The 70,224-nt window shown below is 39.7% G+C and overlaps 6 protein-coding genes across 8 annotated transcripts; 3 read left to right on the top strand and 3 right to left on the bottom strand.

Annotated features, from left to right (window-relative positions):
• Positions 1–30,416: 30,416 nt before the first annotated feature.
• On the bottom strand, positions 30,417–32,679 carry LOC308694371 (uncharacterized protein). Its single transcript, XM_081371876.1, has 4 exons — positions 32,583–32,679; positions 31,890–32,023; positions 31,569–31,698; positions 30,417–31,241 (listed from the first exon to the last, which is right to left on the bottom strand). Exons 2-4 carry the CDS (start codon positions 31,990–31,992, stop codon positions 31,040–31,042), a joined length of 435 nt encoding a protein of 144 aa, XP_081228002.1. The 5' UTR covers positions 31,993–32,023; positions 32,583–32,679; the 3' UTR covers positions 30,417–31,039.
• Positions 32,680–33,254: 575 nt separating this feature from the next.
• Positions 33,255–43,243, top strand: ift70 (intraflagellar transport 70). The gene is made up of 19 exons (XM_081371865.1): positions 33,255–33,450; positions 33,612–33,677; positions 33,900–34,109; positions 34,634–34,690; positions 34,833–34,968; positions 35,261–35,365; positions 35,442–35,570; positions 35,859–35,908; positions 37,734–37,886; positions 38,024–38,089; positions 38,370–38,423; positions 38,521–38,586; positions 38,736–38,812; positions 38,996–39,206; positions 39,931–40,002; positions 40,144–40,247; positions 40,672–40,750; positions 41,264–41,393; positions 42,647–43,243. The coding sequence occupies exons 1-19, from the start codon at positions 33,397–33,399 to the stop codon at positions 42,781–42,783; spliced, it is 1,956 nt and encodes a 651-aa protein (XP_081227991.1). The 5' UTR covers positions 33,255–33,396; the 3' UTR covers positions 42,784–43,243.
• Positions 43,244–43,340: 97 nt separating this feature from the next.
• On the bottom strand, positions 43,341–46,689 carry cUnh16orf89 (chromosome Un C16orf89 homolog). Its single transcript, XM_081371858.1, has 8 exons — positions 46,572–46,689; positions 44,898–45,050; positions 44,665–44,815; positions 44,456–44,573; positions 43,972–44,134; positions 43,780–43,884; positions 43,608–43,685; positions 43,341–43,520 (listed from the first exon to the last, which is right to left on the bottom strand). Exons 1-8 carry the CDS (start codon positions 46,657–46,659, stop codon positions 43,417–43,419), a joined length of 960 nt encoding a protein of 319 aa, XP_081227984.1. The 5' UTR covers positions 46,660–46,689; the 3' UTR covers positions 43,341–43,416.
• A 1,001-nt stretch (positions 46,690–47,690) lies between these two features.
• On the top strand, positions 47,691–51,903 carry alg1 (ALG1 chitobiosyldiphosphodolichol beta-mannosyltransferase). 2 transcript variants are annotated; one of them, XR_014029737.1, is made up of 14 exons: positions 47,693–47,980; positions 48,175–48,252; positions 48,349–48,452; positions 48,537–48,685; positions 48,774–48,863; positions 48,982–49,092; positions 49,231–49,352; positions 49,446–49,484; positions 49,903–49,962; positions 50,042–50,152; positions 50,285–50,399; positions 50,486–50,561; positions 50,640–50,850; positions 51,604–51,903. XR_014029737.1 is itself a non-coding variant. In XM_081359929.1 (13 exons), exons 1-13 carry the CDS (start codon positions 47,707–47,709, stop codon positions 50,775–50,777), a joined length of 1,467 nt encoding a protein of 488 aa, XP_081216055.1. In that variant the 5' UTR covers positions 47,691–47,706; the 3' UTR covers positions 50,778–51,475. The 2 variants fall into 2 exon arrangements, 1 of the variants encoding a protein (XP_081216055.1); XM_081359929.1 differs by lacking the exon at positions 51,604–51,903 and having other exon boundaries at positions 47,691–47,980; positions 50,640–51,475.
• eef2kmt (eukaryotic elongation factor 2 lysine methyltransferase) lies at positions 50,857–54,002 on the bottom strand. 2 transcript variants are annotated; one of them, XM_081359940.1, is made up of 8 exons: positions 53,762–54,002; positions 53,596–53,658; positions 53,448–53,528; positions 53,247–53,348; positions 53,045–53,178; positions 51,567–51,814; positions 51,223–51,372; positions 50,857–51,114 (listed from the first exon to the last, which is right to left on the bottom strand). In XM_081359940.1, exons 1-8 carry the CDS (start codon positions 53,846–53,848, stop codon positions 51,014–51,016), a joined length of 966 nt encoding a protein of 321 aa, XP_081216066.1. In that variant the 5' UTR covers positions 53,849–54,002; the 3' UTR covers positions 50,857–51,013. The 2 variants fall into 2 exon arrangements, with proteins under 2 accessions (XP_081216066.1, XP_081216067.1); XM_081359941.1 differs by lacking the exon at positions 53,448–53,528 and having other exon boundaries at positions 50,973–51,114; positions 53,762–53,995.
• A 9-nt stretch (positions 54,003–54,011) lies between these two features.
• Positions 54,012–59,481, top strand: LOC308687381 (beta-galactoside-binding lectin-like). The gene is made up of 4 exons (XM_081359914.1): positions 54,012–55,762; positions 57,999–58,078; positions 58,159–58,330; positions 58,965–59,481. Exons 1-4 carry the CDS (start codon positions 55,757–55,759, stop codon positions 59,109–59,111), a joined length of 405 nt encoding a protein of 134 aa, XP_081216040.1. The 5' UTR covers positions 54,012–55,756; the 3' UTR covers positions 59,112–59,481.
• The last annotated feature ends 10,743 nt before the right edge of the window (positions 59,482–70,224 follow it).

Genomic DNA, 70,224 nt, shown 5'->3' with positions numbered 1-70,224 from the left:
GGACTAGTAAGTAAATCTCTTATTTGTAAACTTGCTTGCATTCTATGTTGTATGTTGTTGCGCTTGCTTGTCGTATGTCCTTTTTTACGAAGTTGTTCATTCATCCATTGTTGATAATAAGATCAGTCCACTAATTTCCACATATGTCAAGCTAGCTATCGATTAGCAGAGTTGTTAGCAGACTTGATAACAAACACTTGTTTCTCTTACGTGTTTTTGCGTTATGTTTTATTGCCCAGCTTGCCTCATGAGCAAGTTTACCAGCTGAACTCAGGTGTTGTGATGTGTATTTATCACGTAGTCCTTTGTCTGGTTCAGGTTTCGTATGGCATGTGTACTGTGCTTATGCAAACTTTAGCTGGCATATTTGTATGAAATCGTGAAACATTACCTCAGCAGTAGACATCTTCGGAGGCTATCTGTGCCTGTTCGATGTCGTATACAGGGGGGAGGGGATCAGGTCGTGAGTGCAGAGACTGCACTGCGTGAGTGGTATTTACAACATTAACGTTAAATACAAGTACTCCACAGCGACTCTATGCGGAAAACTGCATAGTATGCCTTTAATGGGAAAAATACTGAGTCATCAGAATAATGCGTCTTAAAGTCACAAGGGGGCGCTAATGTCTCACTATATGCAAAGCTGGCCTTTTCAACAGAACAGTTTAGTTGACGATAAAGTGCACAGCTAAAACAATTATTCAAGCATTTTAACTATAAACATGTAAAACTACCCTGTTTTGCACTGTTATACAGAAAGAGCCTATTCACAATTTGAGTTAAGTTCTGAAAAAAAAAATTGTAATACATTAAAGGGACCTGAAAACCGTGCAGTGATTTTTAGTTTGTGAAAGTGCCAGAAATTACCATCTGTGCTCTGGACATGTGCCTGTCTATTATACCGGATTGACAAAAAACAAGCACTTTAGTGTGTTCACCATCTACTGAAGTTCTAGGAAAGGCTCTCTTGCATGTCTTTGCTATTTTTGTCTTCACTAAAGTTCGGTTTGGAGGAAAAAAACTTGTTTTTCCAATTAATTCCTTCCGTCATCCCAAATGGATGTGCAACTCTGAGTGATGGAGACACGCATATAACACACACCTTCTGCCATACTCTTCAAGCCATCCCATTTGTAGCAAGTGTCTAATCTCAGCCTGAGCCGTAATTAAAGAGGCCATACAGAAGCATGAGGGAGTGCTTCTCTTGAGCGGTCGCAGCTCCTCCTGCGCTGCATTCTGTCCAAACGCTTGGATGAAAAGTCTGCATGCTAATGACCAAGGTGCGAAATGTCCCTGGGGTCTGCGATGCATCACGTTCTCTGGCCCACTCGCTGCTAAAGGTGCGGTGCCGCCTGCTCCAGTTCCGTGAGCAGGTTATGAATATGAGCTGGAGGTGGGCCTGGTCCTGCAGTGCCGGGCATCTGTTTGACTGTGAGGGTGTTAACAAAGCAGGCAGGTACTTTGATGGATCTGTGTCCTTCATTTGGGTCAGAGCAGGAGTCCTTCGGCATGTCAGGTGCTATTTTCAGCAGGCCTTTTCCGCTTCCCACTGGGAATTTCTTCAGACTTGTTGATACAAGTCTACTGAGGTAATAATAATAAAAAAAAGTTGACTGTATTGTACTTCTACAATTTATATATTTTTGTAATTATTTATTTATTTTGATATTTATTTATTTTTGCTCTGAGAGTCTATAAAAGTTTCATTGGCTGCACACAGTCTGCGTCATGATCAACTACAAACGTCAATCATAGCTGGATGTTCCAAAAATAGTCTGGATTGGCATACTTTATTGTGTACGAATCACTGAACCTATCACATCTTGCGTCAGAGGTCAGCTGCAATCTCTCAGCTTTATGTAGAGCTGGTTTTAGGCATAATGATTAAAGAAGATGACATCAGTTGTAGACTTCTGTTTACTTTGGATTTCAGCAAGGCGCTTTTGACATAATTAGCTCTTAAATAACAGAAAAACCTCACTAGAAAACCATCTCTCTTCAAGACGTTTCATGGCATCATCGTACATTTCTTCTGAGGTGGGAGATCAGGGTTTTAACAGCAAAAGATTCTCCCCTGATCCCTGGTCTGGAAAGAGTCCAGGACTTTGTGTTTGCTTGTGCCATTTATCTGTGTCAAGCTTAGTGATTCGACAAGTAAAATACGGCCCTGGCACAAACAAGCACGAATATGGCCACTGCCATGATGTAACTGAAAAAGACAGCGACCATGTCTTTATTGCACTTTACACAAGTAGGGGACAATATAGGTTCTGGAAATTTTAAAGCACATTTTTCTATGATTACATTATATGAAGTGTACAATTTTACCAAATTATGATGTTGCAGGCTTGCAGCCCTTTTAAACCTTGAATTGTGTTATTGTCGCCATAGGGGAGACCAGATTTGGTTGCAACACCATTTTCTTCAGCCTCTGTAACTCCCTGAGTTTTTGAGCTAGAGGGCTTAAACTTACAAATTACCCACATTTGTTTACTACAAAAGACACCAATTCAAACCTCTGAAAGAAGTCACCCCTTATAACCCTTTTATAGCCCTTATAAGCTGATGTCAAATACATGGTGTGCCTTTGCAATCTACCCTACCGGTGTAGGTTGTAACTCATGCTGGGGTAAGTTGTACACTGTTAAACATTTTAATGTGAAATTACAATATATTCCAGGTTAATAATTGCATTACTTTCACAGTAATTCCACAGTAGGATTTTTCTTTTGTCTAACTGCACTAAAAAAGAAAGACAAAAAAAACTAATTGGTTTTACTGTGAGTTTACAGTATTGGAAAACACAATTTACTGTAAACAAACAACATCATACTGTATTTCTACAGTACATATGTACTATAAAGGTACCCAGCATGCAGTGCGGCATGAATAGATATGCTGCAGAGTTTCTTGATTCTTGTTGGTTTTATCTGTGCTGCAGAAATTATTTTTGTCTGCTTTTAGCAGTTTGTGTTGTTGGATTATTTTGTAAATGTCACCATACTGTTTAGTTTTGTTCATGGACTTTCAGTCCGTTTTCATTTGTCACATTCCTTGTTCTGACTCCTGCCACTCGTCTGTCTCCATAGTTACCGTCATTATTAGTTCATATGTGCCAGGTCAGCTGTGTTCTATTAATATTTGTCTTATATAAGTTGATCCCTCACATTCATTCTCTGTTCAGTCTGCGTTACATTTAGTGTGTGTTGTCCTTGTCTGATTACTATTTTTTATTATAATCATTAAACTTCGCATTGGAACTTTATTCTTCATCTTCGTCTGCCTTCCTGCAACCACCCTTGACAGTAATGTCGGTTTATGTTGTATGAGTGTTTTTATTATTTGTTGAGAGTCACCATTGTTGTGTTTTGTATGTCAAGTATTGATGTCTGTGCATCATTAGGTGATGCTTATGATGTCATCTTTCAAAGATGAATCTCATCAGTTATTTCAATATTGTGAAAGATCCATCTACAAACAGTTATGAATTTGAAATAAGTTATTGGTAAATCTTTATGCTTAAATAACACAAAAAGAAAATCTTCATATTCATGCCAAGAATAGTTTGACTAAACTATTTCATATTGTAGCTTGTCATAATTTTAACAAATGTTTTTTATTTGTAACATTTCTGACTTGGCTAGAACAGAAATTTGAAAACGAATACAGAGGGTCCAAGATAACAAGCAAATGGAACACTGATCATCATTATGGTGACTTCAAACCAATTACAGTGGTGACGAATACATTTCTTACAGTGGCATGATTAAAGACAATATTATAATTTGAAATCATGGTAAAACAAGAGAATGTCTCGGTTACGTATGTAACCCTCGTTCCCTAAAGGAGGGAACGGAGACGTAGTCAGACGTACCGTACTGACTGGGATCATGCTTAAGGAGCCTGTCATCTTCGAGTATTGATAAAATGAGCTAATGCACACTGGCGTGCGAGATTTGCATCTCACGCTCCACCCCGCAGCATGGGTATAAATACGGAAGTGGATGCATGCACCAGTTGTTTTTCGCTGAGGAGCCGAGCAGAGCCCAGAATCAGCGGTGGTCCAGCAATAGTGGCGACGGGACTACGTCTCCATTCCCTCCTTCAGGGAAAGAGGGTTACATACGTAACCGAGATGTTCCCTTTCAGTACACTCCCACTCAGGAACCTGGGTCCAAGGATCTCCCATGTAACGCACATCAGATGGTCAGATCACCAGCTCTATCTCTCTATATGTTAATTTACTGAAATTAGCCTGTCTTCAAATCCCCTTTTGCTCTGAGACCTAATTAAATCATTGGTGTCCTAATCCACAAACACCTCTATTGTCTTAAGATCCTTCCTTCCTGGACCCCAGACCCAACGGCGCCTACGAATGACCTAAATCATTAACTACCTATCTGAAAACAGAGATCCCTTACTGCTGACTTCTAGTTTATGGCTCCGCGAACATCCGCTGATCACCAAGAGCAATCCCCCCTGACCAATAAAAGCAATCTCAAGAGGACCCTAGGGACTCTCTGTCAGACATTCATTTACATGTAGACCCTCAGGCAACACGTAAGAAAACAACCAGACTCTGTTCGACCGCTAATCTAATCAGACCGAGTAACACGCACACACCTAGACTCTCTCACCCCGTGCTCGGGGACAAAAGTTCAACGCAGCAGGATGAACCTTCAGTGACTCTTCCCGCACACACACACAAGGAAACACACACAGATCCTACCATTGTATGGATCGAAATCATCTTGTGAAATGTTTAAATTGTATTCTCGTGATGTAGGCATGATCCTTTGTCCATTGAGTGCAAACACACATACATACATACATACATACTGGTCTTCCCCCTCAGGAAAGAAAGGAGGGGGGGGGAGCAGACGCAGTTCACGCACCGGACGCACAAGCTGTGAACTTTCAGTACCCCTTTACACACACAGAGAAGCTCGGATGTGCGGACATTATGATCAAAAATCACCCTTTTCCAAATGTATTCTTGAAATGTATTTGTTTTATGTGATGGTCCTTATAAATCGGACCGCTATAACCTAGTTTTATGATATACTCAAAGAATGAAATGCTTGTTATAGTGAAAAATCTTATATCTTTACGACTTTAAATCATGACATAGTCGTCCACGGTATTGTTCTCTTCCAAAAATCTCAACGGTAGTGAATCTTTAACTCAAAATCTCCGAAGACGCATTCTTTTATTAATTCCGGTGTTATTAATATTGGGACCAAATTTAACTTCTCCATAACTGTTAGAAGGGGGGCGTGAGCCTCCGCAAAAACGTCAGGAGGTAGTCGCCATCGCCCTCCCAGGCGATTGGGTCATACACCTCAAGAGGCGTGAGCTCAGCTCCTTCAAAATGCCGCGTAACTCTGAAAACATTGCAGTCTGCCAGAGAGAGAAGAATACCACACTTCCTTCCTTCCTTCAAGGAAACCTTCGCTCGCTTTTATTTTCATTTTCTTCCAAGTTTTATTTTCCTAACTATTTTACTCCAGTAAATAGTCTGTTTCAACCAACAACGAAACCAACTTAAAGCTAAGATCAACTTGCTAAGTTTCGCTCGTTTCAAGTTGCCATAGCAACGACAACGCCGTGACCCACTGCTCCGGTGAACACGTGACCCAGGCGCTTTGGTCTGCACCCACGCGACACACACGCACCAGGAAGGCCGACAAAGAGTAACGTAGACTTTAAATTTGTAATCTGAAGTGCTGTTTCAAATGTCTAATATTACTGTGCCTATTGGGTTTTTGTTGTGAACGATTGAACTGTTTCTTCCTATCTCACAATTCTCTCACTCACACTGACTCACACTTCTTCGCATACACATAAATACATGCCCACGTGGTTCTGGACAAAACACCAGACCACGTGCTCCAACACACCCACACACACGAAGTCATTCTTAAAATCACTCTTACTCTCTTTTGCTCATCTCTCTCTCTCCCTCTCTCTCTCTTATATTCTCCTTTCTTCCCCTATATTAACCTTTGATTCCTACGTTTATTTTGTTGTTTTCCTTATTGCGATCGTATATTGTTTTGTTTATGCATATTTACTCCTGTGTGATTTTAAAGTAGTTAGTTCATTTAAATAAACTTGTTAAATCATTTGAATCAAGTTTGCTTTGTTTGTTTCAAATCTGAGTCCCTGGGTAGTGCAGATCTTACCTTAAGCTCTACGGTCAATTTTACTATTGAAAGAAATCTCAAATTGTCTAAACACGAGGATAATTATTTTCTTTGTGGCCACAGGAAAAGTGTTATCTTTTGGTGTTAAAGACGCTAGATTTCCGTTCAGAAATTGTACAATTCGTGTGCTGGACGCACATTTTGTACAATAAATGAACATTCTTCAACTTATACCTAAAATTTCCCCAAATTGAAACATAGTTCTATCTGCCTATATCATTAATTACAACGAGAAATCGTGTAATTGTTGATATACGTTGAAGTTGACCTACTCCCTAGTTGGGAATTATTTAATTCATGTAAGCAACATATGCATATTCTCATTAATGCTAATTTGAGCTAATTATTTCCCCAAAATAAGTCATTGTTGTTACATATTTATTGGTGGAGAATGCGGGCACTCTCATACTCAGTTTGATACAGATTGTGCAAGTTTGTATTCATGTGTGATTTTTTCAAAAGTTTAATGATTTTGTGCGCGTTTGAATCTTATAACGTTATTGAATAAGTATTGCATTACTGAATAAGTCGACTCGAAAACTGATCAAAGGGCGAAAAGCCATAACCCGCCAGCACGTCTGGTTGTGAAGGAAAACTGCAGTATTTACAGTGTTGTTGCGAGTCCAGAATTAGAGAAAAAAAAAAATCCTCTTTTTATTGTGACCTTACATGTAATTCTGTATTGAGACCTGTATGGGAACAGAGGAGTCCCTCAGGCATTATTACCGGTATTTCTGTAAATCCCGAGAGCAATAAGTAAGTAGCTACTCCGGTCAGAAAAGAATATATATTCTATTGTATGTCGTTAAGTAACGATAAAATACGGGTTAACGCATTGGTCTAGCTAACCAGAAGGAAAACCCCGTTCAAGCGTCTATAAAGACCAGAAACAGTTCCGCCGCGAACTTTTGATTTGCAGTGTTGTTTTATGTTTGCAAAGACCGGCCGTGGTCTTTAAAGAATTTATTTTGCAGCGTTGTTTGGTGCGTGCGAAGGCCTGCACGTTTGCAAAGTGTAATTTCTGATACGTCTCAAATTACCGCCCCGGTGACGCGTTCCGCGTTAGCGTAACACTGCCACCGTGTGGTCAACCACAGGTAAAGACCTGTTGGTCGTTATTCCTTCCGCCCTGATTGTTGGTGATTCAAAATTGATGGTCGTAAGTATCTAAGAAGTTGTTTAAATACATATTTGTATTTACAGCACGCTAAGTTCGTTAAAACAACCCTTTTATTTTGGACTGAGACATTTTATGGTGAATTTTAACTTCCCAGAAAGGGAACCGGAAGTTATAGAGTGTCTCGATCCAAAAGCACTGATAGCTCACCCGGAAGCGAACAGCGCCCCTCGTGGCCACGCCCCTCCGGGTCAACTATCCCTCCTCCTCTCTAGTCACTCTACTCTGCTGTTTCCAGTTCTAAATCTGCCTCAGTGATTCTGTTTGGTTCTATTCCCATTCAATAATCATCTAATAACAAATTCGATGTTATAGTGATTATTTTATTTGTTTTTTTTTTTTAATCTTTCTATTTCTCTAAGACAACCAAACTTTTCTCTCCAAGGAAATTTAGATTTGAGGTGAAATTTAAACTTAATTTAATTTGGTTATTTCCAGTTTCACATCCCAGTCATCTTAAGCCCTGAGAAGGACACCGCCCTCTGGTGGCCGAGCCTGTCTCAAGCAGCTATCTGCCTGCTACAAATTTATAGAGTTACTAAATTTAATAACTTCAGTTATTGTGATTATTATACGAAATCAATTCTAATTCACTTGTGACTCTTCCACAGGCTTAGTTGGATGTGATCTTGAACCAATGTTGAATTAAGATTTTAAATTGTGTCAAACAATTAGGGTGCACCACAGAGAGACGCCCCCTTGAGGCCTAAGTAACCCACTGCAGCAGTCCACTACACCCTCTTCCAGGTTACTTTGATTTTCTTTCTCTCTTCAAAGTTTTTTTTTTCTTTGTTATTTGTATTATTATTGTTTTCATTTTACCTTTCGCAGGCCCACCTGACTTTTGTCCTATTTTCCACATAACTCAATTTGGTGTGAGCCAGAAAATCTTAAATTCACTTTAAGCTACTCTGTCCACTCCATCTTGTGTGTCATATAGGCAAGACTCTCAGCACCTGCAGTGGACTGTGGGAGCCCCTGTCGGACCTCTGTGGGCGAGTTGGCCGACTGACGTCACCAACTCTGACCGTGCGGTGATTTTCGGAGTTTCTCCTGTCTCTGCCACTGGCCGCGGCACGCAGTAGTGACATCAGCAATCCGGTGCCTCGGAGTGCCAGCCTCTACGCCAACGCAAAAGTTAATTGTCGGGACCACTGCACAAACCGTCGACAGCCCCTGTCACTCTAGGCCTACGGCCTAGTGGGTTCTGGGTAGTACCCGCCTTTACATTGCGTTTGGTTGGTTGGTACCTCCGGGACTACCAGGGTTGTGTTTACGGTCACCCTGTTTGAGTGGGCGTGGTCGTGAGCAGAGTAACAGAGAATCCAAGGTCACGGCGGCCAAGTGTTGGGAGCGCCAGGAAGGTTGAACGAGCTCAGCGGGGGCCGGCTGGGTTGACCTCCGTCCATTTCAGGTAAACTGAACTTTGATAATCAAACAAACGAAAAACAAAACAAACCCTTGTCTTTCTTATAAACCACATAATCGTAAATATTTTCCTCTGGGCACATCCCTCGTGCTATTAGTGTCCAAATTACAGTCCAGATCAAGTCACTGACATTTTTGTTTTAATTTTGTTTCTTCCTTCCTTTTCAATCCTCGCCTACGCGTGCCTTGCATGTTCTGTTATAACCTGTTTTTCAGTGTATCAACGAGATCCCAACAGGCCAAGTAACACAGGGACAACTGAACAGTCTCTATTCCGGGTCCCAAACTGACCCGCCTAACTGTCTAAAGTCAGTTAGCCCAAAATTTCTATAGACGGCACACCGTCCTATAGTTTATTAGTTTCACGACCCGGTTGCATTGGCCCTTCTTGTGTGTCTTGTGTGTTGTGTTTCTCTCGTCTACAGTGAGTCAAAATGTCACGCGCATCCAGTCCTGCGGAACACTGGGACAGCCTGGAGGCGTGGTTATCAGCCATAACTACGGGTTGCCTACCCAAAGACTTCGGTGACCCAAAACTCCTTACCCAACAGGAACTGGACAACAAGGTGGACCAGATCATGTCCCATGACCCCACGCAGGCCTACAGTTCAAAAGACTGGAGCCGCATCGTCGGGAGTCTCTCTCACTATCTTGTGTCACAGGCACGACTACTGGAGGAGGACAAGGCCAAGCTGGAAAAAGACACCGCTGGACTAAAGACTCAGCTGGAGGAAACCTGCAAACAAAAGGAACAAACACAGCAGCGTCTGGAGGAGTTACTTCTGGAGGATGAGGAGGACACACGTCCGGAACTACAACAGGAAGTGGAAAGACTACAGCAGGCCCTGGAAGACCTGCGTCTGGACACAGACAGGACAGTGGAGACGGAGAAACAGAACACAGCAGCCCTCAATGACAAGCTACTACGTGGAGAGGAGCTGCTAGCAAGAGCACGCACAGAATTAAAAGACAGAGACGCTAGAGTCAAAGCTTGCGAAACATTTTTGCAGAAAGCCCGAGCTGAAATTGACGAGCTCGTCCAACAAAGACATGATCTAAAAGACGAGCTGGATATCGTCCACCGTGAACTCAAACATGCGTACGGACTACAAGGTGAGCGGGAGGGGGAGACACACATCACCCCGTCTCTCCCCACCCGTAAACCTGCAGGTCACAGCCAAACCCTTCAAGCTAAAGAAGAAGAGGAAAACCCACGTCTTGACGCTATCTCACCTGCTGGCCCCGTCCCGGAAGGACGAGCCACCAGTCACCGCACAGCATCCAAAGAACTGGACAAGCTTGCAAGAAGCATCCCTACATTCAATCCAACTCCAGCCGGGGGCAACGACGTGTACTCTTACTTAACCGACATTGAATTCCACTTACAAACCGTGGACAACGTCACGACTTGGGACAAGTTATACCTCCTTCGGACCACTTCTGGTCGTATTGTAAGAAGTTTCCTTGATAGACAGCCAGAATCTGTGAAACAGAATTATCCACAATTACGACAAGCCCTGATCCGCGAATTCTCTAACCCAGACTCGGACCAAGGCATCATTGCGGCAATGGATCTCAAACAAGCTCGTCTGGAAACACCGCAAGCCTACTACGAACGTCTGCGACTCGCTTACTTCGGACCGAGGAATGAGGCATTTATGGAAGAGGACGTTAGTTTCAAAACGCTTTTCCTGCGGAATCTCCACCCCACTCAAAGTGCACACCTGGGCGTTTTAGTTTGTCCACGGACCCTGTCAATTCAACAATTACGTGACCTGGCCCACAAAGCATACGTAAAACAAACGACTGGGTCTGACAAACCTGGGAAATACCCCACAGTTTTCCCTGTCACTGCACCCTTTCCAGAACTGAATTTAGAAGGTGCACAGCCTACCAACTACGGACCCAGCAACAGACAGCCACGACCGTTCCAAGCTGGCAGAGGACAGCGTGGGCGGGGGGGAACCCGCCCAAAACCACAAAATGACCGTTTCAGGGGATCCTGGGACCGACAGCACTTCCCCCACAACCAAAAGGGGGGGGGCAGCTGGGATGCCGACCGACACCCCAGGAGAGGCCGACCCCGATCTCCCCGAAACACAAGCCCAGAGAACCGGCAACGGGACCCCTCCCGACAAAACACCGGTAAGCTCAAGATGGAGCCCAAATCCAGCGGGAACAGTGCAGCCACGTCCGACGCAGAAGAACTTCTGAACGTCCTGAGAGACTTTCTCAAAAAGAAACCCCACAAAGAAGACAAAGACAAACCAGACACTGCATGACTAACCCACAGGCCTGAAACCAATGCTATATGCACTGACAGCCCACCTACCACTGCTGTCAAACCCCACACTGCTGAACTTGCTGTTACATTACCTAATGACAGCTCCACTCACTCCCTCCAAGTGACAGGCCAACAGAACACTGCTGTCAAACCACAAACTGTCGAACTTGCTGTTACAGCACCACATGGCCGCCCCACTCACGTCATCCAGCTGACAGCCCCACAAAACACTACTGTCCAACCACAAACTGTTGAACGTGCTGTTACATCACCAAACGACAGGGTCACTCACTACAACCAGCTGACAACGCCACTCCCTGAACAGGACTGCAGCAGCTCTCACGATAAGGTCCCAGACAGTGCGGTCTTGTTGATCTGCAACCACAACGAGCCACCCCAGACTCACCCTCACTGCTTGTCAATCAATACACAAGATCCTACACCACAACTGCTGGGTAACCTAATTGAGAGAGGAGTGGCACGAAAACTGTACTTAACAATTACCTTGGAAAAGGACATGCATATCGAAGCACTGGTGGACACCGGCTCTGACCTAACGCTTATTTCTGCTCGACTGTTTGAAAAACTGAAGTTTGAAGCTCAAAGACAAAACAGAACTCTTAAATTCCACACGTGTGAGCTGAACGTACAGTCATACAGCCAGAATGACATCCAGCTAAATAATGTAGCTCCCATTCATCTGACAATCGGTCCAATGAGCATAGTCCACCCGGTCTATATTTCTCCAATGAATACTTATCAATTTCTCGTAGGCAAGGACCTGCTGGACCGCTTTGAACCATTATTAGACCTCAAGCACCTACAAGTTTGGGCGCAGGTGCGCGAACCACACCCCCTTCAGCCACACGACTCCATCGAACCAGACTGTCAAACCACAAGGTTCACGGAAGTTCCATCAGCCAGACACGAGGACAAAGTCCTCACAGCTGATCAGGGTTCAAGTTCGCTACTCTGCACATTCAGAACAACGCAGGACTCTGATAATTACCGCCCCCAAGTAAAAACTCCCCTGCAGTTGCAGGATGTGACCACAACAGACATTACCCTGGCACTATGGGCAGATAACTCAGCCATAAGTCTCTCCCTATTCAATGCAATCATTGAAAAGACTCCAGACCTGCCCTACACCTGCAAACGCACACGTTTCCCTTTGAACCCAGATCCATCCTCAATGACATCTGCCAAAGGAATCTGTGCTTTGAACTTGACATGGAATCACCGACACTTGACCCATTACTTTCTGATTCTGGAAGACACAGCCCACGACGTTTTCATTGGAGCAGACATTTTGATTCGCCTCAAGGCTCATGTGGACATGATTAATGAAGTTGTATGGGCTCCCTTGACTTTACAGCCACCTGTTCCCATCAGCCATGACAATCTACTGTCAGGGCAGACCATTCCAGAAGTCTGCACTCTTATCAACGAACAGGGAACGGTGGTACCTGCTTACACTAAGGGGGTCGCTGTACGGCTCAACCTGCGACAAGGCCAAACCCTAAACCACACACTGGCCTTCTTCCAGCCTTCACCTGAGTGCGTGGAACTCGGACTAACCCTCGAAGCCACACCCCTCACTGAAGTGTCATCTCGGGTAGTCTACATCCTATTCAACAATTGCACGGCAACTGACATCGGCATCCCCAAAGCCTACAGACTGGGATGGCTAGTCAGTCACGCCTTTCATGACTTTGACCTGACGTTACCCGTCATAGGGCCCATTCCACCTGCACTGATACCTGAAGGGCATACTGACAACACATTGCTCACAACACCCTTCCAATTCATTGCCATCACATCTGTCATGCCGGTGGCCAAAAACCATGTGTGCAGAACGGAGCTGACCGAGGACAAACAGCTCACAGTGTACACAGTCTCCCACCAGCCTGTCACTGAGACTGATACACCTGCCATGCCTGTCACTGAGACTGATACACCTGCCACGCCTGTCACAACCAGCTCAACTGACGACAAGCCTACGGAGGAACCGTATCCAGGGTTTGAATCCCAAGTGCAACAAATTCTACAGGATGCTGACGCACTTCAGGACAATGCCGATCGCCAAAAGCTACGACAAGTCCTATATAAATTCAAAGAACACTTTGCTAAAGACTCTTTAGACTGTGGTCTCACCAACCTCCACACAGTGCGCATACCCACGCACCCCAAGGCTCCTCCCACCTTTGTCAAGCAATACAAGATTCCCATTGCCTCACACGAACCAGTGCAGGAAATCATCGAATCCATGCTTGAAAAAGGTGTAATTCGAAATTGTAATTCCACCTACTCTGCACCCATCTGGCCCGTTCTCAAGCCAAACGGCAAATGGCGGCCAACAATAGACTATCGAAAACTAAATCAGCAGGTGCCGTTGTCACGATGGCCCATGACACAACTGGAGCAAGAAATACCCAGAATCAGGGGAGCCACCATCTTCTCTACACTCGATGTGGCCTCTGGATTCTGGACTATTCCAGTGCACCCAGAAGACCAACACAAGTTGGCCTTCACCTTCGGCAACCGCCAGTACACCTTCAACCGATGCCCATTCGGGTATGCAAACTCACCAGCTGAGTTCAACATCTTCTTAAACAAAGCCTGCCCTGACGCCAGGACGAGAGGTAACCTGATTTACGTTGACGATGTGCTCATGAAAAGCACGACGGTGGCCGACCACCTAAAAGAAATTGACTATGTTCTGAACCAGTTATCTGCTGCCGGCGCCAAAATAGCTCTACACAAGGGGCAGTGGTGTCGCAAAAAGGTAAATTACGTGGGCCTGCTCGTTGGACGCCATGGCATTGAACCACAATCAAACCGCATCCATGCCATCCAAAACATCAAGCCTCCCACCAACGTCTCGGAACTTCGAAGCTTTCTGGGAGTATGCAATTACTCCCGGCAATTCATCGAACACTATTCAGACATAGCCAGGCCTCTCACAGCTCTGCTGAAAAAGGACTGCCCTTTCGTCTGGTCAGACGCTCAAGAACACGCCATGAAAGAACTTAAAAGACATTTATGCTCAGCCCCTTGCCTTGCGTACCCTGATCCACAAAAAGAATTCTACCTCGACGCTGGGTTTTCAAAACAATGTCTAAGTGCTGGCCTATACCAACGGCATGACCAAGACAAAAAGGTGATCGCATATGCCAGCAAGACACTTCTCCCTCCAGAATGCAAATTCTCTGACTGTGAAAAAGCTTTGCTCTGTACGGTATGGGCCATTCAGCGCTTCTCCAACTACATTGGAGCACAAAAGGTCATCATTGAGACTTGCCACCAGCCCGTCATGTTCCTTAACAGCCAACGGATAAGAGACGGTGTGGTCACCAACTCACGCATAGCTACATGGCTAATGGCTCTCCAAGGACGAAACGTCGAAGCCAGATATGCACAAAACCACAAATCCGCTCTAGGTAACGGTCTGGCGGCATGTCAAGACTGCTCTGACAACGCACCTGCTGCAACGCTAAATACACCTGAGCCCCAGCAGCCACAACTGACCCGCCACAGGTACTTTGACAAAAATGCGTGCGAAGGCATGCCCACAGCTTACGTCGACGGATGTTCCTACAACAGCGAGGGCACCCTAAAAGCTGGCGCAGGGGTACTGTGGGTAAACAACCACCCATGCCCACCCCAAAACTTCAAGCTGGGCCCCCAGTCATCACAATACGCAGAAATAGCAGCAATTCTCATTACCCTGCAAATCGCAGCAGCCCATAACCTCAAAGAACTGCTTATCTGCACAGACTCGAACTATGCCAGACTCAGTTTTGTGTGCCATCTTCCAACCTGGAAACAAAATGGTTTCACAACTGCTAACAACAAACCCGTCAAGCATCAACACCTGTTCCAAGAATGTGTCAACATCACAACAACACACGACATTACCGTGTACTGGAAGAAGGTGAAAGGACATTCTAAACTCCCAGGCCAAGACAAAGACCTCAACGACCACACTGACGCCCTCGCAAAAGCGGGCGCCCTACACGGAGAACCGTGGGTTTCCCCAAAAGCCCCACCCACCCCAGAAGTAGCAGTGATAACCCGCAGAAAGCAAACCGCACCTGCAACAGCACCTGCGTCAGAACTTCTGTCACTTACACCACAAATTTCCAACAACGACCTTGCAGATATGCAAGCATCAGACACTGCCATACAGGCAATTAAAACGCACCTCCTCGACCCCTCCACCTCCCCTCTCACACCTTCAAATCTCACTGATGACTCCGATCTCAGACATCTATACAACTCCAGACACATGTTACGTGTGCGGGACGACATTCTTTGGTTTGTCAACGATGACACCACTTCGCTAAAACTCGTGGTACCTCGCTGTCAAAGGGGGGAAATGATAAATCACGCCCACAACGCACCATATGCTGGGCACCACGGTACCAGAGCCACATATGAGACACTTAGACAGGTGGCATACTGGCCATGTATGCAACAGGATGTGGCAGAATATGTGAGAGAATGCCTGGTCTGCTGTCAGTTTCACCCAACAAACCTGACTCACAGAGCCCCGTTGCAACGCAGAGGAATCACGTTCCCCTGGTCAGACCTTCAAATCGACTGGGTAGGACCCCTCCCCCGGTCATCAAGAGGCAATAAATACTTTCTCACGGTAGTGTGCCAGTTTACCAAATGGGTAGAGTGTCTGCCAGCACCCAACGACACTGCCCAAACAACGGCATATCTCCTGATGAACCACATCTTCTCCCGATTCGGCCTACCACTCCGAGTCAACTCAGATCGAGGAACTCATTTTACCGCAGAGATCATGCAAAAGATCTGGAAAATTCTTGGGGTACAAGCTAAACTTCACATCAGCCACCATCCGATCTCATCCGGACAGGTAGAAAGGTCTAACCGAACGGTGGTCGCCATGTTGAGGAAATATGTGTCGACTAACCAGAAAGACTGGGATGTGAAGCTTCCCCTGGTGCTGATGGCTATCAGAGCCACCCCGCAGGAATCAACACGAGTATCCCCATTTGAACTCATGACCGGGAGGCAGATGACCCTGCCATTACACCTTTTGTACCAACCCGGAGACCACAACCTCGTCACCGCCTATACCACATCTCAGTACCTGGACGAGCTCCATAAACACTTGAGAACAACTTTTGCTTTCGCCCAGCAACACCTGAAAACCAGTGCTGACGGCCAGAAAGCATATTACGACCGAAAGGCATCACACCAAGAACTCAGCGTGGACGACAAAGTCCTGTACTACAGTTTCGCCCTGCCTCCCAAACAACTGTCAAAAAAGTTTCTGCCTCACTGGACTGGCCCTCATGAAATTGTGAACAAACTCTCCCCAGTAGCGTACCAAATCCAGCTGAAAAGGGGACCAAAAGAGCCAGTCCTCAAATGGGTCCACCGCAACCAGATTAAGAGATATGTGACAACTAGCAGGAACAGACAGGAAGGGCCTAATGCAAGCTAACCTCAACCGCCGTCGTTACAGGAAAAGAAGACTGGACCCTCCGACGGGACAACCCTCGCTGACCTGTGCCTTTTCTCTTTCCCCTTTGCTCTTCCACACCTCTCTCTCTCTTGCCTATAATAGGATGCTGCTGTGGATCGTCATCATGTGCTTCCCGACGACCGAAAGCCAGCCGCCACCTGACCTCGTCTCCTCAGCTCCGGCCTCGGGAATTGTGTTGAGAGAGCAGCCCGGACTGCTCATAACGAACTGTCGGACACACACCCAGAAGGTGTACGTGCGACTCGACCCTCGAAACGTCTACCGTGCACACTACCCAAAGACAACCGTCCTGTACAGCTGGGCAGGTGCCAAATGGACGGAGGCCGCCCTCAAACACGCTGAAGCCGACATCGAACACATGCTGAACCAACTCGAGAAGATGACCCTCACCCAGGCTGAATTGAGCGGGCACAACAGGCGCTCCAAACGTTTCCTAGGAGCCCTGCTTGGAGCCGCTGCTGCCGTAGGCACCCTGTTCAACATTGGTATGTCCAGTGTCAACGCGGTGAACATCGCCACGGTACGACGACAGGTAGCAGAAATCCAGACGGAACTTCCACAACTGAAAGATCAACTCACCACACAGAGCGCATCTTTGACCACCATAGGCAAGACACTGAGAGGCACGGTCACCGTCCTCAACACACATAGCGTCATGCTGAACAGGACTGTGAGCTCCATGAAACAGATGTTCACAGTCTTCCAGAACGATTTTGCCCAGACCCAATTGGTCACCACATTAATGGGCGATATGCTCAGAGAAGTGAGCTCTTCCATAGACAATTTAGCCATGGGCAGGATTCCACCATACCTGGTACCCCTGAGCCTGGTCCAGACCGTGCTGGCTTCCGCCATCACCACACCTGCCGATCCTATACAAACCCATCTTGCCTACTCCTTAGGAAGTGCCATCCCCCTGTACGTGGACCCGGCGCAGCGAGAAGTGGGTTTCCTCCTAAACTTACCCATTATCGAGTCAAGCCGAATCTACCGACTTAAAGACGTGGTGAACATTGGATTTTGGCAGGGAAATACCCAATTTAAGGTACGGACCCCAGAGGTGGTAGCGTACCACGACAGCGACCCACAGCTGTACCTAGCCCCTAACTTGCACATGTGCACCCTCACAAAAGACATACACTACCTCTGCCCTAGCAAACCTTTCCTCCGGGATAACACCGATGGGATCTGCGGTCTCCAACAGCTGGCTAGCGACGCCCGTTGTCCGGCTGACGCGAAATCTCGCAACCAAGTCACCGAGACGCAAGCTGAAATTGTAGGGAACCGATGGCTCGTGAACACTCCAGTACGCTCAGCGACACTGACCTACGATCAACACGACACTGCTACACGTGTCAACCTGCTGAACCAAAGCATGTGGATTCAAGTCCCACGAGGAGCCATCCTCCACCTGGATGACCTCGCCTTGTACCATCTCCCAAGTGAAGAGTACCAAGCCGAACTAGAGATTCCATCTTTCTTTAGGGACCGCAACTTCACACTAGATCCAGAACTGGAAAGTTGGATCGCGAAAGAGGGGTCACAAATCATCGATATAGCCCCACTGGACTCAGCCCTTCAGGCCTTGTCTCGACAACCCATCCTGAACACTTCACCTGTGGTCCAAACCTGGACAGCGGCTGACACCGCCCTCTGTCTTACCAGCATCCTCGGACATACCCTAGCTTTGGGCTTGGCCTATATCCTGTACAGAAGAGTCAACGCAATCCGAGCTTCCACAACCAAGCTCACAGAGGCAGTCTCCGTCGGCTTCAGGAGAAACCCTCGGAAGGACGACGCCTCACCAGAGAATGCGGAAGACCTCATCGAACTAAGCCCCAATCTTAACAACCCCTTTATAGCCACCTCATCTCCCTGACCTGCCATCTGACCACTGTTACTGTGATGAGTCGACCAGGTCCATCCATGCCCTGTTCACTCATCAAGGGGGGAATATAACGCACATCAGATGGTCAGATCACCAGCTCTATCTCTCTATATGTTAATTTACTGAAATTAGCCTGTCTTCAAATCCCCTTTTGCTCTGAGACCTAATTAAATCATTGGTGTCCTAATCCACAAACACCTCTATTGTCTTAAGATCCTTCCTTCCTGGACCCCAGACCCAACGGCGCCTACGAATGACCTAAATCATTAACTACCTATCTGAAAACAGAGATCCCTTACTGCTGACTTCTAGTTTATGGCTCCGCGAACATCCGCTGATCACCAAGAGCAATCCCCCCTGACCAATAAAAGCAATCTCAAGAGGACCCTAGGGACTCTCTGTCAGACATTCATTTACATGTAGACCCTCAGGCAACACGTAAGAAAACAACCAGACTCTGTTCGACCGCTAATCTAATCAGACCGAGTAACACGCACACACCTAGACTCTCTCACCCCGTGCTCGGGGACAAAAGTTCAACGCAGCAGGATGAACCTTCAGTGACTCTTCCCGCACACACACACAAGGAAACACACACAGATCCTACCATTGTATGGATCGAAATCATCTTGTGAAATGTTTAAATTGTATTCTCGTGATGTAGGCATGATCCTTTGTCCATTGAGTGCAAACACACATACATACATACATACATACTGGTCTTCCCCCTCAGGAAAGAAAGGAGGGGGGGGGAGCAGACGCAGTTCACGCACCGGACGCACAAGCTGTGAACTTTCAGTACCCCTTTACACACACAGAGAAGCTCGGATGTGCGGACATTATGATCAAAAATCACCCTTTTCCAAATGTATTCTTGAAATGTATTTGTTTTATGTGATGGTCCTTATAAATCGGACCGCTATAACCTAGTTTTATGATATACTCAAAGAATGAAATGCTTGTTATAGTGAAAAATCTTATATCTTTACGACTTTAAATCATGACATAGTCGTCCACGGTATTGTTCTCTTCCAAAAATCTCAACGGTAGTGAATCTTTAACTCAAAATCTCCGAAGACGCATTCTTTTATTAATTCCGGTGTTATTAATATTGGGACCAAATTTAACTTCTCCATAACTGTTAGAAGGGGGGCGTGAGCCTCCGCAAAAACGTCAGGAGGTAGTCGCCATCGCCCTCCCAGGCGATTGGGTCATACACCTCAAGAGGCGTGAGCTCAGCTCCTTCAAAATGCCGCGTAACTCTGAAAACATTGCAGTCTGCCAGAGAGAGAAGAATACCACACTTCCTTCCTTCCTTCAAGGAAACCTTCGCTCGCTTTTATTTTCATTTTCTTCCAAGTTTTATTTTCCTAACTATTTTACTCCAGTAAATAGTCTGTTTCAACCAACAACGAAACCAACTTAAAGCTAAGATCAACTTGCTAAGTTTCGCTCGTTTCAAGTTGCCATAGCAACGACAACGCCGTGACCCACTGCTCCGGTGAACACGTGACCCAGGCGCTTTGGTCTGCACCCACGCGACACACACGCACCAGGAAGGCCGACAAAGAGTAACGTAGACTTTAAATTTGTAATCTGAAGTGCTGTTTCAAATGTCTAATATTACTGTGCCTATTGGGTTTTTGTTGTGAACGATTGAACTGTTTCTTCCTATCTCACAATTCTCTCACTCACACTGACTCACACTTCTTCGCATACACATAAATACATGCCCACGTGGTTCTGGACAAAACACCAGACCACGTGCTCCAACACACCCACACACACGAAGTCATTCTTAAAATCACTCTTACTCTCTTTTGCTCATCTCTCTCTCTCCCTCTCTCTCTCTTATATTCTCCTTTCTTCCCCTATATTAACCTTTGATTCCTACGTTTATTTTGTTGTTTTCCTTATTGCGATCGTATATTGTTTTGTTTATGCATATTTACTCCTGTGTGATTTTAAAGTAGTTAGTTCATTTAAATAAACTTGTTAAATCATTTGAATCAAGTTTGCTTTGTTTGTTTCAAATCTGAGTCCCTGGGTAGTGCAGATCTTACCTTAAGCTCTACGGTCAATTTTACTATTGAAAGAAATCTCAAATTGTCTAAACACGAGGATAATTATTTTCTTTGTGGCCACAGGAAAAGTGTTATCTTTTGGTGTTAAAGACGCTAGATTTCCGTTCAGAAATTGTACAATTCGTGTGCTGGACGCACATTTTGTACAATAAATGAACATTCTTCAACTTATACCTAAAATTTCCCCAAATTGAAACATAGTTCTATCTGCCTATATCATTAATTACAACGAGAAATCGTGTAATTGTTGATATACGTTGAAGTTGACCTACTCCCTAGTTGGGAATTATTTAATTCATGTAAGCAACATATGCATATTCTCATTAATGCTAATTTGAGCTAATTATTTCCCCAAAATAAGTCATTGTTGTTACACCCATCAACTGCAGCGTGATGTGCGGCAATAGAGGCAACATACACTTTGAGGTTGGAGGGAGACAGCCCTTGCTCCAACACCTCTTGCAGGAAGGAAAGCACAGAACCGATCGAACATCTTCGGAGGTCTTCTCGGTGAGAAGAACACCACTCAACAAACAGGTTCCACTTCAGGGCGTAAGCATGCCTCGTCAAGGGTGCTCTCGCAGAAGTGGTAGATCACCTATAAACTCCGCGTCCGACCAGACATGGAGTTTCCAGAGGTCTGGACACGAGTACCATACGGTGCCCCGTCCCTGAGAGAGAAGGTCCTCCCTCAGAGGAATGGGCCAGGGAGGGGCTGTCGAGAGGAGGAGGTGGGGGGGGCGAATTACGACATGCGACGGGAGTGAAGACCACCTTGATGGTTAATGTACGCAACGGTCGCAGTGAAACGAAGGGTCAGACCACAGGCTGAGGGTTTGGCGGCAGGCCGGGGTTATTGTCACTCTGCCACGCCCACCTCGGGACTCGGCCGTGAAGCCAGTGCTGAAGCGGCCTCATATGGAGCAAGTTGAGAGGCGTTACTGCGGCTGCCATATGCCCCAGGAGCCTCTGAAAAGTTTTCAGTGGGACCACTGTTCTGCTCTTGACAGTATTCAAGCAGTTCAGCACTGACCGGACACGTTCCTCTGTGAGGTGTGCCATCTGTTGGACCGAGTCCAGCTCCATACCGAGAAAAGAGATCCTCTGCATGGGGGCGAGTTTGCTCTTTTCCCAGTTGACCCGAAGACCCAACTGCTGACATGTTGGAGCAACAAGTCCCTTCGTCACACAACTGCTCCCAAGACTGAGCTAGTATCAGCCAGTCATCTCATGGGAGCAATGGCCGCCTCCGCGACTTTCGTAAAGACGTGGGGCGACAGGGCCAGTCTGAAGGGTAGGACTTTGTACTGATACGCTCAACCCTCGAACGCAAAGCGCAGGAATGGCCTGTGTTTTGGGAGGATGGAGACATGAAAGTACGCATCCTTCAGGTCGATCGCTGCAAACCAGGGGAACGGATGCATTCGAAAATGCGTTTCTGCGTTAGCATCTTGAACGGAAGCTTGTGAAGGGTCTGATTCAAGACTTGCAGGTCCAAGATTGGTCGTAACCCACCGCCTTTCTTGGGTACAATGAAGTACGGGCTGTAGAAGCCGGTCTACATATTGGCATCTAATTTTAGATGATAGTTTATCTGATGGTTCTGACACCTATTTCTACCATATTCTTATCATAAAACCACAGTTAACAGCTATTCCTACCGAAACTATTATGTACCTTCGCATAGTCCCTTTGAGGGGAGAACAAGATATGGGAGCTTCTGTAAAATTGAACGGCTCAAGCAGAGACTTGTGTTGCTGTTCCTGTGAGTCCCAGTCCCATGAATCTATTACCGCTGCCTCAGATCTGTCTGGGAGTATGGCTGCTCTCATCGGATCAGCGGACACTCCTGTGGGCAGCCGGCATTTTAATGAAATACCTGAAAAGTTAATTTGCACATCTCTTCCCTCTCCTTTTCTGTCATTAATTACAGCACCACAGGCAGAGGGGATTTAAAGCACTGTTTTAAAATGGAAATCTTTAAACAAATGGGTTGACAGAAAATGTAGTTGAGCTGAAAAATAGGGACTTCTCATGCATAATTGAATATACAAGATCGGTCCTAATTTGCTGTTACATTTGAAAAGGTTAATGAGAGTTGGCTTGCTAATTGTCTAAACCTCACCTTAAATTTCTGATCACATCATTGTATACCAAGCTTTTTTCAGAACATAATGGATTTTAAAGGACCTGTAACCTTGGTTACTGAAAGTTTGGTAATTAGTGTAGTTTTAATGGAAAATCATTTGAAATTCTTGTGGACATTACTTTTTTTTTTTTTACCTGCTTAGCACATTGTTTTAGGGTCATAATATTCTCATTATTATGTCAACAATACTTACAGTGCATGAAAATGCAAAGTGTCATTTGAGCACCATAATTTAAAGTAAAGTAATTTGTTCCTCAGATCTCCGTCAGCAGGAATGATGTACACTGCAGTTTGTATCCAATCCTCATCCCCCTTAAATCTTCTTATGAGAAAGAGAGCATGGCGGAGCATCTTGCTCGGGTGGGGACTGTTTCCTCAAAACTCATTTCACGTGTGGCTAAAACAGCAAATGGAATTTGTCCATCCTATAAAATTTGCCACCTCATTTCATTTAATAGTTCCTTTCAGTAACCTGATGCTATCTTAGCCTCCCAATCAACCCGTCAGATTGGCCTTGTACCCTTGTCAGTCAAAGCTTAAAATTTTCCATCCATCCACTTTTATTCCCATTAAATAAGATCAACACACCACAAAAGCATTTTTAGGTATTTATCTGGAAAAGAAATAAATACAATTCCAGGGGGAAATGCATTCTTGGATGTCATTTCTTCAGGCATTGTTCATAAAGTTCACGTAAAGAGGGAATAGACAGCCAAGTCTTATAGACTTGTGGTCTTATACCCTAATAAATGGGCTTTATGTATAATTATGTGCACTGTCATATGATCAAATACTACAAAATCCTACATTTCTTTAATTCCTTAAATTTCCAGTGTGAATCATCCCATCTTTTGACCCTGTTGGCCCAAAACATGGGTTTTACAGGAACATACCCCCAGACCATTACAGCAGGTCGCTTCTCAGATTAAATGATAATTATCAAGCTTTCGGATTCATAGTGTGCTAAGGAACCATACCTTCACGGAGACAGTTTAACAACACAGCGTTGCATTTCGGCATCTCTTAGTCACCTGGCATTTCTCCAAGATGTTTTCCAAAAGGCTATGTCATTTTTGAGAAAATTCAATGACAACAGCTCAGAAAAAAGCAAAACTTCCTGAGAACTCTAGCAATCTCCAAGCATTCAGCATGTGGTTCTGTTAAACATAGATGTGCTTATCTCTGTCTGTATATGTCCATTTGAAATTAGAGAATCTACAGGGTTTTTGATCTAATTCCCTGTCTCCATCTTGTTTTTTTTTGTTTTTTTTTTATCAAAGCAGATGACAGCAGGCTGAGCCTCCATCGCCATCATGTCAAACAGTTATAATCTTTTTACAAGACTGCAAAGACGTTCTTGAAGTTGAGAGCTGTGAAAGAAGGGGACCACTTAATCTCCTTTCCATCTCCCTTTTATTCGATTAATCCCCGGCACAGCTGTTTGAGACAATTATCTCTCTCTGAGATGATCTCTCTCAGTCAAGTGCAACCAGAAACTTCTTTAACTCAGAATTAATGTCCAGTGTGGTATTGTTTTTTGATCACCTATTTAAAAACTCCAAGATGAAAGTGTTCATTTCACAATTATAAGAATTGACTTCCATGAAATCTGCTCTGACTTATTGTGATTGAGTTTTTTTGTCTAAACACACACTAAGCACAATGCTTTATCCAATGTATTAGATATAAAAATCCCATTCAACATTAATTGTCAACTATATTATGAATTGCACACATCTGTCGCTATCAATTGTTTTCATCTGACCGGTCATCAATGCTATTTAAAATTTTCTTTTACTCTCAACATGGGCTTTCTATGATAGGCTACAATAAATTTTTTAAGTCGACATGAAATCAAAATTGACCCTATTTACTTTGTTGGCGCATATTACTAGTCTTGTGGTGAACAATTAATCCGCACAAGTTAATACACAGAAAAAAATTGTTTGCTGTGGCAATTTTTAATCAAAATCTGAAAAGTTACTTCCAGTCTGGAATTGCATTCCTTTTCTGATGACGTCAGTTTAACGGCTTGGGTTGAAAACGCTTAACCACTCCCCTCAAACCATTAGTCTGCTATGAGCGAGAGATGGAGAGGAGGAGCGCTAAAACCCTGCCCTCTGTTCAATATTCCATTTCACTTGAAAATACGTCACAACACTGGAGAAAGGTCGTTTGCAACTTCCGATTCCAACGCTATCTCACGACCAATTCGTACGAATTCGTACGAATGATAAAAAGTTGGCTAATTCGTACTAATTCGTATGACCTCACTCGTACGAATTTGTACGATTTGTCTAAACCCACGTGATGGGTAGGTTTAGGGGCAGGGTCAGGGGTAGGTCATTCGTATGAATTCATACGAATTGGGCAATTCGTAAAATATGTACGATTTTGCAAAAATCCACCTCGTAGAATTTGTACGTTTTCCCGTGAGATCGGGCTCTCCGATTCACAGGGACTTTAATGCTACAATGTTGTACATTTGTTTAAACTGTATAAATGAAATACTGTGTATAGGCTATTACTTTTTGAATTGTTTGAAGTGGTGGAGATTTTACTGACTTGCTCTCGTAACACCAAATGATGGTGACAAGTGACTGTCTTTATGAGTGAGAATCATCAACCAACTTGTTAACCGACTGATTAATTCAGAAACGAAACAATTGAATGTCAGCGTCTTAATAAACGAGTCATTGAATCATTCACTCAACTGAATCTTTCAGAAAAAAATGAACTGAAAACTGATTCATTTGGAATTTTCCTTAGGATCTGTTTTTTGTTGGCGAAGCAAAAATAGACAAAGTAACTTACAGTATAATATTGTGTTTACAATATTGAAAAAAGTAGTACTTTTAAATTTTCTTGTAACTTTTACATCTGGTATTTTACTTGTATTTTAATCTGTCATGTCTGTCTACCATACGATATTTTCTTTTCATATAAAAGCTGGTACTGTTTGATGTCCCATTAAACATCTGTGCTGTGACATATTACATAAAAATCATCAAATGCAATCTTTGTTTGTCTGTTTTTTTTTTGTTTTTGCTTTACTATACAGTAGCTAAGGATTTTACGGATCCTTTCAAATTAAATAACGATGAAATCCTGAGCTATTGCATGTCAAATCCTATATGTTTGGACTCTTTTTAGTAACATACAGTTATGTGGCCCAAAGCATATGGCATGACAGAACAAGCTTATAGAATTATCTTCATTTTAGTGGTTCTGAGTTAAATATCTTACATAAGTTCAATGACAGGAAGTAAAACCATATTTATGTTTTCAATTTATCTATATTTCTACATTCAGATTCAGCTATACGCTCTGCCAGTCTTTCAGTGAACAGTAAATAGACCATTCTTAGCTTCTGTATAGGGTCACAGTAAGTCCGACTGGCACAAATACCAAGAATGATGCACTGCACAATTAAAATCAAAATGCTCACAAACCCAGATGCCAGAAATGTTGAATGTTTGTCCAGGCATTTCTTTAAATAATCCATTTTCCTCATTCAAATGGATGTTAAAATCTAATAATGCTCTTGATTTGGCCTTTTAGGTCGAGGTTATTGCAGTTTGTTGCTTTGGTGTTGAACCCGGAAATGAATAACATTATTCTTGAGATTGTGTCGTCTTGGCAGCGTCTATAGTTGTAAGAACTCCAATATCTTTGGATTAACTTCTCAGTCTCCAAGAGCTTGTTAAATCTTTGGTCAAGATGTGCACTTTGATTGGAACTCAGTCAAGACTTAAAGCGTGTCTGTCGCTGCTTTTTATGTGCCCTCTCTCATGGGGGTTGACTGTATGACCGTTACATAAAGATGTCCAAGAAAGGACAACACCACTTACAAGAAGATTTTCCAAGAACGGCATGTAGCTTCTCTTCATGAGGTAAACAGAGAAAAACTGTGCTGAATAGTTTGAAATATATAACAGGGATCTCCATCCTTTTTAGTCCTTGGTGTATAAAAAGACAGAGTAGGGACAAATCCTTGTTCTATAAAAATACTATAGAACAATATAAATGTATTTACACACTTTATTTCGTAATGCTTACTTTGCAAAGCTATTTTTACAGTCGTATACTTGTGCAATACGCATTTATTTTGCCTAATGCATTAAATGTGAGAAGCAAAGAACATTTAGTTGAACTTTACCTTCTTAAATTAATTTAACTTTGTACTTTGTCACAAAAATTAAATTGAGATCCAAAACTAATTGGTGGAATCCCTCTGTAAAACTATTTTACTTGATTGAAATTCATTATGTTAAAATATTATTTAAATTTGGTATGAATTTATGATATCAAACGCATTGATTTCTCTACTTGATAGCTTCTTGAAATCATAACTACATTGCTGCCATATATCCAATATGAATCTATTATGGATTTATGACAGTAATACCAAATACCCTCAGTCAGTCCCCAGAGATCTTTCAAGAATACATTGTAGTTCACTTAGCTTGCAGTAGGAGGTGCTTTTTTAAGTGCTATGTCTGGGCACTGGCCTTGAATTAAACTAGAGAGCTCAACAGAAACTAATAAATGTGGAACTTTATCATTCCAGTGCAGTCACTGTCCTTCCCAACTTAAAATCGCCATCTCAATTTTACAATTGCGCTCTGTAAATGAGTGAGAAATCAATAAAAGATGCCCCTTATGGACATTTTCCCAGAACTATGAGACTTGCATGAAGTAAGTGGTCCATGACTCAAGGTTAAAGGCTTTCCAAGTGTACAAGCCATATAATTTATAAATGTTCAAAATGATCAAAATGCCTTGCTTTGACCCTGGTTTGAAAGTTTTTTTTTTTTTTTTTTTTTTTTTTTCAGTCTTAAAGGGACATTATGTGGGATTTTCTCCCATCTAGCGGTGAAATTGTATTTTGCATTCAAACGAAAAGTGCTCTCCAGCGCCTCGCTTTTTCAAATGCGTGTTGCATCTACGGTAGCCGTTATGTACCAAAAAGCTATGACAGGATGTCTTATAATAGCACTTCATCGAGTTTTCCTTGGTGAACAGGTTTGTTATTTCAAACAAACTGCAACTTGACACAACGAACAAACAAATGTTACAGTTTTGAACAAACAAAACTTGTTTTTTGGGCCTTCTCTACTTTACTCAATAGCTGCTATTCGTCAAAGAGCCTGTTTAACGTTTAACTATAAATGTTCTACTGTCTATATAATAAAGTACACAACCAAGCAATGAAAAAAAGCTTGTAATTAAGACCGTTACATTGACTTACCTGTCGAGAAGAAAGCAGGCAATTCAGCGTCTCTTTTGAAAGCTTTCTCCTGCATTAGCTATCCCGACATTAACCCTTGTTTATTGTAATCTCCGGTCACGTTTCCTTTTACGGTCTATTTTGGACTTTTTCGACGACTCCTTATCCTGTGACTCAGCATTTGTATGATCCTCCATTATAAATAACCGTGCAGTGCAGCCTTTTAAACTTGCCGGGGCAGTGACGCCTCTCACTGCTCTGTGCCTCCGCTTCTGCTGGCTTCAGTCACATGACGCTGGCTCTGAACGAAAACGCGTTGTGGAAACGCGTTGGCCTAGAACTTTTTGTCCCTCTCTGCTATTATAGTTTTTCAAGATGGCGGAACTACATGGAAGCCTCCGTGGACCTACCCGTCCCATGTATATAAAGATAATAAATTCTTCGTTTACGAGGATTAGTCTGATCATTGGCAGAGGTATTTGTACACCATTGAGGACATATTTATGAATAAAAATATTGATTTTAGATAATAAAATACCTAAAAAGCTACACATTGTCACTTTAAATCAAAAGTGATCACAGGTTCGTATTTTATGAGGCTTATCATATCTAAATTTACCATGTGCATTTGACTGTTTGCAAATACAATGTAATAATAATAAAGCCTTTGATCTACAAAAAGCAATTATAAGAGTAAGACAAAAAACTCAGATTTTTAAGGTGCATTGAGGACCACTGCTCCTTAGTATGGTTATTTCCAGGGCAATTTGTCTTACATATCTTGTGTTTCATTGTTATTTGCATCTCTGAGGAAAATTCACTAAAACATCTCTAATATGAAATGCTTTCTGATAAACTGATTATCTACAGTCAGACTTATTACAAGGCCATTCTAAGAGATAGTGCCCTCAAAATACCATTATTTACTCAACGTCATGTTGTTCCAAACCCATATGACTTGCTTTACTACATGCAAAACAAATGGACTACTTTTATTGTGATTTTGTGCCACTTTTTGTCATTGTTGATGCTTGAAAGCCCTAGTCCCCATCTACTATTATTGTATGGAAAAGAGCATGAACATCCTTCTTAACATCTTAATTTATTTTCTACAGAAAGACATCATACAGAGTTGGAATGACATGAGAGTGAATAAATGACTGGATTTAAAAAAAAAAAAATTAAACTATGTCCAGATTTTTGTTAGTCTGTGTGCTACAGTATGTGTGGTACACTGCAAGATAATGCTTTAATGTTGAGAAGCAACCAACAAAGGTACTTGATACAGTCACACAAGACTTTTAATAACTTTCAGATTCCATTTCACCAGTGATGGATTACAGTCATGAAAATGAATTTACAGCTCAAGATACTTATGGGAATAAGAGATGATTATACAATGTAGGGCTGTGTAACCATTTTTCTGCCCTCCTTTGAGTGAGATGCTTCATAAATTTTCAAAGATCTAAGAGACTTCCTTCTGAGATTTATGATTTATGATATGTCTTTGTCATCAAGTGTACAGCTATTTTAATATATTTTGCTGACGTTGTCCATTGGTGTTGTTCCTTTTGGACATATATAACGGACATAAAAGATGTGGTATGGTAACTCTGGAATTACTTGGATTATTTTAGCTGTACATGACTTCATGGCCACAGTGTCCTAACCACATTTTAATACCCACAGAGAGACACAACACTGTATTTCCTCCTGGTGGTCACATTTAAGCATCACAGTCTTTGGTCTGTGAAACTCAAGCAGAATTAAATGTAACAATTTACATAAGCATGGTTTTATGAACAATTTACATAAATCGTTTCATAAATGAGGCCCTGTGTATAGTATATAGGGCCATAAAATGTATTTGGACACTTTAGACACACCTAACGAATGAAATAATGTCTTTGTGTTATATAAGAAAAAACAAAACTACTCTATTTGATTTGAGTTTTGATCATTTTTGATCTATGCAATGAAAAACATGATCTGGCTTTGATGTTCAAATGTGTACTTGTATAGGCCTCTGTATATGCAGTTCTGCTGTTGAGTATGGAGCTCTGATTAAAACTGTGACAGAGTCAATAAATGATAGCACTGACTCTTATTTGTATACGTGTTGTAATGAGGGGGTACATTTTGAATTATAGTAATTAAGTCACTGGTTATAAAGGATGTTATAAACAGTGTCAAATAGGAACATTTACCTTTTGTCTAATGCTGCCTGGTCTTAATTCATGCTTGGATGGATGGATGGATAGATAGATGGATGGATGATAGATAGATAGATGATAGATAGATAGATAGATAGATAGATAGATAGATAGATAGATAGATAGATAGATAGATAGATAGATAGATAGATAGATAGATAGATAGATAGATAGATAGATAGATAGATAGATAGATAGATATGTCAAAAGTTAGCTAACACACCGAAACTTAGGAGTGAATGCAACAGACTGAATTTATTATAGCTTACATGAGATGGCAAATATGAGTCAAGAGATATTAAGCATCTAATTACCATGCTCATCAGATTATAAGCATTAATACACAATGGGAAAAACAAAATTTATTTTGTTCCTGAAAGTTCTTAGCTTGTACATAATCAGTTTATACCTGCATGAGTCATTGATCATTTTGAGAGCTGCAAATGCACATATCACTTCACTGACAGTCATGCATATTTGAATATACTCATACAGACTAATTCCAACTACAGATTAAAGTCAATGAAATGTAATACTCTTGTGCTGAATAACAAATGCATATATTTGTTTCTTTTTGATTAGGAGTAATAGAAGTATTCTAAAAATAAGTCCCGTGGTAACAGCTGTGTTTTTTTGCAACGTTAATTATGAGCAGGCTGTCACATTTTAAATTGCTGCTTTCAGATAAACCACATAGAGGGACATTCAGTTCAGCATAGTGTTTATTACCTGTTTCCCAGCAACATACAGCAACAAGATGCCAAAAGAGTGAGAAGCTCAAAGAAAGACTGCGAAACGAATCTATATGATAGTCGTTTGCTGTTAAGAGAGATCCAGCTCTACTCAAGCACAGAGCTTTTTAGGAGACAACAGGCATCTTCTTAATGACCCGTCTGCGCACCGGGTTAGCAGGTGCTGCGCTCGCGCTGGCCCTCTCTGTCTTCAGTTCATCGATAAAGGTTTCCAGTGGTCCAAACTTCTCGGTCAGCTCACCAAGATGAGTTTTCAGGGCATTGAACTCCTTGTACAAGTCGTCTAGCGCCTCAGAGAGAGGTTGGATCCTATGTGGAGTTAAAGAGAGAAAGAAATATGAGAAGCAATAACACTATAGCACAGTCGCTGGTTGGAAAAGTACTTTGAGGAATATGAAGGTGAATAGTTTCCAAACCATAAGGAGCCAGGAAGTTCCACATTAAGCACATAAAATATTTAGCTAGTTTCCAGTATAATGAAATGTTCAGCTCTAAAAAAGAACACAGTCCACATTTTAGCATAACTGCAGATACCAAAATAACAATGTTGTGTTCCTGCTGTTTTCCGTCTGTGGAAAGAAAGAATGCCTGAATCTGAGAGTTTGATGTAACACATTGAACCTCATGAAAGTCTACCTGGAGTAGTCAGGCAGCAATGACTGATGGTCGTTCTGCAGGAGTCCTTTAACTTGGTTCAGGATGTCAAACCTCCAATCATCAAGCACTTGAGTCAGATTTGCTACTCCTCGCATGTTAACTTTCTCAGCTGAGGAACCGAACAGCAATATAGTTTACATTTTTTATCAGACGAAACAGCAGTAATATTATCTAGCGGTCTTTTTTAGGTTCATATGAACCAAAAAATTGTGAAACCACACTTTATAGCATAGAAGCAAAACATATAAATGCATAAATTAAGCAGTATGGGTTTTATTAAACAAAAAGACATCCGCTCACAGCCGTCTCGGTAGTTCCACTCCTCTTTTGCAATGCGTCTCCTCTGACCACAGACTATGACCACGGTCATGGTCAGGAACAATAGTTTCACTATGAAACTCATCCTAGTTCTTGATGTTCCCTGCACAAGTAGCCTACAACAACAGCAAAAAAAAGATTATGTGAAAGCAAATTTCTTCCCCAAGAAAATGTTGAAATGACTGCCCAGGTCTTTTCCACTAATCTACTAAGCAGATGATGTATGTTTACTGAGAGATAAATCAAGTCCTGTGCTAAACTCACTATTAATCTTAATCCTAAAAATAATATTGGTGCATAAACACTGTATTTGGTTTCAGGGCACAATCTGTGCAGACTTGCTTGATAGCTATGCATGCAATTTTCTTCATGGTCTGTAAGAAAGCTACATTTTATAAAACAATGTACATGTAAAAATAGAATAAAAAATAAATAAACAATATATATATATATATATATATATATATATATATATTAAATAAATAAATAAATAAATATATATATATATATATATATATATATATATATATATATATATATATATATATATATATATATATATATATGAATATATAAAATGCATTTAACATTTTTTAAACTGATACGAAGAGCCAAAACAGTCTAGATTCTTGGAATTATAGAATTGTCCTGGTCTAAATACCCATGTTTACTTACCAGTCAGAGAGTTTGGGAAGATGTGTGCTCTTTTCAAGTGCCCCAGCAGTTCTGTGTCTGGGTAGCTGCACCAGTCTGTCCCAAGACTGAAAAACACTCCCTCCTGTTTTAAAACATTCCCTCATCACACACATCTTTTCCAAACACTTGGCTTGTACGAGCAAGCCACTATGGTTTGAATGTCAAAACTCTCCCTTGAGGTTCAAATAGTTCTGTAAGGATTTGTTTGCTTATTTGTGACTTCTGCGCTTAGAAAGTTAGCATGCACTTTAAGAGTGTGTTCTGTCATTGCCATATATGTGAAATAATACAAAAAGAAAAATTGTAGGCTACTGCACCTTTTTTGCTCTTATTTATGTTTGTTTGCTGCCGTTTTGTAGCCTGACACGTTATTATTATTTTTTAAGTAGAGATTTATAAAGGGAGCCTCTTTCATTTTAAAAGTCTGTATGGAAATATAGTTTGAGAGCTTTTAGCAAAAAATAAATTGTTAACACATGAAAAATGCCACAGAAGCTGGCATATTCTGTTTGTATATAAGTTTTGTTTGTGTTTAATTGTTTATAGCCTATAGGCTATATAAAATGAAGAAATGTACAGCATATTCCAATGTTGTATGTTAGCACATTGTCTTTCAGCCTCTGCAGAATAATGATATGAATATGTCACATCCGTTTTTGAAACGGTTGCTAAGCGACAGCACGGTTGCGTCGTGTCTCTGAAAACACAGAAGGCTGCATCTTTAACTTTATTAATCTTGACGTTTTTGTTTATGGGATAAAGCTAACTTTACATGTAGCGATTGTGTTCGATAATGCCGCTAACAACGATTAAAGACGGCGAATACACGGCCACCGTGTACAAAATGGTCAGTGATTAACTTAGCAGTTAGCTGCTCAAGCTAACAGGCTAGCTTAGTTAAGCGACCTGCTACTGTTCTCTTAAGCTATTTGCTTGCTTTTAGCGAAGCGTGTGTCGTTTTATCGAAATTATTGGCTTTTTACTAATCCTTATTTCTTTCTTTATAAGATCAAAGAAGGGCGATATGGAGACGCAATTCATATTCTGAGCAAAGAACATCAGAAACACACTAAAGTAAGTTGCAGGAGTCAAACTGGACTCATTCTTTACATTGAATCAAACGTCCTTTGCTTCCAGTTGTGCTCTCTTTTGTTAAGGAGACCTTACCACATATATATATATATATATATATATATATATATATATATATATATATATATATATATATATATATATATTCCTTTATATATCCATAGTATATTGATATTTGATCTGACAATCTCTGTTTATGTCCAGTCCAGGGCTGCTCTGTCTCTCCTAGGCTACTGCTACTATCACATGCAGGACTTCACTAATGCAGCAGAGTGTTATGAACAGCTGACACAGCTTCACCCAGAGGTGGAAGACTACAAACTTTACTACGCCCAGTCTCTATATGGAGCGTGCGCATTCCCAGAGGCCATGAAGGCTACATTTCTCTTAGACAGCACAGCTAGTCATACTAAGGTAACACACCCATCTGCAAATAACCTTAAACCTGTTTTGCTGTTGCTTGTTGCATCAAATTTGTAGATGCGACCATTTAATTTATCTCGAAACTGCAGTTGTCACAAAAAGAGGTTTTTGTTCATTTTTTAATTGTTTATTTTTGGTGCCTTATTTTGAGGAGCTCTCCGCAGTTCTGGGATTCCTACAAGGTATCCTAGATTTTTATGGTAAATTTAGCATTTTATAATAAATGTTAGAAGATTCATCATGAGTGATTAAAGTCACAAAGAAGCTCAGCATCTGTAAAGATCAGAGGAGAAACCACAGTTTTTTAATAAATGCAGCCTTGGTGAGCATAAGGGGCTTATTTTTAAAAACATTTTAAAAATCTTACCGTCCCCACATTTTTAAACAGTGGTGGCAGTTAAAATAACAGTTCTTTTTTGTTTACTGTGAAGATCATAACATGTCACATTGTATCCCTTTTAAAAATAATAATATTAAAAAAAATAAAAAACATTATTCATCCTTTTTCTAAACAGATGATCAAACTGCAAGCTGCCATTAAATATGGAGAGGAAGATTTTTCGGGAGCAAAGGTAACATCTTTCTTTGTTCCATCATTTTTTTAACCCTCATTCCATTCCAAACCCTCTCCTTCTTCCATGTGGAAAATGAATCACCATCTGACCACATGAACGACTGTTTATTTTGTTGGAATATTTGGTATTGCTTCTCCAGACTCTGGTTGAGCAGTTGCCTCAGGATGATCCAGACTACGATGTGGATCTCGGATGTTTGCTTTATAAGGAGGGCGAGTATGAAGAGGCTTGCAAAAAGTTTATGTCCTCCATGAACGTATTGGGCTACCAGCCAGGTGAGCATGAGCTTCTTTAGCACTGGTTCCGTTGAATTATAACTGTGTGTGTTTGTGGTGTCTACATGCAGGAGCTTAATAGACAAAACACACAAACGCACAAACTGGTTTCTCCCAGCAATTTCTTTTGCCAAGAGTAGCAAAACATAACATTGACTGGTTGACCACACTGCGTAAAGGTAGTAATTTTGATTTTTATGGAAATGAATGCGGTATGGAGAACTTTTGACACACTGATGTTTTCTAAAACTAGCTGTGCTGGACTATGTCTGATTGTTTTTTTCTATTACAGATCTGGCATACAATATAGCACTCTGTTACTACAGTTTAAAGCAGTACGCTTCAGCACTCAAATATATTGCGGAAATTATTGAACGTGGAATCAGAGAGCATCCAGGTATGTGTAACAGAAAATCTTTTAAGATGTGCGATGTTATACAGTTCATTTCAGTGAATGATTCTTATGTCTATAGAACTCAGTATTGGAATGACAACAGAAGGCATTGATGTAAGGAGTGTCGGCAACACCCTTGTCCTGCATGAAACCGCTTTGATTGAAGCCTTTAATCTGAAAGCAGCTATTGAATACCAGCTGAAGAACTGTAAGTATAGATAAACCATCCGACATGATGTTTCACTTTGGCGCCTTCCTATCATATACTTTTTGATGTGCACTCTATTTATTCATAGTGTATAATAAACCGCAAATCCATTCGAATAATGAATGGATCCTCCCAGGATTCAGTGTTTTGCTCAGTGCCTTTGTGCAAAATTTAGCATGGGGTGATACAGTGCTCTGTTTTGACTGCTTACTCTAGCAGTTACTACTATTGAACTTCAGTGAATGTAATTCAGTGATACTGGCCTCTTATCTCTAAATATTTTTGCAGATGCTGCAGCACAAGAAGCACTGACTGACATGCCCCCCAGATCAGAAGAGGTACTAAAAATGTCACCTCTGTGGTAACACTTTGCCCCCTTGACACTTGGCATTCGCGTGCATTTCCTATCCGGATAGTTTCTGGATATTGTTTAGCAGAACTGCATTCAAATGTGTCTGTTCGCACTCATCCATTATTTAGGAAAACAGCACTTACATATTGCATCAGAGGTTGCATTTACCATGTTTTCTGCCATTTACAGAATTTTTAAAAGCGAAATGGTTTACAGTAAAACAGTATTTTTTTTCACAAAGTATCTGGTCTATTGTGCTGTCCCGCTAAAAAGTAAAGGATGCTAATAGGGATTAGATCAGAAGAAAAAGGAAAAGGGTACATTTTAAAGTGCTTCTGCAAAAAAACAGATCATGAGGGAAACGTGAGCGAGGATTTGGGGAGAGAAATTTTAGATTTTAAGTGTAGTCGAGTGAAATAATTTATGGAATATTGTTCATTAAATTGGGTGAGCAGATTGCAAGACCTCAGTGTCTGTTGACTTATTCATACTTTGCAAGCAGAATAAAAAGAGAAGAAGCTGCAAAAGCTCTTTAAAGACTGATAAAAATAGAGCATGATGAAAAAGTGTACAACCTAGTCCGTCAAAGTGATGGATCATTATTGTTTGTAGCGCCACCTCATTATGTGATATTTAATCAACGTGATCATTAGATATTGCTTTAATCAAAATGCATTTGCATTTATTATACCGTGTGGCATTTATACTCCGTCAATTAAAATCAGTGATTCACACACAATCTGATTTATACTTGACTTTAAATGCATTCAAGTGCTGTCCGATTGTAATCTGACCACCAAAAGCACCTATTAATGTATTCATAGCACATTACTGTTTTATTACAGTATATTTCCAGGTGATTTAGTTCTTCTCATTTCTGTAGCAATGCCGAAAACAAAGGCTGCCGGATAAGATGAGATGCCTGTCAAGAGAATATTTTCTTCATTAGTTATGCTGTTTGATCTGAGCGTGCTCACTCTTGCAGGATAGCTTCTTGTGAATCAATGTCATAGGCATGCCAGTTCACATGCACACTTGCAGAACTTTTATCCTATATTGACAGACCATGTGCCGCCCATTTCAGAAGAAAGAAAACAACCAAGTCAGTTTTACTTGAATAGCACAATATAAGTTTAATTTTTCCAAATTCTTAGAAGATTGTCTGGAGTTATGCACTGGGAATTTGCTGTTATTGTGATTCCGGTGCAGGTTTAATCCTTTTCTGCAGGGGTTTGTATTGTGAGAGCTGGTAAGCTCACACCTGCTGGCTGGAATGATGGTGGGCTGTAGGGACATGTTTTTGTGCTAGTTTGTGCTGGCACCAAAAAGTTAATGAGTCCAAACAGTGATCCATCTTACATAAGCACTCATTAAATACACTGTTTCTTCCTGTAGGACAGATATTTTTAAACACTACATCTGTAGCTAGGACTAGCGCAAGGAATGCACCAGCGCAAATGCTATACAATATTCACATGGTTATGCTATTTCATTGAAAGAGATCCTATATAGAAAGATATAGAATTTTGGATTGAACTAACAATAATACAGTGTAATTTCACTGTTAGTTTGTTGAAAAATAACTCTTCATGCATATCTTTTTTGAGAAATGCACAAGCGAACATATGCTGCCCTCTAGTGTACCAGAATGTCACTGTGATGGTTTACCATTAAAGCTAATTTATGTCAATAGCAGTTATCCTTATTTTGCTCTTTTTGTCTCTTTCTATGTGTAAGAAATGCTTTTATTTTGGAAGTCTGTCAACCATAGAAATGATGATCATTGTTTGTATCTCTTTTTTTACATTTAGGAGCTGGATCCAGTCACTCTTCACAACCAGGCCCTAATGAACATTGACACCAAGCCCACAGAGGGTTTTGAGAAACTTGCTTTTCTCCTTCAGCAAAACCCCTTCCCTCCTATCACTTTCGGCAATTTATTATTGCTTTACTGTAAATATGAGGTGAGCGTACTTCATTGATGAGTGTTCAGGAAACCAGTTGGTTAGTGGCATAGAAATTATGCAACTCAGCTTTAAAGTATTATAGAAATGTATTTTTCTTTCAAGAAGTGAGATTTCTTTGCTTTTTCCATCTATAGTACTTTGACCTTGCCGCAGATGTCTTGGCTGAAAATGCTCATCTCACTTACACGTTTCTCACACCGGTAAAGCAGAAATTATTTCGTAGCAATTTTATTTCCCATCAGCTCTGTTGTATGTGCACAGTTAGCAATTTTAGAATTAGAAAATGCAATCATGTAGAAACAAGTCTCTACTTTTTATTAGCCCAGATAGTCATTCCATTAATAACATCTACATTCATTCATGTGGCCATATGGCATTTGCAAGTAATAACACACCAGGTGATAATTACAGAGCTGCCTCATTCATCGGTCCGAACTCGCGTCAAGACTATTGGGCTCATTTTTGTATTCTCCTTTATAGTACCTCTATGAGTTCTTGGATGCCATGATCACATGCCAGACAGCACCTGAGGAAGTAAGTGATCTTTTGCAGAGTTTTCTGAGTTGGCAAGTACCTAGTGAGCATTTGTTTTTTGTTTTTTTTAATGAATTTAACTTTGTATGTGATGTAGGCTTTCCGAAAATTTGATGAAATTGCTGGAAAACTGACTGAGCAACTACGCAAGGTTACAAAACAGGTTACAGCTTGGCATTTTCCCTTATAAGAGTTCACAGTATTTATGTCTGCTTGTGTCAAATATTACTCCCTGAATACACCATTAAATCAACGTGTCTGACACTGAGAAGGCTAATTCGAATTTAGAAACTAAAATCTCTTTCCTTTAAGGTGCAGGAAGCAAGGCATAATCGGGATGACGAATCCTTAAAAAAATATGTCCAAGACTATGACGAGGTTCTTGAGAGGTAAACTTAAGATTAATTTATATTTATGCGTTTAGATGCTTTTATCCAAAGCAACTTTCATAAGAAGAGATTACTAAAGCTTCATTCTTAGATTTCTGTTCCTTACTTCATTTATGTAAATGAATGTAAAATGGTCACTGTATATAAATACGTTTCAGTGTTTTTCGTAACTTTTTTTTTAAGGTACATTCCTGTGCTAATGGCACAGGCCAAAATCTACTGGAACCGCGAGAACTACAGCATGGTGGAAAAAATCTTCCACAAGTCACTGGAGTTCTGCAATGAGCATGATACTTGGAAACTTAATGTTGCTCATGTGCTCTTCATGCAAGATAACAAATATAAAGAAGCCATTGGTTTCTATGAGCCCATCGTTAAGAAGCATTATGATAATGTAAGTATGATGTTGCTGAATGTGCTTTTCTTTTAGATGAAAATAAGAATGGTAACTTACGAAATAAAGTCAGTCCTCAGAAAGTCTGCACTCTGTAGTACGGTAATTTAGAAAATCAGAAGTATAATTTAGTAAGAATCTAGTTTGAAAACAGATTGTTCCCTTTTCTTATATACATATATTTAACATAAATCAGTAAATATTGTGTAAAATTAGTGACATTTCATCAGTTATGTGTATATCTGCAAATATCTGTATTTGGATTGGTCATTAAAAAACAACCAGCAGTATTTAGCATAAACAGTGGGATCCAGATGTGTTTTTAAACAAATTAAAATAAGATGGTAACACTGAACTCAAGAGGGATCTGAAGACATGTAGTTCATCTTTGATGACTCATGGATTTATTGTGGATAAGATTTCCTGTGATGGTGGGTCACATTTCTATGTTGAAGTACTTGGCACAGCAGACAATTATATAACAAATCTAAACCTTTAAAAAATAAAAACATGTTCTTTGCTCCTCTGCTCGCTAGCTGGAACAGTGTAACATTCAAGAGTGTCCCTGCAAAACAAAACCCTCGGTAAAACGATCTGTGACTCTTGGAGTCTTGCTGTGTGACTGCATGGAGTTTGCAGCATGATGTTTCTTCTTTTTTTTTTTTTTTTAAAGAGTGTCTGTTATTAGAATCCTTGAAATTGATTGGCACATTTTGTCCCGTAGATCCTTAACGTTAGTGCGATTGTTCTTGCTAACCTGTGTGTGTCATACATCATGACCAGCCAAAATGAAGAGGTAAAAATTTTAATCTTATTTCAATATAAATATTGATACTAATTGGAGCAGCCTTGTTTCATCATATTTTTATCTTTCTGTGTTTTTTTTTTTTAATTTAATTTAATTTTAACCTTCTGGTCCACCTCTGTGTGTGTACAGGCAGAGGAACTGATGAGGAAGATAGAGAAAGAAGAGGAGCAGATCTCTTATGAAGAGCCAGACAAAAAAGTATTTCATCTGTGTATTGTAAACCTTGTAATCGGGTACGTACAATATTTTTACATAATTGTTAAATCAACCCATAATAACATTTTATATCTAATCCAGTGTGTACAGGTACTATTTTTCACTTTACTTTTTCTTTCTGAAATTTCATTATAAACCAATGACATTATGAGAACAGTCTGTGTAAATTACGCTACTGTTTAAAAGTTTGTGGTCAGTATCTTTTTTTTTTTTTTTTATTAAAGAAAATGAATACTTTAGACAGAGAGATGCATTAAATTGATCAAAGGACACAGTTAAAAAAGATAGGATTTCTATTTCAAATTGAACTTTTTATTCATCAAATAATCCTGAAAACAAAGATCACAGTTTCCACAAAAACATTAAGCAGCTGTTATCAACATTTATAACAGCATATTAGAATGATTATCTGTAATACTTATAATACATCATTTCTTACAGGACTTTGTACTGTGCTAAAGGGAACTATGACTTTGGTATTTCTCGTGTCATAAAGAGTCTTGAGCCATACAACAAAAAGGTAATCAATATTTAATTGAATGTTTTTAATAAAACCCATTTTTAGTGTGTTCAGACAGCACATAAACTTTCATTTTCCTTACTTGCTGTATTTCTCTCAGTCTAGCTCAGTTACCATCCTCAACATGTTATTTTTGTGTATTCACAAATATCTATTGAAGAGGTCTTGACTGTATCCAGCTGCATAAACAGTGTTACTCAAAGACCTCAGCATTCTCGCTCTCATGACACTGTAGCAGATGTACAACACTGGATTGCTACTGCACTTCCTTTTGCACCCCATCTCTGCCTTTGGTCTCCTGTCACCCAGGAGTCTGTACTGACTATGTACATTTAAATCCCCCCCAAAAAATCATGTTTGGTTAGATGCTTTCTAAACATGTTGAATTTCTTAGGGTGACAAGGTCTTTAGCCTCAAGTTCAACCGATGTTTTCTGTTTTTACTGATGTGATTGCCATGTGATAATATATAATTATTTGTGCTTGGGATGACAATGACGTCCTGTGTTTTTAGCTTGGAACAGACACGTGGTTCTATGCTAAGAGATGTTTTCTCTCACTACTGGAAAACATGGCCAAACACATGATCATGCTCAGGGATCCAGTGGTGCAAGAGTGCATTCAGTTCCTTGAGCACTGTGAATGTAAGTATTTCCTCTAAAGAAGTGGTCTGATCCCACAGATAGTAGGGGAGAGCCGGGACGATTGAAACGCGGGACGGATGAAACACTTGAGATTTCCTTGAAAACCACTCGCGTCATGTACGTCAAATTTCGTTAGCACATACAGCACACAATGCCTACCATACCCGCAAAAACATTTCTTCCCTTACGTCGTGCCGCAAAGCTGTTTTTGAGTGCGGTAAGTGAATTCTTTCGCGCGGTACTTTTTTTTTTGAATGACAAGTTTGATTTATTGTTTCATGTGCCATTGTAATGATAATACGGCAGGTGTATTAGTACTGCAACACACCCTTAAGTGTGCAATATCAGAGTTTTTTAGTTTAAGGGCAAAAGAGGTTTAAATGACAGGAGGCGCTGTCGGGACCGTCCCGACCGCGCATCCTTCCCGTTAAACCTGGTCAAAGCCTATACTGTTCATAGAATCATATACTGTTTCTAGACTTGTGTTTCTTTTAATGCAAATTAATTTTCAATTACGCAACACATCCTATCTCTGTAATAATCATCAATTGTCCAATCTTCAATAAATTTCATTTATCGTCTTCTGGTTGACCTCGTTTTCTTCATAATAACAGGCTATTCAACTAGCAAACACTCAATATGACTCAAGGAAGAAATGTAGGGAAATTAATTGTGAATGGATTTGTCTATCTTCGTCAAAATAGCCCATTAGAAAGATTACAAAATGAGCATAGGCTTATCGCCTATTGTTTATTGGGCGACATAACAAAAATGGTTAATATGAACCTTTAAATTAAAATAAATGACAAAATATGTTTGTAACAATATGTACATAAGTTACTTGTCAGGTATTGTTCACAAAAATAAGCATTAGATGAAAATTTGCCGTTTAAACTGTTATGTTTCATCCGTCCCACCCCTGTGTTGCAATTGAAACAAAGCACAACTACCGTTCAAAGTCAAATTTTACTTAAATCATTGTATATTTGTACCGAATAACACATTATACTAATCTCCCCTACCTCTAAAACAGGTTCTGTATTCAAATGTAGCTGGACTGTGCCAGCGCAAAGCTATAATCCTCCTGTAATACTGAAAGCATCAAAATCTAATCCAGTGATTATGAGTTCACTGTTGTTTTGATTGTTTAAATCAGGGGATGAAATGCTGTTTTTTGAAAGCTGAGATGCTAATTAATTTTCAATCCTGAGATTCTCCATGGGACTAATTACTTTTTTAACCCTCCCCTCTAGTGTACGGTAAAGATGTGCCTGCCATCATAGAGCAGCCTCTGGAGGAGGACCGCATGCACATTGGCAAGAACACTGTCACATATGAATCTCGCCTGATAAAAGCTCTCTTCTATGAAGTCACAGGATGGAATGAGTAATCCTTACACATCAAATATCTATATTAGAACAAGATATTGGGAAAATATTCATCACAGGCCACAATTTTCTCACTGGCATAGATGATGATTTGACTAATAAGACATTTCAACATGGCTACTTTCTAAGCAGCTTTGGAGAGATCATGCTGTGTCTGGACTGAAGTCAAACATGCATTTTTAAGCATGCATTCTCTGTAATAATGAGCCCACAGGGGTTCACTCCCTGCAAACATGAAAGAGAAAATATTAACCAAAGAAGGGCATTTTTGTTTTCATTTAAACTAAGCTTTGTTCATGTTAAAATTATGCCTCTATTTAAATTTTTTTGCTCAATGCTTTAACGTGGGAGGCATTAGAATTGTTAGGATAAAAAATGTATCATAGTAGATTTTCTTTATTTATTATAAAGTACACATTTTGTTAATTTGATTTTATTAAACGGTATTTTCCTGTAAAAGTTTTCCTGGCTATTTTGCCCTTCTTTGCATCATGTGTTTTCACCTAGACAGCATTAAATCTACCACACATTCACAGAGAAGTGATCCTAGAGGAAAGAATAAATACCAAATACATCTAAAGCCTGATAAAGAAGGAAATCGGGTTCTGGGACCATTATCTCATTAAGCATGGCCCTTAAATTAAGGGTCTCTTCGTTATGTCCTGTTCTGAAAGGTAATAGTTGAGGAAACCTCCTAATGTGCTCACTGCAACTCCTGTCATATGACTTGAGCAGCCATCTATGAAAAGAAACATGTACGAGTTAGTTTCAGACAGTACAACTGTGTCATGTTAACGAAGTAATTCTTCATTTTTAAAACTAACACCTGTCAGCGTTTTTTCCCTTCTTTTCACCCGTTTGTGGGGTGCATCCAGAAATTCCTCAAAGATCTGGGAGATGTCCTCTGAGGGGAAAAAACAATATCGCAATTGACAGTTTAAAAGGTCATTTAGGGATTAGGATATTTTTAAGTGTATATTTAACATGATTTAACTCACCTTCTTTGCCAAAACAACCCACTTCTTGGTCTTGCCATGTTAAAATAGACTGTAACCAGTCCAGTTTATAGAAGTCTGAGAATCCCTCTAAACCACATAAAAGAACTGTAAAAAAAAAAAAATGCATTAAGTGGATGTTATAAGAATTTTTCTCCATTCATTTATTCACTCTAGTCTATAGCATATACTAACTGTTTTCTATGAAGATGTCCTGCATTTGGCCAGTAAGACCATTCTTGAAAATGTCCTGGTTGCTTTTTATCATGTTGGTGCAGAAGATTCTCTTATAATGTTCCACAGTTATGTTGACACGAGACAATCTCAGGTCCCCCTTGAGCATTCTGGAGCACCCTTTCTGAGGACACAAGTGTCAGACTGAAGATACACAGATTTACTTCAAAGTACACCAGAAATGTGTTATACTTTCTCTGTTCTTAAAGGGATCGTTCACCCAAAAATGAGTATTTTATATGGAAGTAAATGGGGACCATTAAATGTTTGCTTACCAACATTCTTAAAAATATCTTCTTTTGTGTTCAACAGAAGAAAGAAACTCATACGGGTTTGGAACAACTTGAGGGTGAGAGTAAATATTTGTTTTTGGGTGAACTATGCCTTTAACAAAAGGTAAACAATCATTTGCTTATACTATAGTAAAGACTAATAGAGTGGTTACCATTGTTCCTATCATGAAGTACAGTAGCTGGTGGGACAAGGAATAGTGTGGACATCCAAACTGTGTCATTGTGTCTCTACAGGACTTGGTCACAATACATGGGGTTCCATTGTCTTTCCTTTCAATAAAATAACAGTTAGGCTACCTTTTATTGACTGATATTTATACCCTTTTGATTGTATTTTTATTCTATTCTACAATCGTCTTACCATGTTCCTAGAAGGAGAGTCATGCACTTGTCACTCAGGTGCTCATCATAGCACTCCATAGACCTCACTGAGGTATAAACCAGTGAGGGGTCTGTGGAGCCCCATTCTGCAGGCAGGGACCAAAAGGAGCTGTGCAAAATGGGCTCAAACTCTGCTCAGGAGAAACAGTTCAGGTTTTCTATGTCATTATTAAACTGGATTTTGAAAAAGGGTTTCTTTTCAAAGAGTGTTACCTTTGAAGTAATTGGGGTCTGTCTCCTGAAGAGAGTTGACGGCAGTAGAAAGGCTCTTGTTCAGTCTCTTCAGCATTGAAACTGCAGCTGCGCGCTGAGAGAGACTCAGAAAATCCGAATGCGGCCAAGTTCGTGTTGCCTCCTGCAGCTGCGCTGAATTATATAAGCAGACATACGATGCGGCTATGGTGAACCTCGATGGATTATTTACTTTAAAAAAAACATCAGATTATGGGGGGGGGGGGGGTGCATGCACTTCTCATTGCAACATTTTTTTTTTTGCTTTTATGCATGATACCAAATGCCCATAAATGTAGCCCCCATGTCTGTAAGGCATGCCAATAAACGACAAATCACGTAGGTATGCATTATACAGGTCACAGTGCTAGTTTTTAGCACCCCTAACACTGGCATTTTGCTCACATAGGTTCTAAACCTCATCAAGACATTCTTGAGGATGACAGGATAGACATACGTCCTATTTCAGAACTAATGGGGCTTAGAGGTAATACAATAGGTAAAACCAGCTAACAATTTTAGGTTATAAGAACGTTTCCATAATGTTCCCGTTAAGTTCTAAATTTCTCAATGTTCTGGGAACGTTCAAAGCGTCCAGTTTTTTAGACGTTGTATTAACGTTATTTCTTAGTTTTAAGAACGTTATTCAAAACGTTATTAGAACGTTCAATTCTCCTGTTATATAAACGTTGTATTAATGTTCTGGCTTGGTTATTCAAACGTTATTAGAACGTTCAATTCTTAGGTTATAAGAACGTTTCCATAACGTTCCCATTAAGTTATAAAAACGTTAATTCTGAATGTTCTAGGAACGTTCAAAACGTCCAGTTTTTTAGATGTTGTATTAACGTTATTTATTGGTTAAAAGAACGTTATTAAAAACGTTATTAGAACGTTCAATTATCTCGTTATATAAACGTTGTATTAACGTTACAGAAAGAACGTTTTTTTGATAACTTTTAGAGAACTTTCAGAGAACGTTAGCCAATGTTCTGAGAACGTTCCCTGTTAGCTGGGTTGAGCCCTCAATAAAGCACTGAACCCTAGAAAGGAGGTCAACATAAAACGTTGAGGTTCTAAAAATGACCTAAAAATTTACTTTATAAATCTGTAAACAACTCAGAACGTGCAGTAAATAGAAAGATTACAGAAACCGGAATAGATTTTACTAGGCTACATATCACAAATATAATCATGAAAAAAAACTTTAGTGTTTTGTTTAAAAAGTCATTAAGAAAAAAATATGGTTGGGCTATAACAGCGCAAGTGGCGGTGTGGCGCCAAAAGACAACATTGATTGCGCGAGGAGAACCTCAACAGACTCGAATTAGGCTGATAGACATTCCATTAAACATCGACAATCCTGAAACGAACTGGGCTCAGTTAATTTTACAACCGAGTCCAGTCAGTGTCAAGTAAATCGGTCCGTTTGCAATGTACAGAACAAAAATATCTGTCATGTAGCTTTTCAAGAGTCTTAAAATTAAAATTAAATTAAAATAAGACTCTTGAAAAGCTACATGACAGATGTTTTTGTTCTGTACATTGCAAACTTACAATAAAAAAGTTGAATTATTATGGCACTCAAACAAACGTGTTTTAAAACACAGCCTATAGGCTGTTTGAATAGATTCAAACTGTAACATAATGGTTTACCTTTAAGTATTATGTATCCAACAACACCGTCCAGGTTGATGTTTCTGCCCTGCATATCAAAGTATGTGATTCCCTTGGATAAACTCATAAGTATGTTATCAATCACATCCTGGTTTGATAAATCAATTGTAGACGAGAGAAAGATAAGTACAAGGAAAGGAAACCACATTTTAAGAGCTATATAGAATATTAAAAAACAAACGGGGCAAAACGTTAATGGACGAGAAGTCTATCCAGTAGCTTTTTTCCTTATTTAAAAGGCGAAGCTGTTTGGCAAAGCAAATCCATCACGTGACTCAGGTCCCCTGAAACCGCGGGGTGCCACATAGTTTGAATAATTGCTTTTGCTTAAAAATACTAATTTCTTTCTTTCTTTCTTTCTTTCTTTCTTTCTTTCTTTCTTTCTTTCTTTCTTTCTTTCTTTCTTTCTTTCTTTCTTTCTTTCTTTCTTTCTTTCTTTCTTTCTTTCTTTCTTTCTTTCTTTCTTTCTTTCTTTCTTTCTTTCTTTCTTTCTTTCTTTCTTTCTTTCTTTCTTTCTTTCTTTCTCAAGGTTCTCTGTTTGTATACATCATCTGTAAAAAGCATCTTTCTCCACTGACGATAACATCAAAAACATCTGGAATAATAATAGGCTAATAATAATATTTTCATGCCGCAATAATATTTTAGTAGTTTTTTATATTATCTGTTTTACCTGTGACCAGTTCTTTTTGTTTGAAATTTACATTTTTGTTAATGATTGGATTATGGAATTTATATGCAACACATTTTTTAGTGTTTCTAATATTTACTTTTTTATGTTGTAGACTACATATGTAAATAATGTCGCTCGTAAAGCACCGAAAGGTTTGCACTAGTTTCGTTATACAATGTGTGCAATGATAATAAAAGCATAGCCTACAGTGAATTATGACATTCAAAATTATTAAAAATAAAATGTTTATTAAATTAATTTGTTGTTAGGAACTGTATACTTTTAGCGATTATTAACATCAAAATCCCTTCAAAATGTACGAACGACATGACTGACATGCTGTTTAAGAATGTTAATGCAATTATAGGTGTATTCGCTGTGGTTCGTGTCTCTTTAAATTTCATGTCCTACTTTAAGCCACGTCATAATCAGGAAAACACAATGGCGGATGCCAATGCGGCAGTAGCTGTGGTGACAGTTTCATTGGTTGTTTTAGGACTTTTATCGGGGCTAAGCTTATCGTGGGCTCTTCTACCGGTCGCTGTAGTGGTGCTTATTTTTGTACTAGCCAGTGGATTGAGGGGACGAGATGAACTTGCACATTTGAACGTTTGCGTGTTGGTGCTGGGAGATATAGGGCGCAGTCCTCGCATGCAGTATCATGCGCTCTCTCTCAGCAGACATGGATACAGTGTCACCTTAATTGGCTTTCTTGGTATATACATTTTAACGCATGCACTTCTCATTGCATTTTTTTTTTTTTGCTTTTATGCATGATACCAAATGCCCATAAATGTAGCCCCCATGTCTGTAAGGCATGCTAATAAACGACAAATCACGTAGGTATGCATTATACAGGTCACAGTGCTAGTTTTTAGCACCCCTAACACTGGCATTTTGCTCACATAGGTTCTAAACCTCATCAAGACATTCTTGAGGATGACAGGATAGACATACTTCCTATTTCAGAACTAATGGGGCTTAGAGGTAATACAAACATATAATATAAAGCATATTTGCAAGCACAACAGACCATGGACAGTCGTTCTGATATAAAGAATGCAATCTTCATTTTCCTTTCAGTTGGCCCCAAAATTTTTAGGTATGTTTCAAAGGTGATACTCCAGTCTTTCCAGCTGTTCTATGTGTTGATGAAGATTGAGGACCAAGGCTATATCCTTATGCAGGTGTCTTGTCTATTTTAACAAGTAGTTTTGATATCTGATTATGTCTTAAAGTGAAATTTTAAGTCACATCTGTGCATTCCATAGAACCCTCCAGGACTGCCAGCTATAGCAGTGGCATGGGTGGCCAGTCGTTTCAGGGGAAACCAGTTCATCATAGACTGGCACAACTATGGATACTCCATAATGGCTCTTACTCATGGGGAGAATCATCTAATTGTTAAGGTGGCAAAATGGTAAGTAACACATGAAAAATATCTCTTAAAGACACTATTTTAAGTGGTGTTTGGAAAATGTCTGAACTGTGCTTTGTGTTGTTGGTAGGTATGAGAAACTCTTTGGATGTTTCTCGGATCATAACTTATGTGTCACTAACGCAATGAGGGAAGATCTTCGGAAGAACTGGAATATTGAGTATGTTTAATGTAATATTTTTATTATTTTTTATTAAATCAAATAATATTAATAGTAATAATAATAAAACTTTAATTTATTTACAAGACAAGCCAGTTTATTAATCTTGCAATTGTAGGGCAACCACATTATATGACAAGCCACCCGCGATATTCAGAGAAACCCCTCTGAAACTTCAACATGAGCTGTTTGTCAGAATGAGCAGTGTTTATTCACCATTTAGGCCTAGGTAAGTATTTTCATGTTGAGCCATTTGCTCTTATTCCATTAAATCGCACAAATAGTAGTTAACACCAGTCAGCTCTGTTCCTATTTAGGTTTTGTCATTTTATTAGTGCTTTACATATTCCTCTTTATAACTTCTTAGTTCTGATGTCACTAAGGAGCACATGGAACTGACAGCCTTCACAGAGCGAAACACTCATACAGGTGCTGTGACGCGCTCTGCTGGACGACCTGCTCTGCTTATCAGCAGCACCAGCTGGACGGGTCAGTGCCGTCTACGCTGAGCTATAGGGATGTTGTCCTTTGTTTCGCTTATTTGAAATGTCATAACTCTTCATTATTTATGTTCTCTAACAGAGGATGAAGACTTCTCAATTCTTTTACAAGCCCTTCAAGGTTATTATTATTATTTTTATCTCTCCATATACACTACTGTTCAAAAGTTTGAAGTTAGTAAAAAGTTTGAAACAAATTAGTATGTTTATTCAGCAAATCAATTTTGTTCTTTTGAATTTTCTATTAATCAAAGAACCTAAAAAAGTGTATTATAGTTTCCTCAACAACAACAAAGAATTAAGCAGCACTGTTTTCAACATTAATAAGAAAAAGCAAAACAGGATCACGTTACACTGATACAACTTTGTCATCACAATTACATTTTAAATATATATTAAAATAGAAAACTTATTTTAAATTCTAATATAAATAATATTTTACAATATTAGCGTTTTTATTATATATTCATCTTTTCAATATTTTAAAACCTATTAGACTATGTAATCTCCAACATCTGATTTATTTCCATCTCCAATAGAGTACGAGAAGTTTGTTGAGGAAGAGGACAAACTTCCATCATTGGTCTGCGTGATTACAGGTACACAACACTGAGTCTAATATGAATAAATGTTCAGCCTGTGTTTGTATGTTTCAAACACTTTGATTTGTCAATACAGGTAAAGGTCCTCAAAAGGAGTATTACAAGAAGCTGATTGACTCTAAAGAATTTCAACATGTCAAGATTTGCACTCCATGGCTGGAAGCAGAGGATTATCCAGTTTTACTTGGTACGCGGAACTCATCATCAACCATTTAAACTTCATAGGCCAGGTTTTCACATTTTGCTGACCCCTGGTTGTTTTGGCTTAAAATACATGCATTTACATGAGCTTGCTGTTCTCTGATGTTTTTCGGCACAGGTTCTGCTGATCTTGGGGTCTGCTTGCACAAATCCTCCAGTGGTCTTGACCTTCCGATGAAAGTGGTTGACATGTTTGGATGTTGTCTGCCAGTCTGTGCCATACACTTTCAGTGGTAAGATTGTGAGATTCGTTATGCTAACATATGTTAGGTGTCATGCAGGGAACAATTACATCTGCTCATTATCTGTATCTTGTTAGCTTGCATGAGTTGGTGAAACACGAGGAGAATGGGCTCATTTTCAAAGACTCCAATGAGCTGTCTCAACAGTTAAAGGCAAGACATTTAAGATCAAGACTTTTGTCTTTTGACAATTGTGATAAATGCTCACGGCTAATTCTGGTATCTTTGTAGCTTCTGTTTTCAGACTTCCCTGGTGATCAGGGGAAACTGGGCATCTTCAGGAAGAATCTAAGGGAAAGTGGGCAGCAGCGCTGGAATGAGAATTGGGACCAAAACGTCCTTCCGCTTATTAAAGAGCACTGCGACTGACCATCTAGGTGATGGGCTCATGTAGCATCCTCTCAAATCCTTTGACTCCCATTCTATGGAAAGTTACTGTCAGGTATTTGCACAGGGTACATATTTTTTAAGCTAACTGTCCCCACAACGGGACAATCAGGATTGCAGTAGTGCTACTGGGAAAGACTTGAATATGAGATTAAAAAGCACACTTTCCTTGTAAATAATATGTAAATAAACACTTTATTACAAAGAGATCGTTTTTGTCATACATATATTTTGATCATTTCTATAGTGGAGGCTCGGTTGTATGGAAATACTTGAGCGACAGAATCTTTCATGATGACATGTCTCAGTCCAGCCCTTTCTGTAAATAAATGAAATGTTTCATTTATTATGAAGAATCAGGAATAATGAAAATGTTTTAAACCAATAGTGTAATGGAATAGAAAAGTATTAATAGTATGAAACCTACCCAATTCTTCCTTGAAACAGTCATATGTCTGTGGGTTACGTACAGTAGATGCAATGTAAACATCAGGATGGTTTTCTTGAACTTTGCAGTTTAGAAGCCTGCTCAACAGCTTCACCAAACAAGCAATTATGTCAGGATCGTACACCACATCTGGTTCAAACAAACAGAGCAATGTTACTGAAGACTTCTCAGGCAATATATGTTATTCAGAGGCCCTCTAATCATTAAATTAGAATAAATCACATTTGAAAGTATAATGTGTGTAATCTTGAAAGTGTTTCATTTGTGAATTGAAATATTCACATTTTATGTGTGTAATATACAAAACACATGTTTTGTGTCACCTGCAGCAATGATGGTGTTGGCCTGTATTCTTTGCAGCTGTTCATCAGACACATTTTCCCAGTGCAGTTCCTCCACGCTCACTGATGCACTGTTGCTGTCAGAGTTAGTTAAGCAGTTTGTGATATTGTCCTTCAGCCTCTGAAGCACAGTTTGATGGCAGTCGCTGAAGATGTATTTGGTTAGGCTGGATGATCGACATACTACAATGCCCGTAAGTCCAATTCCACTGCCCAGCTCTAGCACTGTCCTGCATGTACAGCCAAAATGTAAATGTATGGCAGCATAAATGTAATAATTTAAACAATTAACAAAATAAAGTCACTTCACTTTATTCAGACCTCAATTAGTAGCTTGTCACTCTGTTCTTGTTTCTCATACGCTACTGTTCAAAAGTTTGGGGTCGGTAAGTTTTTTTTTTAAATGTTTTTGAAAGAAATCTTATGCTCGCCAAGGATTACTTATTACAAATTAAAATAGCATTTTATTCTATTTTAAAGTAATTTAATTTATTCCTGTAACGCCAAAGCTAAATTTTCAGCATCATTACTCCAGTCTTCAGTGTCACATGATAATTCAGAAATCATTCTAATATGCTGATTTGATTTCTTACTATCAATGTTGAACACACTTTGTGCTGCCTATTTTTTTTTTTTTTTTTGTAGAAACCATGATACATTTCTTTAAAGATTCTTTGAATATAATCTTCAAAAGAACAGCATTCATTGGGAATAAATTTTGTAGCAATGTAAATGTCAGTGAGTCACCTTTGATCAATTTATAATTTATTCTTTCATAGTAGTTATTTAAATATTTTTTTCCTTGTTTACCTAATTGATGTACTTTTTGTATTGCTTTGGGGTATAACAAAGTAGATGTATGAAAATAAGTTTTTTTTTCTTCTTCTTCCCACTCCTTTTCGAATATGCAATGGACAATGACAATGGTTAAAAAGTCTTTGGCTGTAACTATTGTTAATTATATATATATATAAATATATATATATTTTTTTTTACTTCTTTTTTTATTGTGTTATTCTAATTATTTTGATTTGTCTACTTGATTTCATTTTCTTGTCGGATGTTTTTTTTTTTTTTTGCATAAAAAAATAAAAAGAAAAAAAATTAATGTATCCATTCTGAAAAAAAAAAAAAAACCTTTCTGACCCCAACCTTTGAACAGTAGTGTATATATAATTAAATACAATTTTAAATTACTAATTATATTATCAATTTAAGTGCCTTTTTTTTTTTTTACTTGATTAATGACCGAGCAATAGTATTTCTAATCAATTGTATTACACATTTCTTCCCCCCCCTCAAAACTCTAAAATATCACATAAACATTAAATGGCGGTAATCCCAGATTTTCAGTGTTGTCTCAGATTTTTGGATATATATCCACTGTATAACATAAAATGATATAATATAAAGAAACAACAAATGTAATCAACCAGAGAGCTGTGAAGTGTCAGACTTGCTTGCTTTTGAAGATGTGTGTATTTTCCAGAGCCCATTCAGCCAGGTACAGGGCGGCCTCCCAGGTAACCAGACCTGTGGTGCCCTGAGCGATGAGGGCCACGTTCTCTGCTAGACTAACCGCATCTCCTGTTGGCTTTTGAGATCGAACACTTTATTGTAACTGTTATAAGGAATAAGGTCCAGTTCTATGATCTAACTTACCAGAAAGTAGGTTTTGTAGCATACATCCTCCTCCTGAGCACACATGAGCTTGCCAAGCGCTTCATACAGTTCATCCAGAGGTTCAGCAGCTATCATTTCATGCTACAAAAATAATTCTTCAAATTAAACAAGCAGTATCTCAAAATCAGTAGAAAAAGTGTAAAACATGTTTTATAAGTTATGTAAAGAAACAAAGCCAACCCTTTTTATCAATTCTGTTAGGAAGCGTCTTCTGTATTTTAAAGAGGGGGGATTCTTGAGACAAATGGGATGCAAACATGTCTGCAAAAAAAGTTACTTTAATTGTATTAATAGACTCATTCGTTCACTTTCACAGTAGCTTCTTTACCTTCTGAAGAATGTCCATTATGATGCCTGAAGTTTCTGAAGTTGTAAGTTCTTTGTCTAAAGACTACAAAAACATATTGTGTTAATCATGGAACAAATGAAGACATAAAAAATCAATCGTAAGTAATGTTTAATACACTGATGTTGCAAGTCAATGTGCTACTTACATCCCATGGAAATGTATTTAAAAGACCCATAGCGAAGAAGTTCACTTGAAAGGAATGTATGACGTCTTTTCTAGTTTTGTGGCCCATTCCTTCCTCTTATATAGCTAATCTCTTTAAAACACCCAAATATGCTTGCTACTGATATTACTAGAGTATGCGGAAGACGCATGTACGATTCCATGGTGAATTTCTTCGTGTGTGCGAGTCCAGAAATGTTGTGGTTCGAGCGCCACCGTCGGTCGGGTTGGTTGTGCAGCAGCATCATATGACCACTGTGCCTCGCCCACGTGAATCTCAGCAAGTAGTTTTCTGTTATTTTCTAAAAGTGTTTCATAAATGTAAGCCTATTAATGTTGAACCATTAATTCGAAAGTGTTCTACATCTGGCATGATGATGATGATTAAGATGGGCATGCAATTATCTGAGGCTGCTGCTGCTGCCAAAACATTTTATTGCTTGTGCATAATTGTATAATACGTTCTAAATATATTCTCTGACTGACCAGATGACGAAACCGAAATCCTGAGATCAGATAGGCTATTATTTTTCATTTTCTCCGTTGTTCAGTCTTTTTTTACCCTAGTTAATCAGTGTTTTCGATTGGGGGAAAAGGGCATTTATAAGCCACTGTTTAAAACTCAATAAAACTGTCAAATTGACTGTGTAAAACTGACATGGTTTCTTTCAAATTGCATTAGGGCTGCACGATTTGGGGGGAATGTCATATTTCATGCGTCAACTTGCTTCTCAAGGAAAATGCACACACAGATTAGTGATAATGCTGAAATGCGTAGTTCTCCATCTATTCGTGTATCACACGTGTCTGTATATTCACAGGCAGCGCGCTCTTTTTTGTCTTTTCGCGATGCTGCTAATAATTGCAATAATAACAATAATTGCGTAAACAGCCCTAAAAAAAAAAAAAAAAAGTGGATAAATAGTCGCCAGACCTTAATTAGGTTTACTATTAGATTATTTTCTTATGTATTCATATTTAATACGCCAAATGTGAATTTGTCAAATGTCTGTGTGTGTACGCTACAAACACAATTTCCCTACGGGAATAAATAAATACTGAACAAGAACTAAATTGTTTATTTCATATAAAATCGCAGCATTTTGCGTCATCGCGTAGGCTTGACATCGCGATTGCGATATGATCGTGCAGCACTAAATTGCATTTGGGGGTCTCGATCACTTCTCCAAAGCATTTCCTCATTTTGCGGTCAGTCTATCTTGTGACACTTAAGTCACATCCTGGAGCCTTGATCTTTGTTTTTGTTTTGTTTTTGCTGTTATGGCTTACTTTCAAAACAAACCTGCTGCCAATATGCTGAAATTCTTGGTTGTACAGTTTAGATTAATAAGCAAATGACACAGTCATGTGAAAATGCTAGTCAGTTTCGCAAAGCAGCGCAAATGGTCAGTGCCACACCCTTATGTCATCAGCTCCAAAATACTGGGTATTCCAGCACTCACACCACAAATACATCACCTATGATACCAGCTCATCAATTGTCTTATGTGATCAATATATTTTACAACGTGTGACATTTTTCAATCTCTTCATAAGCCTGTCAATTGTAGCCTATTACGTGTTTAATCGCCTTGGAAACTGAAGCCAATTATTTTAATAAAGCTTTAATTAGTAGATTAGTTATGGGCTACAAGCGTATAATTACATTAATTATGATCTGCTCGCAACGTACACCAGCATTCATTGTGGTTAAAGTCGCTTGTTTTAATTAGTTACATGTATTTATAGCGTATTACCAGGGTATGCCTAGAAATAGACTGCATAAAGTAACTCCGCATGCCTCTTTTGCGATTGGTCGAGGTAGAGCAGACAAAGAATTGCAATTGGGCAGAATAAAGATCGGTCATCTGAAGATCTGAACACTCCTAGTTCGCAGTGGTCATAAGAAGCCCTCCACACAGCGAAACTTTCTCCCAGACTTCATATCACTTCATTGTGGGTCGCAAAGGAAGTCAAAATGGACGTGAGTAATCTTAGAACGCATCGTCGCTTCATTATTCCTATTTATATTGGCCTATTTTGTCAAATTGACTGTATTTGTTTGTAGGCAAGAGAGCATGTCAGAATGCATGCTCCATATTATAAGTTGCATCAAATTATACAGTACTTATGAACATATGTAGCCTACTTGTAGCAGCTGATATGTATAGGCTATTGGTGTTTGTTGTTTGTATGGTGCATAGTGTGTGAAGCGCCCTCACGTGCATTGTTAATGGGTGTGAACTACTCACATCTTAAATGCTCATATGTATTGATGGTTCCATCATAAGATCCATTTCTATCATAATGTTGTACTGGTAAGTGACATTACGTTTATATTTCATAAATAATAGGAAATGCAATTCATAAAATCTGACTTACCTTAGTTGAATTAATAGTTCATTTAAAAACGAAAATTCTGTCATCGTTTACTCACCCTCAAGTTTTTTCAAACCTGTATGAGTTTCTTTCTTCTGCTGAACACAAAGGAAGATATTTTGAAGAATGTGGGTAACCAGACAGTTGATGTACCACAATGACTTCCATAGTAGGGAAAAAAATACCATGGAAGTCAATGGGGTACATCAACTATCTAGTTACCCACATTCAAAATATCTTCCTTTGTGTTCAGCAGAAGAAAGAAATTCATACAGATTTTTTATTTATTTTTTATTTATTTAGTCATTGAATTTAGCTTTATATGTGAGCCTTTTCATTGAGCAATGCAGCCATAATCAAATAATGGAAATAGAATTATGCTAATTTTAGGACAGAGGTTAGCTTCATAGCCTTAGGCTATTGGGTTTGCAATGTAGTTTGTAACTCTTCTGCATTTTAGGGTAATTCATCATACCTTAACATGTTCAATCCTCTGGCATTTCTACAGATGAAGCAAGACTGGCCAATTCAAGCCCAACTATGGTCTGAAACCATACAGACGCAGGGACATTGAAAAGGAGACCCTTTAGCTCACTTTCACTCTTAGCTCAGAGAAATTAGTGTGACTCAGCCATGCAGTGCTAAGACTGAACTTCACCAGCCAGCTTCCCTTTTGCAGTTAAAGTAAGCAGTTTAGAAAGCTGAGAAAGAAAGAGTGAGCCATATCGCACTGCTCTTAGAGTGTCGTTCTGCAGCAGCTTCTGTCTGAGAGCTGGTTTACAGTTACTAATGTGGAAAGAATTCACCTCTGATACACATCTATCTTTTCACATTCTCAGTCTAAGTACCATTTTCCCTTCTTTTCCTCCTCCTATCTCTCTTTTGACCATCTTTCCTCTCCACTATTCAGCCAGCTACAGCTATAAAAATCTACTTTCCTTGGCAGCTGTTAATCACAATAGAGCCCTTGTATAATTCAGCTTGTGATTTTGCAGCTGCTGACCCAACATGGCTTCTCAACTTACACCAGATCTGCACAGAGATGGCATGGCCATTAGTTTTCAAAGATTGAATGATTAAAGTCGTCATGGAACGGAAGTTGCAATAGTCTTTTCTTCCCTATTGTGATGTATATCCAAGTGAAACGGCTTCTTGAACAAGAACAAATGTAGGGGGTTGATTTTGTCCATCGGAAATTGATTGGATCATTGTGGTTTGCTATTACTGGATGTCATGTGAGTGACAGGTTGATCCCGCCTTCACGCCAGTAAACACGTCTTCAGAGAAGAGATGTCACTGCAAGAGGGAGGGCAAGTTATTTTGATTGAAGATTACGAAGGCACATGAATTTTATAGAAATAATGTTGTGCACAGATAAATCATTCATAATGAATACTGCAATATTCCATAAAAGAAGTAAGAATTGACCCTTTTAATTTCAGGGTGACTTTAAGATACAGCTCTTCTTGTATCCATCTTGTAGAACAGAGGTTTTCCAATAGAGCAAACATGCCACATCTGCAGTTTTTTGAAAGTTCAAGTCTGGCTCTTTGCCATTTACCATTGGGCCAGGATTTTCCTTTCAATGCATTGGAAAAATTGACAGCATTGCTTTTGTGAGGATGATTCTGTGCACTCCATCATTACAGCTGCAGTCTCTCTTTGGTCTCTAGGGAAAACCAGGCACAGTGCCCAGCTGTACAACTCAAATTTAAGTGGATACACATGTTCTGCTATTCATACTAATAGTGTATATCCCAAATAAAACAGTCGGTGAGATATACAAAAATCAAATTACTCTTAGAATAAAGAGTAACATGAGCTCTCACTCTGTCTAACAGGGTGTGCTTGTGCAGAATATGTCCTTCAAGGTGGGACAGACTTTGACAATTACAGGAGTCCCCAAGGCCGATTCTACAAAGTAAGCCACCGCAAAGTAACTTTTCGAATTTAGGATGTTAACAGCAACAGGAGTTATGTCTTTCATTTGCTCTTTTGCAGTTTTGCCATTAACATTGGTCACAGTGCCGAGGACATCGCTCTACACATAAACCCTCGTTTTGATGCCCATGGTGACCAGCGCACTATAGTGTGCAATTCATTCCAGGGCGGCAGCTGGTGCGAGGAGCTAAGGGAGAGCAACTTTCCATTTAATCAGAATGAGGATTTCCAGGCAAGACACAAGACTTTCATATATCTTAATGAAACTGCTGTTTGAGTATAAACATAAAGAAAATGATAATAAAATGGGCTGTGGATGAAATGTAATGGCCCCTTAAATTGTGCGACCTATGCTTTGTTCAATTTTCAACTTTCTTTAGTAGTGTGTACTGTTTCTGTTTGAGCATGGAAAAGGTCTGCAAAGTTACAAAGCTCAAAATGACTCCCTGAAACGGCTCAATTGTAGTCTTGAGTTTTCTTCTGGGAACAAACACGTCACAATATTCCTCATTTACATAATTCCTGATTGAAGGGTGGCCTGGTTGAAACTCACTTGTTGTGTGTTCAAACTCACCATTATGGTAAGGATCGTGACATTTCCATAACACACTTGAAGCGGTTGACCAATCAGATCACATTGGGCTTTCAGAGAAAGGGCGCTTCATAGAGACAGGAACTAAACAGAACAATACTGACAGACTGGGAAGAGAGATGCTGCAACAATTTCAACATGATTTGGTTTTTGGGCTCTACTAGAATAGGTTTTCAAACTTAAATGTTCAAAAAACATGAACAAGGGCTTTTGTAAAAGAGCATAATAGGTCCTCTTTAACAAGCATACTCTCTTGTTTCTTTTCTTCCTTTAGATAAAAATCACATTCACCAATGAGGATTTCCTGGTGACTTTTTCTGATGGTTCTCAAATGCACTTCCCTAACCGTCAGGGTGCTGAGAAGTACAAGTACATGTACTTTGAAGGCGAAGCCAGGATCCATGGGATTGAGATCAAGTAGATTAATCAAAATAAAAAGAAGGCTCACTGTTGTATCCTGAATGCTAAATGATTCTTTGCCTTATTTTGTCACTTATCCAGCTCTGTTATTCTGTTAGTCTCTCAATCACAATCTTATTTTTTCTATGCCAAATCAGCATTCTAATTTTGCTGTGGCACTGTCTGTCTTAACCACTAGAGGGAGCGCAACTACAATAAATTGCCATGAGCTTTAGAGTTAGGCCTACTTGTAAACCATTATGAGAGATTATCAACTGCTTTTATATGATACAGTATCATGTTCTTAAATCTGGTTTGTAACTAAAACAAATTCACAATCTATAGCTGTTGGCAGATATGAATAAAAATAATATCCTGTTTTCACCAATAAACTACGCCTCTTGGTCTTTTTGTCTGTTTAACGTGTTCAAGCAGAAATTCATTTTCTTCATGTTGTTGTGTTTAAGTTTAGTTCTGCTAAAAAACAGATGGAAAAGCTTGAGAATGAATCAAAAGCTTTAATTCCATCAGGTGCTTATCATACAAACAGAAATAGGAAGTCCCACTGCCAGTTTAAAATAGGTCATTCATGACATGAATTAAATATTCAGTCCATGAGAAACTAAACAGCACAATTCAAGGGTTTTGTGAAGTTGGCTTTTTTTTTCTGTGGTTAGAAACAACAGAATCATGGCATAAATTATTATCTTAAAAAGTCTTCTGTTTAGTCATACTTATATCAAACTATTTATGGGGAATTAGTAAAAAAGACAAACTGTTGCTTATGTGAAGTGTTTATAAATATATATTTCAATGGTAGTGATTAAGTATTGGTTGAAAATGTACCATTACTTAGGCTACAGTTAGTGAAGTTAGTGAGTGCAATGTAATGTAAATGAGTATCATTATAACTTCCAATATGTTTTTCATAGAAGTTCAAATGTTTTTTCCACCTGTATATCAATGATTTCCATAAGATTCAATTGTTTTTGTTTTAATCATATGCCAAGAAATTAACTTTGGCTTTGTTCTGGCTTGTGAAAGTAAAGAAAACCTGAACTACTGCAAAGGAGAGAAAACTATCAATCGATCCATTCAATGGCAATGACATTGTATACTTACTATCTCTTCAAAACGAAGAAGCAATGACCTGCATATTTCCTGTGCTGCTAAAGAAATCTTTTAAAATATATACACTTCAGATCGCAACACCTCTTGGCTTTGGGAGATGAATAGCCTTCACAGAATCTCTTATGTAAATCGGCCTCAAATTCAGTCTTGGCCAAGGGTAAACTGTTCAGTACCTTGATTTTAACCTTTGAAGTGTCAACTGGTATTTTTTCCCACTTGCATTTTAGACTGCATGAAACACACTGTAGGAAAGCTAAAGTATATCACAGTTATAGAAGTGTAGTTATAGTCAATAAAATAAACACATGTACCACTATTACAAGAATGTACATTATGTATTCAGTGCCCCAATTATACAACTTGTGTCTTTTTTTAATTATAATGCACCAATTGTAAAAAAATTAAAGTTGACCTAACTACAAAAAAATAATCTACCCATCACATTCAATTTATGTTAATTCAACTAATTCACTCCAGTTAACAATTCTTGTCTTTGTTTTGCATTTAGTAACACAAGGGGCTACAATCATCGGTCTTTCATCTTTAAAACTAACATGATATGAACATTATTTGCCTCTTAAAACTAGGGGACAACATTTAACCCTGATAAATATATTGAACACAAAAGTTGCAGTGATATAAACATGGTGATGATCAACATGTTAATTCAGTAAAAATATGAACTCTGAACCATATGAAAGCGACAACAGCAGCAGCATAATGAAGCCAGTAAATGCAAAGCAATTATTATGTTAAAATAATGGTTACAACATCATTTTTTTTCAAGCTGAAATGCATGCTGGGTACTGACACAACAAGGCCAATAAGGTCAACAAAACAACTTTTGTTATTAAAGTAGGCCTATTCTTGTTTAGTTTACTCTGATGAACTGACTCGATCATCACTGCTTTTTTTTCTCACATTTGTTAGAAGAACATTTTGCAAGTTGGAATTTTTTTTTTTTACAGTGCAGGAGAACATTAAAGAGCAGCAACAAAAACGTTCACATGTAACAAATATGAGGGAAAAACATACACAGCCTTTCAATTTAAATAAATGAAAATAAAATAAATTATAGGCCTAATTTAAAAAGCATGGTATTAATAAACTAATCAATTAAGGTGGGCAAATGAGAGGCGAAAAAACACTGGGCGACTGCCAATTGCTGCAAGATAACGACTGTGACGTCAACTTGTAAAAAAAAAAGCTGTTTCCCCATAATTTTGCGCGCGAACATGACACGAAACTTGACCCTTTATAGAAATACGCGCACGTTAGTACAATTCAAATATAAACAGTAACGGCTCTGGCTGAAGTTATAGGACAACAATCTTACTAAAGAAAGAGAATGTTAATGAAAGGAAATATGAATACGATGGATGTTCATTGGCAGCTAAAAAATGGAGAGAAGCAGTGGTGTTTCAGTGGTAAGAATTGTTCTAATTAATATAGCTTAGTCTAGTTGTTTTCATATGAAAGACATTAAACTAACTTTATTTTGACACTGGAAAACAGATGTAACTTTAAGCAATAAGGTACGAGATGATCGTGTATCGTGCAACCCCTTCAGCCGTGACTATTCTCGATACAGCACTAAGCCTCGAGTACCAAAGTGCTTTTATAAAACGGTTATCACAAAATACAAATATTAAAGCCAACAAATGTAAATGCTACTTTCATGAAGTAAAATCACTAAAAGTCTTCCTTCCGCTGGAAAAAATAGTCCCTGACCCTGAACAGCATAAGTTATATTATTACGTCATTAGATGGCAGCCAAGACTGTCTTTATGAGCGAGTCATTAGAAGACTCTTATATTGAAAGGACTAAAACTTGTTTTGAAGACGGAGAAAGACGCTTTGACTAGCGCTGTGTGTGTAAAAAAAAACCCAGCCACCCTAGCGCTGTGTCAGGGCACGGGAAAACACATGTTAAAAAGACAAGATATCGCAGTGGACATTCAAACCGTATTTTTTTATTATGAACATAGGACTGACCTGAAAGAAAATGCTGTCTATAAATGCAGGTAACACACTCACTCTCTCACACTACTCTACTACTCAACATAAATACAGAGTAGCTCTAAGCCTCAATGAACAATATCAATGAGAACAAATGTTTACGTTGCTTCACCAAACGGTATGCACAGAACCGTTGGGTGAAGCTGTCATATCTGTTTTTATCGTGAATAAAACACAGCTATTGACCAATCAGAATTAAGAACTGGAACTGTTAACCGTTTTATAAAATGGGTTAATTTAATTATGACTAATTCTGGCTGTTAATGTTAATATAGTACCGTACGTTAAGTAGCAAGCTGTTTTGGGTTATTTTAGTTTCATGTATATGATCTGCAAATATTCAGACTTCAGATATTATGGTATGTTCTTGTGCTTTTTGTTCAATTTCAAATCATTACAGTTTGTATCACTATACATTGTTTTTGTTTTTAGTATAGATGAACCATGACAGAAGATTTCTCTGCTGTTTTACGTATTCATCAACAGAGCTAAGTGCACAGCTTCAGCATCAGCTACCTGACAGGTATTGAGCAATAGTAAGCTATGATATAACCCTGGCTGGTAAGTGATTTCTGTTCTTGCTGGAATAACATGATCATGTTGATAGGAAATGCTATGATTAACTTGTGCCTGTCACAGTGTCACATATTCATACTCGTACTTTGTCATACTCATACTTTTTCATACTACACATTATATATTATATACTATACTCGTACTATATATGCCAGCAGCCATATCACCCTGTAGCCCAAGACTGGTTACCCACTGAAGCTAAGCAGGGTTGAGCCTGGTTAGTATCTGGATGGTAGCCTGGATGCCAGCCGAACTTAGCCCCGCCCACAAATTTTTTAGGTCGGGAAGTTCGGTCTGGACTCGTTCCGTTGAGGAGCTATTATGCCCGAACAAAAATTGTTCGGACCAATCAAATTGTCAGGGCGGGCTTTATACGATGATGGACAGATGAGCAACGGTAACGTAATCATCCACGTCATCAACGAGCGCTTGGGTTGAATTCAAATGACTGCCGCTGAAGAATTGAGATTTCACGAGTTCACGTTTACAAATAAGTCAGAATAAATGCATATTTGGCGTGCTGTCCGAGGAGAGGCTTCGGGCTCGGTATTCGGCCCGAACCCAAAGTACTCCCCCATTTTCCTGGCTGTGGAAGAACAAGCCAAGAGTGAGTGGAGGGATGCTGAAAACTGTCAAGGAATGTTAGGTGAGTTGACAGAGTGAATAAATATATGTTTCCTCTCATGCTGATAGTGTAGACCGTAGACGGTTGATTGGATTGATTATTTGAATGTGCTCCTCCTGAACTTTGTTTATAAAACCTCATGTGTAGATTCCGCCATCGCGTCTGTTATAGAAGATATCGACAGCGCATTAATTTTAAAAGAGGAACAGAGAACCGCGATTGGAAACATGAATGAAAAACATACGTCACTTACTCCGTTGCTCTGATTGGTTGTAGGTCTATCCAATTGAGTGCAGAGGCATTTTTTTTCCTGGTTCGGTTGAAACACGCCCCATAATGAAAGCTCAATGGAGCAGTATCAGACTCACATTCTGACTAGAATCTGAGTATGATGACGTCAGGCTACCTGGATGGGAGACCTCCTGGGAAAACTAGGTTGCTGCTGGAAGAGGTGTTATTGAGGCCAGCAGGGGGTACTCAACCTGTGGTCTGTATGGGTCCCAATGCCCCAGTATAGTGACAGGGACACTATACTGAATGTCCACTGTGATATCTTGTCTTTTTAACAGTATAGTGAAGTGCCTTCCTAATCATCCCCATACTGATTGGCTTGCTTCACTCTGTCTCCTCTCCGCCAATAAGCTGGTGTGTTTCTGGGCGTCCTGGTGCACTATTACCCCTTTTCCACCAAGGCAGTGCTGGTGCCGGTTCGGAGCCGGTGCCTACTCGTGAACCAGTTCTTTGTGTTTCGACAGCCGAAGAACCGGTTCTTGGCCAAGAAAATTGGTTCCAAAGCGGCACCAACTCTTTGCTGGACTAGAACCGTTCTTTTACCACGTCATGCTTTTGTCGGGGGCTGGGCGCGGGGTTATTGTCGAACTTCTTTTTGAACGTAACCTCCGTCTATAGTAATCCAGACAAGCAGCACATATGTGTTCTAAACGTCTTCTTCTGACCCCAATATAGGATCGCAAAGCCAGGAGAAACATTTGCAGAAATACGATGTAGTCCGCCATTGTAATTGTTATGCTTGAAGTTGGCGCAAGCGTTTCTAGGAAAGGCAAGACGTAGCCTATGGCAACGTACACAGTGACGTAACGACGTCGTTCGCTGGGCTCTCTAGTCAGTGGAAAAACAAACAGGTTCTGAGAAGGTTCGCAAGTTGAACCAACTTTGAACAAGCACCAGTTCCGAACCAGTTCTTTTTTGGTGGAAAAGGGGTATATGACTGCTGTCCATCATCCAGGTGGATGCTGCACATTGGTGGTGGTTGAGGAGATTCCGCCCTTCTATGTAGAGCACTTTGAGTGCCAAGAAAAGCTCTGTATAAATGTAACAAATTATTAATTATTATAATTATTTTAGTGATTTCACTCACTTTCTCTGCCTCTCTGGATTTTTGCACCATAGGAAACTTAAAACATTTATTAATTTGCAAACTGTCCATGTAAAGCAGAAGAAAGAGTCATTTTATTTGAATATCTGACCCTATGTTTATAATAATGTCAGAGTCAGACAAAGTTTTTTTAAGGATTTTTTCAGGAATGTGCATTTCTCTCCAAAAAGAATAGCTAACATTTCTGCTTCAGAAAAGTATTCATTCTGTTACAGTTTCATAATAGCAAATTCACAAATACTGGGACTCCCCTGTCTCTGTTTTTGTATTTCCTTTGATCACTTTGTTCTACTGGATGTTAATTCATTGCCATGGAATGTCTTCTGTCATTGACTGGATGCAATTCAGGGGTCTGGTTTCCATGGAGAGCTGACATTCTGAGTGTTGAAAGTGGACATGCATAATCGGGAAGGACGGTCTGTCCTGGGCATGTGCGCAGAGATGTGCAGTGGTTATTAGCATGTTTTAACGTTCACTGAGGTCAGACGGTGGCATTTACCCTAAATCATCGTCTGCAATGCCAGCCACAGCAGTACAGGCATGGGGCAAGACAAGAGATTAGCTGTCTGAATGTGTTATCACATAAATGAAATAATACTCACTCTTGTGAAAGAGATACTGTGATGTGTGACGCTTGAAGAAAGTCTTTGTTGTGGAACTAAATAATTTTTTATATAGTTATTTTTTAAGTCTAAGCAATGGAGTGTATGTCATTCTAAAATGAACTATATAATTTTGACCAGTTGATCAAAGCATACAGTATCTCACGAAAGTGAGTATACACCTCACATTTCAGCAAACATTTTAGTATATCTTCTCAAGGGAAAATACTATAGAAATTAAACTTGAATATATTTTAGAGTAGTCAATGTGCTGCTTGTATAGCAGTATATATTTACTGTCCCCTGAAAATAACTCAACATACAGCCATTATTGTCAAAATTGCTGGCAAGAAAAGTGAGTACACCCTAAGTGATAATAGCTGTATGTCGTTTAACCATGCAAAGCCACATGTCCTGTTCATCATGTTCATGTTTTTGTCTGCTTGATGTGTATCTTGTATAAGAGCATTTAAAATTTGAGCTTTGACTACAATTCTCTCATACTGAACACTGGATGTTCAACATGGCACCTCATGGCAAAGAACTTTCTAAGAATTTGATAATTAGAATTGTTGCTTTCCACAACGTTGACCTAGGCTATAAGAAGATTGGTAACACCCTGAAACCGAGTTACAGTGCAGGCCAGGGTCATACAGAGGTTTTCCAAGACGGGCTTTGCAAGGGTCAATCAAAGAAGATGAGTCCTCGTGCTGTGCATCAGGTTCAGAAGCTGGCTTAAAAAAACAGACGCATGAGTGCTGCCAGCATTGCTTTAGAGGTTGCAGAAGCGGAAGGTCAGCTTGTCAGTGCTCAGACCATACGCCACACACTGCAGCAAGTCGGTTTGCATGGCCGTCGTCCCAGAAGGAAGCCTCTTCTGAAGCATGAATTACTGGAACCATGTCCTGTGGTCTGATGAGACTAAGATAAACTTGTTTGGCTCAGATGGTGTCCAGCATGTGTGGCGATGCCCTGGTTTGGAGAACCAAGAGAATAGTGCCTTGCCTACAGTCGAGTATGGCGGTGGTAGCATCATGGTCTGGGTCTGCATGAGTGCTGCTGCTGGTACTGGGGAGCTGCGCTTCATTGAGGGAAACATGGATTCCAACATGTACTGTGACATTCTGAAGCAGAACATGAAGCCCTCCCTTCAGAAACTGGGCTGAATGACATGATAACGATCCCAAACACACCGCCAAGATGACAACTGCCTTGCTGAGGAAGCTGAAGGTGATGGAGTGGCCAAGTATGTCTCCAGACCTGAACCCTATTGAGCACCTGTGGGGCGTCCTCAAGCGGAAAGTGGAGAGGCACCATGTGTCTAACATCCATCAACTCCGTGATGTCATTATGGAGGAGTGGAAGAGGATCCCAGGAACAACCTGTGCAGCTCTGGTGAACTCCATGCCCAGGAGGATTAAGGCAGTGCTAGATAACAATGGTGCTCACACAAAATATTGACACTTTGGACACAGTTTTGACATGTTCACTTGTACTCAATTTTGTTGCCAGCTATTTTGACAATAATGGCTGTATGTTGAGTTATTTTCAGGGGACAGTAAATATATACTGCTATACAAGCAGCACATTGACTACTCTAAAATATATCCTAGTTTCATTTCTATAGTATTTTCCCTTGAGATGATATACTAAAATGTTTGCTGAAATGTGAGGGGTGCACTCACTTTTGTGAGATACTGTATATACTGTAAGATTATACTAATTATTATAATTAAGGAGCAGAAAATCAAGTTAATGGGGCAATCAGTGCGACAATTTCTTCATTTTACGCTCTCTTAACTACTATGATGAATCAGATTGCAGCCAGCTTGAGGAATGGGCTGGCCTTAGTACTTAGAATTTATTTTAGTTTATTTATTGCTGAAGTGATACAAATTCTCTCACATGACACATCCCATAAAAAGAGGAATTTTCTATCCTCACCAGTTCCTTTTGTCCATTGCCTATGCTGTTGATGTTAATTGTGAAAATAAAAAATTCTACCTCTTGACATAAAATACAGTTTCGAAAAACCACTAGATGCCACTAGGAAACCAAGAACAAGTTACAATATTTGCATCAATGGTCTTTGCATAGTTCTTTTCCTTTTGGCCATTTGTATATGGTATGACTTTGTTTTTTCTTTTCATTCCTATTCTCAGGCTGTACCTTTTGTGCAGTGTCTTAGGCCTTAGTTGGGGTAGATGTCATATTGAATTTGATTCAGCTGAAAATGAGGCTGTGAGGGATGAGGCTTTAAAGGTCCTAGATTACTTGTAATTTTCATAACTGTTTTATGGAATTTTTCTACTGAAATATTTTAGAAAACTGTTTAATTTTTGATATGTTGACAGTACAATCCATTGAGCACACTGCACTTCTATCCCTCCTTACTGCCTCATTTCATTCCTGTAAAAAATTAATATGGTTATACCCTTTACAAAAGTCTATGATCTGATCTGTACAATTGCGTTCTCTTTTATCTGTCTCGTGTCTCATCATCACTGTGGTTTCTGTCTATGTCCATTTTTTTGTAAATTTGGAGTGCTGTCAGTACAGAGAACAACGACAAAAATCGGTGTTGCCTACACCGTGTTATCCTGTTTTTAAAATTGCACCCTGTTGACTTCAATGGGGCAAGTTTTAAACCTGCTTTTAGCCTCTTAACATCCTTGATGTGTCATTACAAGTGCACAGCTAATGTGAGTGATTCCTTCGGGGTGAACACGGGTTAATCTGACTACAGTAGATGTGAAAGATATGAATAAAAATGATGTTAATTCAGCCAGCGCACATACCTGTATTTTCTTCCTGTTTTAGGTCGAAGCCCACAGTAGTCGATTGTCGAGTTCACGCGCATAGGTTTAGTTACCTATGATCACGCGCGTGAACTCGACAATCGACTACTGTGGACTTCGACCTAAAACAGGAAGAAAATACAGGTATGTGCGCTGGCTGAATTAACATCATTTTTATTCATATCTTTCACATCTACTGTAGTCAGATTAACCCGTGTTCACCCCGAAGGAATCACTCACATTAGCTGTGCACTTGTAATGACACATCAAGGATGTTAAGAGGCTAAAAGCATGTTTAAAACTTGCCCCATTGAAGTCAACAGGGTGCAAATTTTAAAAAGAAAATAACACGGTGTAGGCAACACAGATTTTTGTCGTTGTTCTCTGTATTGACAGCACTCCAAATTTACAAAAAAATTAGCTCAATGTTAAAATTGACCGGAGTTCTCCTTTAACAAATATCAAATCATTTGACTCGCTCAAAAATCATTTGTCTGCCTCTTTCTTTTTCTCTCCCACAGTCACGCAAAAAGACTGCATATGCATTATCCATTTAAACGGATGGAGTGACAATGTCAGAGTCCTGACAGGAAAAATAAATATAATAAGTAACCAGTGCAGATAAATGTGTTTAGTGGCAGTGAGAGAGTAAGGCGATAATGGGACCCATCCGTTACGTCGGTGCATGGGTGTGGGGTTGAGTCTAAGTGAGACGGATGACTGTGTGTTCATACCCCACTGAAGCTCGGGAGGTCTAAGTCCTACACAGACCCACTCAGCCAAGTCTATCGGAGAGGAGTGTGCCTTTTATCAAGAAGAGGTGTGTGTTTAAAGGGTTAGTTCACCCCAAAATGAAAATTCTGTCATCAATTACTCACCCTCATGTTGGCCCGAAGTCAAACTTATAAAACTTTGTTCACTATTGTTCATCATTTAGATATTTTTAATGAAATGTGATAAATTTCTGTCCCTCCATTACAAGTCTATTTACTCAGACTCTGATGCTTCAAAACGTTCATAAATCGATTGCAAAAGAAATCCATATGAATCAAGTCTTCTGAAGAGACGCGATCACCTTGCTATATGATTTAATTTAGTTTAACTTAATTTAGGCTTTTACTCTCATAAACATTGATCAGCAAACATACATGGCGCACTCATATATGTTAAACAGAAGCTCAAGCATGCAGTTTTGTTTTGTAAATGAACGAGAGCCTTATGGCTTTGGAATGACACGAGTGTTATTTTAAGCAGTAGTCTGACTCTGAGGACATCCACATGCCTGTCGTGTTACAGTATATAGAGCGGGAGTGCCTTGTTGCCCTTGGCTTTGATCAAAAGCCTGTAATTGACTCATTTATTCAGTGCAAAGCTGGAAGGCAGAGAGAAGCTAGTCCATGACCTGCCATGGTGGTTGTAGCCGCTGGACTCAGGCTGCAGTGGTGGGATGGAGAGAGGATTTTTTTCCTGGGTGGTGCTGCCTAAGGCTCCTAGCTTGATGTGCTGCTTTGCTGGCTGATAAGAAGAGCTGTTTGTTTCAGCGATACGGGGTGTTCTGTCCATAGTAATTAAGAGCTGCTGGCCTTTCTGGTTCTCTCTTCTCTCTTCGTGTTATCATCAACCTTTTTGTATGCTCTTAAATCTCTTTACTATTCCACCTTTTCTGGATCAAGCTTTCTTTTTTTCAATGCCTTTTTTTTTCTCGGTTCCATCCTCCTTCCTCTCTGCATCTCCCTATTGCAGTCTGTCTTTCACGTCCCGCTGCACTTGACTCGGCCTCATCAGATCTTGTCACTAGACCTCGGTGGCTGTAATTTACTGCAGTATCACCAATGTACTGTAGAGCCCTATTCGAACGGGACTAGTTTAACATGGAGAGGTGGGGTAAAGTAATAATTACCAGAGCTTCTCGTGATTTTAGTCCCGTCCAAATGTGCCATCTCCGTAATCATTACGGACAATGTCAGTAAAGATTGCGGCGACTTTTA

The sequence above is a fragment of the Scardinius erythrophthalmus genome (assembly GCF_964197995.2).
Source record: "Scardinius erythrophthalmus genome assembly, chromosome: 1".
Classification (NCBI taxonomy): Eukaryota; Metazoa; Chordata; class Actinopteri; order Cypriniformes; family Leuciscidae; genus Scardinius; species Scardinius erythrophthalmus.
Note: the sequence above shows the minus strand (reverse complement) of the source record. Positions and strands in the feature narration are given on the sequence as shown.

What these genes read in the sequence shown, in the direction of transcription:
- cUnh16orf89 (XM_081371858.1), bottom strand. Translation starts at nt 46,659, where the DNA reads ATGAGTTTATCCAAGGGAATCACATACTTTGATATGCAGGGCAGAAAC. An exon ending in GGGTTGTTTTGGCAAAGAAG is followed by an intron (nt 43,686 to 43,779) that starts GTGAGTTAAATC and finishes TTTTCCCCTCAG; the next exon opens with AGGACATCTCCCAGATCTTT. An exon ending in AAGGGAAAAAACGCTGACAG is followed by an intron (nt 43,521 to 43,607) that starts GTGTTAGTTTTA and finishes TTCTTTTCATAG; the next exon opens with ATGGCTGCTCAAGTCATATG.
- ift70 (XM_081371865.1), top strand. Translation starts at nt 33,397, where the DNA reads ATGCCGCTAACAACGATTAAAGACGGCGAATACACGGCCACCGTGTAC. An exon ending in TGAATACCAGCTGAAGAACT is followed by an intron (nt 35,571 to 35,858) that starts GTAAGTATAGAT and finishes ATATTTTTGCAG; the next exon opens with ATGCTGCAGCACAAGAAGCA. An exon ending in TTGAGCCATACAACAAAAAG is followed by an intron (nt 40,751 to 41,263) that starts GTAATCAATATT and finishes CTGTGTTTTTAG; the next exon opens with CTTGGAACAGACACGTGGTT.
- LOC308687381 (XM_081359914.1), top strand. An exon ending in CCCAAGGCCGATTCTACAAA is followed by an intron (nt 58,079 to 58,158) that starts GTAAGCCACCGC and finishes GCTCTTTTGCAG; the next exon opens with TTTTGCCATTAACATTGGTC. An exon ending in ATCAGAATGAGGATTTCCAG is followed by an intron (nt 58,331 to 58,964) that starts GCAAGACACAAG and finishes TTCTTCCTTTAG; the next exon opens with ATAAAAATCACATTCACCAA.
- eef2kmt (XM_081359940.1), bottom strand. Translation starts at nt 53,848, where the DNA reads ATGGGCCACAAAACTAGAAAAGACGTCATACATTCCTTTCAAGTGAAC. An exon ending in ACACACATCTTCAAAAGCAA is followed by an intron (nt 51,815 to 53,044) that starts GCAAGTCTGACA and finishes CTGTACATGCAG; the next exon opens with GACAGTGCTAGAGCTGGGCA. An exon ending in CTGTTTCAAGGAAGAATTGG is followed by an intron (nt 51,115 to 51,222) that starts GTAGGTTTCATA and finishes ATTTATTTACAG; the next exon opens with AAAGGGCTGGACTGAGACAT.
- LOC308694371 (XM_081371876.1), bottom strand. Translation starts at nt 31,992, where the DNA reads ATGAGTTTCATAGTGAAACTATTGTTCCTGACCATGACCGTGGTCATA. An exon ending in GTGGAACTACCGAGACGGCT is followed by an intron (nt 31,699 to 31,889) that starts GTGAGCGGATGT and finishes TCGGTTCCTCAG; the next exon opens with CTGAGAAAGTTAACATGCGA. An exon ending in TTGCTGCCTGACTACTCCAG is followed by an intron (nt 31,242 to 31,568) that starts GTAGACTTTCAT and finishes AACTCCACATAG; the next exon opens with GATCCAACCTCTCTCTGAGG.
- alg1 (XM_081359929.1), top strand. Translation starts at nt 47,707, where the DNA reads ATGGCGGATGCCAATGCGGCAGTAGCTGTGGTGACAGTTTCATTGGTT. An exon ending in AGAACTAATGGGGCTTAGAG is followed by an intron (nt 48,253 to 48,348) that starts GTAATACAAACA and finishes TTTTCCTTTCAG; the next exon opens with TTGGCCCCAAAATTTTTAGG. An exon ending in AAGGCTATATCCTTATGCAG is followed by an intron (nt 48,453 to 48,536) that starts GTGTCTTGTCTA and finishes TGCATTCCATAG; the next exon opens with AACCCTCCAGGACTGCCAGC.